We start from the raw sequence: 72,089 nt of genomic DNA, 5'->3' as shown, positions 1-72,089 counted from the left end.
TTCTTGCTATGAATTATAGGTAGTTTTCATATTTAGGCTTGTAGCTGTTAATCTTTATGAATGTCACTTTCATAATGATTTTTCCCTCACGCTATTTATGCATGTTGAATATCAATGTTAATTTGTATCTGGTTGGAGAGGAACATGGAACATTCAATGGATGCTCCAAACCGATAGGGGTCATCCTTGGCATGATACTATGGGAGCTAAGACAAAGATGCAAATTGAAATGGTCTGATTCAGATTTGAACATGATTGATCTCTCAAGTTCAATTGTCCGTGGCGATGAGAGGACTTCTTGGAGTGCTTGTATTACTTGGCCTTAAGGTGACACCTCATCCCCTATGTATGCGATGTAACGACTATTCTTATGACAATTAAATGATTATTTTCTTTAAAAAAATGTTTCTTTCTTCCAGATTTTTTCATAGCATAGCATAGCATGTTTTCTTATCTTTTACACAAACATTTAAGCATGCCAACCCCACAATCTCTCTCTCACACACACCAAATCTTGTGATATTTCGAATCTAATTGATATGCAAGTCCCTTTCTTTTGCACCACCTGCGCGCAGCAACAATTTTATTTACCACTGTTGCCGACATCGCCAAACTCATTAACAATGGTTTTTTAATTCCGCTTCCTTCTATTCAAATGCAGTTGCAGTAGTACTCCAAATGATGTGGCTTTTTGGCAACCAAGCTTTGAGTAATGCTGCGATGGAGCACCCACACACATCTAGTGGAAACTATAATGAGTAATGCTGCGATGGAGCACCCAGACTTGACAGATGCATTTAGCAAGGTTTATTTGATAATAATTATGCCTTGGACTCAGAGAAAAAATAGATTTTTAAATTATCAATTTTGGTATATTATCGTCCGTTGATTTTTAAAGATCTTAAAAAACCTATATGTATATCATAGTCACAAATCACATGATCCAAACCTATATGCTTTCTACTAAAAAAAAGCATAGTGATCCTATCTATTGGGTCTAATCAACCAAAAAAACTCAATTTTTTTTTTTGAAAAATTAAACCTTCTATTAGGTGGGAGCATAGTGACAAAAGTTTAAAATGGCAATTTCTCGGTTGTGAATTTCACGGGAGATTTTCAACTTTATGAATATTTCTGAGTTTTTTTGGCAAAATCTTGAGAAAAATATTAAAAAATTCAATAAATTCTCAAAAAATCTAAAAAAATAGAAAAAATCAAATAAAAATAAACTAATTATACAATTAATTTTACATGTAAAAACATATATAATTTATTTTCAATTTCACTAATCATATGTAAGAAATATCAAACATCAAATGTTAATGATCATATCAAATATGTAAGAAGTATCAATTAACATGATCCTTTTAGCATGTACAATTAATGATTTTAGCATGTCCAATAAAAAAAATCCTATGAATAAGACATTGTGCTCATTTGAATCTTAATAGTTATTAGATGTTGTTTGAGGAATTTAGCATGTACAATTAGTGATCAAATAAAAAAAATCAAAATGGATTAGATTGTTTTTCAGCCTTAACAAGTAAAAGCAAATACCAAAGCATCTACTAAATGGCTTATGAGTTATGATTAACCAAGCTAGATTTTGAGTCTAAATGATCAAGAAAAAAGATTGCAATTTGGGTTATTAGAACATCACTTTTCATAAAGCAATGCACTTTCCAATGATCTCGGTGTGGTTTGAGCATATTAGAATAAACAAGGAAGATATAAATACTAAAGTGGACGTTTTGGTTAGTTTGCCTCATATATTGGAAAAGCCTCTTCATAAAGTCCAGCTCCAAACCATATCAAAATAAATTAATGAATCTACCATTTCCAGTAGTACCAATAAAAATTAAACACAAATACATAGCCTTCCTCATCTCATCTTTCTTTACTTACCTACGAAAGCAGTTTCCCCAAAAACAAAAACTTGGCAAATTCGAACGTCATAAAAACTACTATATGTGAAATCGACTAAAGAAAAACAAAGACGGAAGAAAGAAATAAGAGAGGTGGGAGTCGTGTTTGTAGTCCATTGTCACATAGGACTACATACATACATAATGGCCTTCAAGCCTCAAATTGACAAGAGAGAGAGACCACTCAACGTTAGATTCGTGATGCCGAAAACCCTTCACATCAGAACCCTTTCATCATTAGCTTTCTCAAATCCAAAGCCTCGAAAACCAAATACTATAAGGATGCAGGTCAATAGCAGTGATATATCTTGCCGCCATTGCCCTATTTCTCACTGATATATGCTTATAATGATAACAATTCTCGCCAATAAATCACAAAAAAAATTGGCCGTTGTTGAGTAATAACAACGACATTTATAGCTCATTGTTAAAAGGTGAACCGACACTAGCGAGGAATCTCACCGAAACTAGAAACACAAATAATGGTGTAACAATCTTTAACAACGAGATCCCTAGCTTGCCGTTATAGGCTACCTGTAGGTTATAACAATGATGTACTATTCTTATCGTTATAGGTTATAATGAAGAGAATTAACTTGTCGTTATAGGCTATAACGATGAGACAAAGATCTCATCGTTATAGGCTATAAACCTGTAAACAAAAAATAAAAAAATTAGTTTTCAAAAAAAGTTACATTCAACAAAAACTTGCAACAAATTTACACCCACCCACCCATATCCTTTCAAAGCCTGCAACAAATACACTTCAAATATAAACCCCCTACACCTCCTATATCATCTTCAAGCCTGCAACAAACATATATATTTCTAATATTCATATAAATCAAATTTTAATTTGTGTTATAGATGTACACATTTTTCAAGTTATGTAGCATCTTTCTTATTTAGATGCTATATAACCTTGAGAATGTATACACCCATCACAGAAGAATAAAAAAAATTAGATCATAAATAACCAAACAAATAGTTTAAAAATTGTAGTAAGAAAGAAAATTATAGTTAAACAAAGAGAGTTTAGAAATTTTATATCTAGGATGGGGGGTTTTGTTTGTGTGCATCCATGAAGGCATGCATCTCTTATCTGAACTTCCTAGTTGCTTCTCTCTTTCACTCCATTTGCTTCCATTCTTGCTCCCTTTCTGCACTTTCTCGCTCCCTTTCAGATCTTTCTCACTCTCATTCTTCTCTGTCTCTCCTTTGTTATTCTCTTAATTATTGGAGCTTTGCTTCCATCGCCTTCAGCTGAGAAGATAACTCTGAAAGTCAGACCTGGCTGCAGATGGATGGTTTGGATGGAATGACATATGTACTCATCCCCTCACATGTCTATACCGCTCTTCGAGGACTTTGACAAATACCTTTCATTGTGTCATCAATGACCTCCTTGTGAAGAAGATGAACTTTCAATTTTCACATATTACAGCTTCATCTGCACGTCGTTCATAAATGGTTATCACTAAAAAATGCTAATGTACAAAATTGAATGAATGCAACACTATAAAGTATGAGTTACTTACAAAGGTCTCTTATGGTTCGCTATAAATGAATGTCTCGCGATTTGAATGACTGTGTGTCTCTTTGTAGAATGCACTCGCCGTCAGTTTCTGCCTATCTATTTCAGTCTGTAAATAACAAATTAAGAATTTATTAGATCAAACATATTTAGCACTATACCATATAAAAAAATAAACTTAAAAAATAAGAAACTTATCCTCGTATGATACCTCTAGAGGTATGAAGATGATCCACTGGTATATAAAACTGTCTATTTTGCTCTATTCGTTGATTTTTTCTTTGACGCCTATTGTTAACCAATGGAAGAACAATTAGCAGACAAAAATCTAAAAATTTGATCATTTAATTACTTATAAATATATATTCAATATTTACCATCCCATAGTCTTTGGTGAAAAACTTACAAATAAGTTTCCACATTCTATAGTCATATCCCTCATGAGGATGTTATTTTGTTACGTCGTGATTTTCAAATTTCCGGTAATACTTGTGAAAACCTTCTCAAACCCGTGAGTATGATAGTGCACAATGCTTCTCCATGCATGCTTGATGTTTAGTTATATCCTTATCTAAATCAAACTCATAATGCACCAAATTATCAAACTATAGTTAGTAATACTTTTTTTTTATGGATTCATCTATTTATCAAAATATAGTTAGGCAATATACTTACATAAACTGCCGTATGCAGCACCATCTTCTCATCATATAAGACCTTCATCCACGAGTTGCGAGTGAGTATGACCCGCTCTTTGATGATGTACGAAAGCCTTCTAGAGAATGTGAATGAGTCTTCACCATGACTCCTTGTGTCATAGACTTGATAGTTACTAAAGTCTTTCATTGCTTGATTTGCTTGTGTGGTCTACATATTTGTTCTTCTAACATTTGTGTTGGAAAGATTCTGTAGTTGCTAATTTATAGTAATAAACAAATATTAATATGAATGTTAATAATAAATTATTAATTATACTAAAGAATTACTGAAATATTTACCTGAGGTCGTCATGGACTACTCTGAAGTTGTAGTGTCCTATGGTGTATGGGGGGGGGGGGGGACCTCTTCCTCCCTTAAAGTCGATTCAGTCTAGGTGTTCACTTTGATTGGTAGGTAGTAAACCGATCCTAAGGGAGGGAGAACGCCCACGTCCTCATCATGAATATGTCAATATCTATTAATTTCAAGAAAACAATATTAGATCAGACTAACTATATAATTGAATCATACAATAATATTCACTATCTAAGTTAACATACATTATAATCTTCACATCGAAATATTTATCAATCATCATTTGAATCATCTTGGTGTAACGACTTGAATCAACCCCTCTGCAATCGGCCTCTTGATATGCGTTGTTGTCTTGTTCTTCGTTCTGTTCAACTAAAGATGGTAGAATCTCATACATATTTCTTGGTATTATCTTATACCCTATATGTATTTCGCTATTAGTGGGATCTCTAATATAAAATATTTGCATAGCTTGAGGGAATAAAATAAAGAGATCCTCCTGGTATGTTGGGTGAGGTATGTTGACACGTGTAAAGTATTGGTCCTTACACATGTATATATTATCAAACCAATCATATCTATAGATATATACCCAATTTTGTCTTATATATTTAAATTTGATAATATCTTTTAAAATATTCTAATAGTCTATATTAGTCTTTCCTACATCGTCTGCACATGTAACCATTATCGCACTATTCTGAGAACTACGGTTTTGACCTCAAGACTGTGTATGAAATCTGATTCTATTCACATCACAAGTTTGATAGGACTATGAATCATGCTCAAGTCCTCTTGCAAGACTTCATAATTTTAGAGAAGCATCCTCGTTATTATGTAGAAACTAACTTGTGAACTCTTAGTCATGTCATATTGTAGCTTTTTTAACATTGTTGCATAAGCCATGAATTATCTGCTTATATTTCCTGCATTATATATATATATATATATATATATATATATATATATATATATATATATATATATATATATATATATATTGGTGAAACTGTGTAACAACTATCATATTAGGTATAATTTATAACCATAATCTGGGATACACATATTTGATATGGCTCACATTCATCGAGTTGTCCAACACATACTGATGAACTCTCACACGTTCTAAATATAAAAGTATAGTTGGTAAACTGCCTCTGGCTTTCACGCGAATGCCATATGAGAATACATACAAACCAGGTGTCTTTACCATGATGGTCCTATCATCATGCCAATCCTGACAGATAAATTTAATATTAATACCACTAAGATACATTGAGCAAAATGTCATACATTCTATTGAAATATATGTCTCAGCAATGGAAGCTTCAGTTGTGCTTTGTTTCTCATAGTTCTCTTTAATCTACCAAAGAATCTCTCGATCGGATACATTCAACAATATTGTACTAATTTAGCAAGTTCGACCTCATATGGTAGATGAATGGTTATGTGCACCATGATGGTAAAAAATGTGGGTGAAAATATCTTTTTCAAAATGCATAAGATTACTGGAATATTTTCCTTCATCTACGTTAAAGCATTTCTTCTCAACGTTCTGGCACATAACAATATGAACATATCGCTCAAACGGATTAAGGGCATGTCGATTGTCTTCTTAGATATCCTTAATCTGCAATAGGAAGTAGGCGATGGAAGAAGACGTAGCTATCATGACTCTTCATTCTAAAAAATTTAGCATCATTTATGTTTACGCATCACCCAATATTAGATGCATAGTCGTCGAAAAACTTCACATCCTTCAATCAATCAAAAACTCCTTATGCTTACTAAAAAATGTGTATTGTGCATGTGATTTTTTTGGTGTTGCATCGCTTTTGTCTAACTGTAGGTGATGACGTATCTTTTTGAGTCTTAAATATTCTTATGCATTTTTTTTATCCTTTGTTTTCTCCTTGACATCGAGTTGTATATATAAGATATTTTCATATATGTTTTTCTCAATATGCTTTACATCTAAGTTGTGTCTTAGCTTCAGTGATAACCGATATGACAACCAAAAAAATATATTTTTTTGTTTAATTTATGTATAGTTGGTTGTCATCACGTTCTTTTCTTTTTTCACCAACCCATACTTTTCTGAAATCAACAATAATGTTACTTAATTGTACCTCCAGTTCAGCTTCAGATAATTTATTTGGTGGCTCTCTAAGCTCCATTTTACCGTTGAATTCCTTCTTTTGATGACATCATGGGTGATCATGTAGTAAGAATCAATGGTGTGCTATGTAACACATCTTTCTGCTGAACTTCAAGCTATCTGATCTTGTATTGACGTTGCAAACTAAACACACAAGCTTCTCCTTCATAGACCACCCGAATAAGTTGGCATGTGCTAAAAAATCATTGATAGTCTAAATTACCATCACTCATATTTGAAATATTTCTTTAGTTGATGCATCGTACATGCTAATGCCTCCATCCCATAACTCTTGCAAATCTTTGATTAACAGCTGCAAGTAAACATTTATGTCATTTTCAGGTATCTTTGGTCTAAGAATGAATAAAAAAAGTTGTATGAAATGATCTTTTATATACATCCATGGAGGCAGATTATACAACAATAATACTACGGGCTACATGCTGTATGACCGACTCCAATTTTTGAATGGATTGGAATCGTTGCTTGCCAAGCCTAGATGGACATTGCAAGGTTCTGCCATAAATGATATTGGTTTTTTGTCAAACTCCTTCTAAACTACAAAATTTGATGGATGAATTAATATGTTCTCATCACTTGCACGTCGGGTCTTGTGCCACCTCATAGCTGATGTTGTTTTCATTGTCATGAACAAGCGCTGCAACCTCGACTTTACGGAAAAATATTATAACACCTTTTAAGAAACTTTTTTTATTTGCCTATATGTAGTTTTCATCTTAAAGCATTGCACTTTGGGCACATTTAGTTCTTCTTATGCTCCTAAAAAAGCACATAGTAATTCACATATGCATCTATCTTTATGTATCAAAGTAGGTGCGATTTATAAATTTATTTGCCTCATAATAAGAGTGACATTCTTTTCCACTCGAAAAACACCTCCTTCAACAAATCAATCAGCACGTCGAATGATTTGTTACTCCAATTGTTTATTGTTTTGATATGTAACAACTTGAGAATGAAAGCTAGTTTTATTAACTTTATACAACCTCAATATAGATCATTCTGGGCATCACCCATTAAGTTTTGAAGGACCTTGTGTTTGCCACAATCATTTGAAGTTGGATCCAAAGTTGTCCCCAAAACAACGTCGTCCAACATTTCTTTGACCCGATCATGAACCTCTGACGTATCCTCGCTCTCATCATGATGTACATGCACTACATCTACATGGGTTTGGGCCACACTGACATGGGGTTGAATATATTTTGGACTGAAATGACATCCAATCAAGTGTAGTTTGATCGGTCGTAGAACTTTAAATTTTGTATTATTGCAATCCTGACATGGGGCATCACATCCTACCAGTAAAATCAACATGAGCATATGATACTTCAAGGAATCGATCAATTCCAGTCACTACAAGAAAAATGTTAATTAGCAACTATAATTTATGACGGAAATAATCCATCGCAAATTTGTGACGGATTAGCTAGAGAAAACTAGTCATCCCTAAAATTAAAATTAATTGCAAAATTAGCAATGGAAAATTCTGTCTCAAAATCCATCGCTAATTAACGATGGCTTAGCAACAGAAACATTATGTCTCAAACTCTGTTGCAACTTCGCGACGGATGAGCGACATAATTTTTTCGTCGCTACTCTATCACTAATTAGCGACAAATTTTTTTTGTCGCTACTTTTCGATATAAAATGGCCCATCTAGGGTGCGGCATTCTCTCTCTCTCTGATTACCCCCAAATCGATCGGAGCTGCGCCACCGCCGTATCTGTGAGCCCTCTCTCCCACTCACCGTATTCTGGCCACCCAACCCAGTGACCCCCACTCCACGTTCGGCCCTCTCAGGTGATCGCTTCCCCCCCTCTTCATTGTCTTCATCTTTATCTTCTTTCTTATCGGCTCTCTCCTCTCTCTTTTTCTTTGCTGGAGACACCGACAGGAGGTCGACGACCTCCTGCCTCCCCTTTCCATTTCAGGTAGGTGGACCAGAGCCACCTTCGTGGGTGGCTTTGGGTCTTCCAGGAGGGAGGTGCTGAGCACCTCAACCCCTCATTGTCTCCCTCTTTCATTTCGGTCGGTAGAAGCAATGCCCTTGCCACTATTGGGGTTCCTTCGGCAGGAGCTTTGCTCCTGTCCCTCTTTTTTCTCTCTACAGACAGGGTTCCCCCCTTGTACTTGCCTTTCCCCCTCTTCGAATGTGTCAGGCAAGGGCTTCGTCCTTGCCTCCTTGTACTTTGCTCAGGTAGGGGCCTTGCCCCTGCCATTTGAACCTTCTGTCAGGCAGGGCAGTCACCCTGCCTCTCGATCCTCGCCCCTATCGTTTCCAGATTCTGACAAGCAGATGCGAAGCCCCTGCCCCTCTATTTTCTGTCAGGTGGGAGGGGTGTTGGGTCCCCTGCTTCCTTGTCCTCTTTTCTGGCTGGGGTTTTTGCCCTGCCTCCTCCTGACCCGTGGACAGGCAGGGGTTGTCAGTCAAGGGCAAGGCTCCTGCCCGCTCTAATTTTTGTCTGGCAAGGGCGAGGCCCCTACTGCTTTTGGATTTTCGGCAAGGGAGGGGGCTTCTCCTCCTACCCCTCTTCGTTTCCTCGTTCGGTAGTGGCCTATCCCCTGTCGTTGCCCCTTCTTGATTTTTTCTTTTTATTTTTAACATATAAACATGATCGTACCTTCACAGATTGCGCATCGAAGCACGCTCCGACCAATTTGGGGGTAATCAGAGAGAGAGAGAGAGAGAGAGAGAGAGAGAGAGAGAGAGAGAGAGAGAGAGAGAGAGAGAGAGAGAGAGAGAGAGATCACTAGGTTGTATGATAGATACTCAAAGTGAGTTTGTACATACACTGAATTCATACCACAGGCACAACGTAGAAATATAGTATTTTATTTTGTATACTTGTGCTTTGCAGGTGCGTAGCTGAGTTAATTGCATGATGCTTAGTGCTAAGCATTACATGCGGCTAAAAAATACCATGCAAAAAGAAATAAGAAAAATGCAAAGGCAAAAGCTTGCAAATCGGGTAAATACCCGTGGTGAGTAAGTGATGTAAGCGCATCACAGGTTATTTATTTTCTTGGATGCAACACTTTCCTGCTCACACACTCACTTAGTTATGGATATTTAGGACTGTTTTGCTGGAGTTTGGAGATCATGTTGAACATGATTTGAATGTATGAGAATAGAAATGCTCTTATTTTTATAGTTCGGAGACCATGCTAGTCATGGTTGTAGTTAGCGGGATATTGGAGTGTGTTTGTTGTAGGTACATGTTTGACATTATTGTGATATGAATGATTGAATGTATTACAATGTTTGACATGACTATCTATGCATGCATGAAGTTATTTTCGATTTGATTATACATTCCATGTGAAATTATATCATAAAAACATGCTTAAAATGAATGTATCATGTTTGTGAATGTAATTTCATCATTCTAAATATCCTTACATCCACCATCAATGTATGATAAATTAGATATTTTCTTTATCATATCATTATTATGATTATCTTTTAACCAGTTAAAATAATATCTGCAACATCATAGGATAAAATAGCTGCAAACCGTAAGATAGTTAATAATGAGGTATCACTTGAATATATGGATGATGTTGACAGTTTTATTGAATTTGCAATGACAAATATCAGTACAGTAGATCCTACCAGTCAGATCAGGTGCCCCTGCACGATGTGTAAGAACAATCAATTTGTAGAACCTCATAACGTTAGACATCACCTATACAATAAGGGTTTTGTCAGTGGTTATCAGAATTGAATGCTTTATGGTGAAGAATTTTAGAATAATTTTGACGCACAGGTGGATATGGTGCACGATAATCCATATGTGGATTTGATATTTGATGTTGCAAGACCAAAACTTTCTTTTGCTATGGGTCCTAGTGATGTACCAACTGGGGTAGAGGAAGAAACAACAAATGATGCAACTAGTAGATTTTATGACTTACTTAGAGATGTTGATGAGCCACTGTAGAATGGTTGCGAGAGTCACACTATCTTGTCTGCAGTTCTTCAACTACTGAATTTGAAGTCAGAGTATAATTTAAGTCAATCATGTTTTGACCGTCTGTGCTCTATTGTGAAGGGTATGTTGCCCAAAGATGAGAATTTGCCACAAAATTTCTACCATGCGAAGGTTATGGTTAACGCTCTAGGTATAGGGTATCAAAAGATAGATGCTTATCCAAATCACTGCATGTTGTATTTCAAAGATCAAGAAAATTGCAGATTATGTCTGTCATGTGGGCATCCTCGGTTCAAGCCAAAGACAAGGGGCAATGCTATTACGAGGTCAAAAGAAGTACTATACAAGTCACTCTATTACTTCCCTCTCACCCCTAGATTGCAATGACTGTATATGTCTTCGAGGACAACTAAACACATGAGATGACATGCAAATAAAGTTTGACATGATGAAAACAAGATCACACATCCTGTTGACGCGGAAGCTTGAAAGCACTTTGATCATACTCATCAGACCTTCGCAATGGAAGTGAGAAATGTTAGGCTCGGTTTATGTACAGATGAATTTAATCCATTTGGGGTAGATCAACCCCATACTCGTGTTGGCCGGTATTTGTCACCCCATACAACCTTCCTCCAAACTTGTGTATGAAGCGTCAAAATCTTTTCTTATCTCTATTTGTAATGCTTCAAATATTGAACTCAAATTTTTTTGGAATAATTTTTTTTTTCTAAAACAACAACAAAAATATTTTATTACTTCCTCAATCAATTTATTTGGGCGGGTTATAGGTGATAGCACTAACTCAATAACATTAGGTGAATTAAAACCTTGCCTTGGAATCTTACAAGTTATAAATTACAAACTTAATGAATTTTTTAAAGTCAGAGTTCCTCAGGACATCCACAGAAGATATGGTCACATGGCACTGTCCGCAGCGACAACCACAATTACTCGTATTTATCTGTTTTCTGAAAATAATAATTCAGAAGGGGTCAGACTACCCCGTCTGAGTAAGAAACATAATATCTATATGAATGTGCACAGTGTCATGTGTAGAAATATATGTGCAACACATTTATATAGAATTAATAAACATTTAAACAAGTTCAGAATGTGCAGTTCACTAAATTCAAACATTTCATGACCTATTACACAAAAGAAAGACATCAATGAACAACAGATCATATGAATGAATCACATTTAGGTTCTCACATTTTGCATGTAAAGGAAAACAAGCCTGAGCTATGCATCACATGAGTGAATCACAATCATAATCTAACAAATGCAACATCAAGCATTGTGTGAATACTTGAAGACTTTAAGAAGTGTATTAACTTTATGTTTTCTCTTGTTAATTACCTTGTGGGTACGTACAAACATTCAACATTGTAGCGGACCGAGGCCACACAGGGGTTTATTATGCTTTTTCAATTAATACCTTGTATGACTAACCATACGGAGGTCCAAAGAGGACGGTTCGTGATCGAGAGAGTACTCTCTAATGGCTAGAACTAGAATTGGGATGCACCCTGTAACTTCTGCAGAAGACTTGGATCTACCACCTATGACACATTGGTAGTCCTGACGCCCTAACTCCGAGGACTGGGGACCAGGTGAGACGCCTCGCTCTCACAAAAATGAAATTGTCCCACAGAGCTTGTACCATCTACCCTCTCTAAGGTAGACCTTGGGTCTGGTAACATACACTATCTTTCAGGTGTACCCAGAGCCCTGAAAAAACAGTAACATATACTGTTTTCAGGTATACCCAGTATCCCGAGAAACCAATAACGTATACCGTCTTTCAAGTATACCCAGAATTCCACATTTAAGTTATATGTGTATATATTATGTTTTGTTTATTTCTTAGTGCGAGTCATTGCACCATAAAGGATTTTTAAAATCCCAACCCACACTCGGGGTGATCTCAGTGTATGCACATACCTAAGCAATGCCCAATAGGCACCAACAATATTTTTTTACAATTTTTGGCTCAACTCTGAGTCGAGTACTTATACTTGCAGTATTTAAAATTTTATTTCTGAGCTAGGGTGTATGTTTCATACCCCACTGATTATGCACTCACATGGAATGTCTTAAGTATAACTTTTCACAAATGCTTATATGGCACTACAAAGGTTCTGTGAAACTACAGGTTCATTTCTGAGCTCTAGCAAGACTCTAAATTTCCATCAGAGTATAAATTATTTAGAATAAACAGTTGGCGAAAACTATGGTCTATAAATGAGACACGATCATATCCTCTTTCTGTGAGACATACACCATTTATATGAGAAGTGACAAGTACAATTATCATTTCATGTATTTCAAAGAGTTCAGTAAGGCTACTTTATTCATTTAGTGCACACATGACAAGGTATGCAACTTTCTGCAAATATATGCAGGTGTACACTTATTCCCATAAACGATGGCAAAACCAATGTAATTCTTGCATTTCATGGATTCACTGAATAGAATGACTCATTTCAAATAATTTTACCAATGGAATGTGCAAATTTAAAATCTTCGACATACGATCAATATTATGAGCATTTGTGTTTAATATGCATACTCTTAACATGAGAAGCGAATAAAGAGTTCATTCAATATATATATATATATATATATATATATATATATATATATATATATATATATATGTGTGTGTGTGTGTGTGTGTGTGTGTGTGTGTGTGTAAAGAGCACATACATTTATAGATGTACGTATTATATGTGGATCGGGCTATGACAGACCTCCTTTGGTTTGTCCCCACACCCGTCACGAATGGGAGAGAAGTGGTCCCACTTATATATATATATATATATATATATATATATATATATATATATATATATATATATATATTGAACTATAATAGAGCTGCAATAAGCCTGTGACAGGCCTGCAACCCATTGTAGCTATAGCAAAATGCACCAGCAGGGGGGTGCACCCAACCAGTCACTCCACTATGGGGAAGGGATGCCAATTACGGCACCGACAAACCCAGCAGGCTTGCCAAGATAGATTATTATTATTTAAATAAATCATTGCATCATCCATTCTCCTTTATTTTTTTGAAAGGCACATAGGGGTTGGGCAGACCCCCACCTGTTATTAAACATACCACTGAGTTTTTTGAACCTGCAATGTCTCACCATAAGGAAACTTGCACTGACAGTGCCTACCACCTACTGCACTCATATAGGATGCAACCACTGCTGCCTCTGTTTAACACAACAAAACAGACCTGCTATGTGCAACCGGGCACGACAACAAGCTGCATGATAGTATAGGCAGTCGACTGGGTGTTGACAGGCCCAGCCGGTCTGCAATAGGTATTATATATATAATACCTTTTGAAAGGCAAGATGGGGCGGCGACAGACCCCAACCAATTAAACCACGTAGTGCTTGTTGGGCCTGCAGTGCCCAACCAGGCTGACTAGCAGTGACTGTGCGATAGCGATTTGCAACGCCTAGCCTATATAGGGGTCGACAGACCCTGGGTCAAGTCGGTTTAGGCCGATCAGACAGGTCTGGTTAGACATACCACACTCCAAACACTAATAAAAGTGGGCTAGGGTCAACCACACACATATTATAGGCACAACCCTTCTTTTTTTTTTTTGACTCATAACAGAGAATAAACTAAGAGTGGATCACATGACAGTCACTGTATATATATTTGATAATCTAACACAAACTGAGAATGTTACCAAAATACATAGACCCACACTACGTTCAACTTAGTTTATTTATTTATTTGTTTGTAAATCAACATAAGGTAGGGTCAAATACATGAACATGGAACGATAGAATTTATTTGGAATTTCACATTATTGATACCTAGTTTTTTTTGTTAGAACATAAATGGGAGAAACCAAAAACACGTTAGTGCAAGTTGTGAATGAATATTGCTATGATCGGACTACATGACAATGGGGAAAACATATATGTTGTGTTTTGTTTTTTCTTTTTTCTGAATTTGATACAATGAATGAATCATGTAAGATGCATGGTCATATTTTTTTTCTAACTTATAATCAAAATACCCTACATCTAAATAATACTATCTAGGACATATACTTTCTGTTCTTTAGAGAAATCTAATTGAGTCAAGCGTATATGAATCATTCTTGAACAAGAACAATAAGCATCAATGTATTTATGACAAGCAACATCTATATGCACCTATTTATTTCTTTTTATTCCTTTTTGTATACACGCATATTTGCATGAATCAGCTACATGACTTATGTTATCGATCCCACCATTTAGGGTGGATCGATACACATACTAAACTTTATTCCAGCATAGTTCCATATGTTGCATGTTATTCACATACCAAGGACCGGTTTGATTCTTCATCCGTCATGACTAAAACCCATGGCGGAATATATGTATTTTCATACATATATCCAGATGGTATGCCAAATTTGTGTGCTCTATGTCACTGGGCATATGCATAAAGATAGAATGCCCATACCTCGTTGAAGACCGAAGAAGTCTGCGAGAGTGCTTCCTCTTGCTTCACACATTTCCTTGCTGGTTCTTACCAGAAGTAACTGAGGTGAAGAGAGAGGAAAAATGGTGGAAATGGGCTGGAATATGAAAAACGTGAAGAGAGGAAGATGAAACCACCCCAAAACTCGATTTTTGTAAAGTCCTTTCTCCTTCTATTTTTTTATCTTGAAACTGTCCTCCCCCATTCAATGCCCCTTGTAATCCCCCTTCCTTTTAAAAATTCGTGGGAATGGAGGCCTTCCAAAAAAATGTTTTTCTAAATGCCTTTGTTAGGTTTCCCTTTTTGGGAATTCGGCCAACCTACTCTTTCCTTGAAAACGTGCTTCTCTCTTAATTTCAAAATAAATGAGGAGTTAAAAAAAATTTCGTTGGTTATAAAGTGTTTCTGCAAGTGCACAGGGGGGTTTAAACTTGAGTCCTCCCAAAGGGGCAACAAACCCCACCAGTGCACTACTTTCTATTTCGTTGTAATTCATATCTTACTTATTTTACTTAAATCTTTATAGACATTAGGCATTTTTGCCAAAAAGCCACATCCACTTGCTAGAATTCGTGTGTGTAGTTAATGAGATTTGAACTCAGGTTGCCTCATAACTAGGCAATACCTCTTGCCATAACACCACTTCACCTCTTGTTATATTATTGGTCTTTGTTAATTTATTTATATATGAATTGGTTTTCGACGAATCTCAAATACGGGTTGGATAAAAATTATATTTTAGATCTTCTGAACCTTCTAACTAGATTTTTGGATCTTGATTGAGATTAGACCATATTTGGATCCATTAAGATCCAATTGAATTCTAATTAGGTTTCAGATCCATCCAGGATCTGAATCTATTTGTCGTTACCGTATTTATTTTGAAGAATTTTAATATTTATTTATTTTGATAATTATTAAAATTTTGCAAGTTTTACACTATTGATCCCTAGTCTGACGTCTTTGGGTCAAAATCTTGATGTATATTTAAGGCCATTGATTGATGAACTGAAAATACTATGGGATGACGGTGTTCTCACGTACGATGCCCAAAAAAAATAAAACTTCAATATGAAGGTTGTTGTTCTATGGACGATTAGTGACTTCCCTGCATATGATATGTTATCTGGTTGGAGCACACATGGGAGATTGACATGTCTGTATTGCATGAAAGATATAAAATCTTTTAGATTGACATATGAAAGGAAGCCGTGTTGGTTTGATTGTCACCATCGATTTCTACCCAGTGACCATCCGTTCTAACGACAAAGGAATGTGTTCTGAGCAGACACACCTGAAATAGAAGGTCCACCTACATGGTTGTCTGACACAAAGATTTTAAGACAATTGTGATACTTTTCATATAGACTGACAGATGCTCATAGTGTGACACCTTTCCTTAGATTTGAGAATGATCATAATTGGACAAAGAAATCTATATTTTGGGAACTACCATATTGGCTGACCTTATTGATATGATATAATTTGGATGTGATGCATGTGGAGAAAAATGTGTTTGATAATATATTCAATACGGTAATGAATGTCAAAGAGAAAACGAAGGATAATCCGAAGGCCCATATGAATTTAAAAGTAATATGTAAAAGACCAGAATTAGAACTTCAAGAGTATAATGACAAAGTACTGAAACCAAATGCAATGTACGTGCTTGGACCAGATCAAGTAAAGCAAGTATGTCAATGGTTAAGATAGTTGAGATTTTCGGATAGATACGTCTCTAACATTGCTCAGGATGTGTAGATAGACGAGGGACAATTATATGGGTTGAAAAGCCATGATTGTCATGTCATCATGAAGCGATTGATTCTCCTAGCATTTCATGATATGTTAGACAAACCTATATAGGGGGTATTATCCGAGTTGAGTCAATTTTTTAGAACATTATGTGCATCAAAAGTTCTTGTAACTGAGGTAAATAATTTTGAGGATTCTGTCATCACTACTATTTGTCAGCTAGAGAAGATATTTTCGCCAGCATTTTTCAACGTTATGGAACATATGATCATACACTTGCCATATGAACTTAGGGTTGGTGGTCCTATGTAATATCGGTGGATGTACCCATTTGAAAGGTATATTTTTATTTATATTTTTCTCTCTAATGATATTAGGAATTTATTGTATAATGATATATATATATATATATATATATATATATATATATATATATATATATATTGTTGACATATGCATGTTTGACCTAAAAAAAAGGTTCAGAATAAAGCAAGAATGGAGGGTTCAATTTGTGAAGCGTATACTTTAGAATAAATTTCAAATTTCTCATTTATGTACTTTGAGCCTCATATTCCAACACGTTACACTTGCCCACCTTGTAATGATGATGGAGAATAAGTTATTGTGGCTGACAAACTATCGATATTTAAACCACTTGAAAATGCCTTTGGCAGTTGTCGGTCAAGACTCTTGGAAAATCGAGAGCAAGATGCATCACAAATCTATATCCTTTTTAATTGCTCAGAGATTGATCCCTACATCGAGTAAGTATACATAATATGTTACACTAAGTTCTCTACGTACATGGTTCGATAATATAATTATTTGTTAAGTACAAACGATTTGATATGGAGTTGCGAAGAGAACTTTCACATCTCACTGATTCAGAAGTACAAAAAGAACATAAAAATAAGTTTGGGGCATAGTTGAAAGAGTTGGTAAGGACGATGACATGCATTCTTTCTGTGTAAACAACAATATGTTACTTAATTGGTAGTGTTTAAAGTCATTGTTTATGCTTGTAGGTCCGCCATAGTGATGTTAATGACCAAGAAATATGTGATTTACAAGATGGTTCGACCAAAGTTGTGTAATGTTACAATGGGTACATCATAAATGATTATCGATTTCATACAAAAGACTACGATGTAAATAAGTCAATGATGAATAGTGACATGTGTGTCAAGGATAATAGTTACGGTGAAAATGAAATTGACTACTATGGTGTTATTGAAGAAATAATGAAGTTGACTTACTTAGGTATAAATAACACGATAACTTTATTTAAGTGTCATTGGTTTGATCCCACAGCAACAAGAGTCAACAAAGCCTCAGGCATTGTGGAGGTGAATCATAAATCAAGGTTTAAAACATATGAATCATTCATATTAGCATTGCAAGCTCAACAAGTTTACTATACTTCATATCCGAATACAAGAAAATCAAATAGAAATGAATGGTCGGCGGTTTGCAAAGTGAAGTCTAAACTATACCCCGAGTATGATCAGTTACAAGAAAACAAGATTATTGAAGTGGGTAATTACTATCAATCAGATGATATGTATGACTTCTCTTATGGTCATGATGTCACACATGGTCTGCATGTCACATCTCCATTATTTGATGACACACACATGGAAGAATGTGATCCAAATAATATACCAAGTGGATGGTTGCCTAATGAAGAAGATGAAGAAGAGGAGGAGGAAGAAGAAGAATATGAAAGTCAAACAAGTGATGAAAAAGCATATTCGAGCTAGTGAAATACATTTTGTAATACATACCACATCACTTTCTCATATGCACCATCTATTTTAACATTATATCTTGCATATCATATTACATTTCATGCATACTTAGCATGTACATGCACAATTCATGCATAGTTATAAAACTGATTCATGTAGGACCTTTAAATCTTTAAATTTCATGCATATGTCATGTCCATGCTAATAACATTTTTATTTGTTAGAATATGGTTCGTGAAGGTCACAGTGGTCGAGGACCAAGTGGAGGTCGTAGGACAACATTAGGTAGATGTCTTTGTGTTATATTTAAATATAGGTATTCATTATATATTTGCTTATATGTTAATATAAAAATCGTTACTTGTTAATTGTCTTTATAGGATCCCAGCTCAGTGATAGTCAGTCTCAGCTTTCGTCTTCACGTAATGCTTTAATAGGTATATCATTTAAATAATTATATACTTGATTAGTTTAAATGTGCATTGTATAAATTTCTAACTCATTGTTCTGTAAATGATGTTTCGTCCGGACATGACCCACCTACACCAACCTTAGAACACATATATGCATGATTGAATCACTATGATTTTTTTTTTACAGCCTTAGAACACATATATAAATGATTGAATCAATATGAATTTTTTTTGACAACTTTAGAACACATATATGCATGATTGAATCACTATTAAATTTTTTGAGTGCCTTATAACTTATATATGCATGATTGAATCACTATGAAGGTTTTTTGACAACCTTAGAACACATATATGCATGATTTCATCACTATAAATTTTTTTTGACAACCTTAGAAAACATATGTGCACGATTGAATCACTACAAATTTTTTTTGACAAAATTAAAACATATATATGCATGATTAAATTATTATAATTTTTTTTTATAACCTTAGAACACATATATGCATGATTGAATCACCATGAAATTCTTTTGACAACCTTAAACCACATATATGTATGATTGAATCACTATAAATCTTATTTGACAACCTTAGAACACATACATGCATGATTGAATCACTATAGATTTTTTTGACACCTTTAGAACACATATATGCATGATTGAATCACTATATAATTTTTATGACAGCCTTAGAACATATATATGCAAGATTGAATCACCATGAAATTTTTTTGACAACCTTAGACCACATATATGTATGATTGAATCACTATAAATCTTATTTGACAACCTTAGAACACATATATGCATGATTGAATCACTATAAAATTTTTTTGACACCTTTAAAACATATATATGCATGATTGAATCACTATACAATTTTTTTGACAACCTTAGAACACATATATGCATGATTGAATCACTATAATTTTTTTTTGACAACCGTAGAATACATATATGCATGATAGAATCACTATGAATATTTTTGACAACCTTAGACCACATATATGTATGATTGAATCACTATAAATTTTATTTGACAACCTTAGAACATATATATGCATGATGGAATCACTATAAATTTTTTTGACACCTTTATAACACATGTACGCATGATTAAATCACTATACAATTTTTATGACAGCCTTAGAACACATATATGCATGATTGAATTACTATGAATTTTATTTGTCAACCTTAGAACACATATATGCATGATTGAATCAATGAATTTTTTTTGACAACCTTAGAACATATATATGCATGATTGAATCACTATAAATTTTTATGACACCCTTAAAACACATATATGCATGATTGAATCACTATAAAACTTTTATGACACCCTTGGAACACATATATGCATGATTGAATTACTATGATTTTTTTTGACAACCTTAGAACACATATATGCATGATTGAATCACTATCATTTTTTTTTGCCAACCTTAAAACTAATATATAAATGATTGAATCAGTATGAAATTTTTTTGACAGTCTTAGAACACATATAGGAATGATTGAATCACTATAAATTTTTTTGACAACCTCAGAACAATATATGCATGATTGAATCACTATTAATTTTTTTTGACAACCTTAGAACACATATAAGCAGGATTTCATCACTATAAATTGTTTTTGACAACCTCTGAATTTTGTTAATGTCTTTCACTTTATTGCTAGTCTATGTGTCATTCAGTCATGTTACTTTGATTGCTTTAGATTAGGTGCATTGCATATAATTTATTTCATTATATTTTGATTATCAATACTAACATTTCGGTTCTCTTGTAGGATGTTGGAGATGATCAACATAGAGGAGCTGATGGAGGCATGGATGAAGGGGCAGATCGAGAAATGAAGAGGATGATGCTTCGAATCTTGGCGAGGATTAGCTTCATGTGTTGAATTTGTTTCACGTGCTTGTTGTTTCAAACAAAACTCTTTGTATATGATAAATTGTAACTAATTAGAACTTGGCGAGGATTATATTGGGTTGTTAAATTTGTTTCACTTATAACTTGGGTTAAATTTGTTTTACCTGCTTTGTATATGTATTTTTTATGTGTACTTTATTTTTTATACACAGGTTATATAAATTGTATAATGAGATTTTTTTTTTCGATATTTATATTTCAAACAAAATCATTTTATTTTTATTTTTTTAAATTTTGCGACAGATTAGCGATGAATATTATCTGTCGCTAATATTCAGCGATGGATTTTCCAAAAAAAAAATTGTCGCAAAATGACGACGGTATTTGGCGATGAATATTCATCACCAATTTAGCGACGGATTACGAATAAATATTTATCTATCTCAAAAACTGAATCAGTTGATGTTTTGCGACAAAATATAATCCATCGTTAAATTAGCGATGCATATTAGAGATGGATACATATTCATCATTAAATTTTAGCGACAGATTAGTGACACATATGTGTCTATCACAAAACCAAATCATTGCTTATTTAGCGATGAATTAGCGACAGATCATGATATTCGTTAATCCATCATGAATTAGCGATGAAAGTAGCGACATATCACTTTTGTCGCTAATTAACGACCAAGAAATTGTGATGGATGCTATCCATCGCTAAGCCATCGCCAATCCATCGCTAAACAGTTCAACGATGGATTTGTGATAGATTAGCGTCGGATAACGTCCGTCGCTAATCCACAAAATTCTTGTAGTGAGATTATAAGGTCCAAAACTTCTATCGTGAATGTATATCCAAGATTGATCCATATTCATAGATAGAGACCTCACTATATTCAACAAGCGAATCTTTGATCAGTGGGATATATATATATATATATATATATATATATATATATATATATATATATATATAAAGTTTAGTTTATGTATATATATATATATATAAGCTTATATATAAATCAATATATATATATATATAAAAAAAGAAAAAAAAAACTCTTGAGATAACTAGAAAGAGACCATAGATACAAAGATGCATACAATTTAAACCCTCTTTGCGGAAAATGGGTGCATCAGATCACTTCAAAAGCCTAAATGAAACAAAAGAAAACAAACATATTTTGCATGCACATACATGATATAATGCTTGCATAAAAAATCCTAAAATCAAAGCATAAATAAACATGTATTATTAAACGGGTTGGTGCTAGCCCTGCGCGGTTTATAAACTTTAAAGGAGAAGGGGAAATGATATGAGTTTTTCATAAAAAAAACTTGAGATTTCCTGATATGGAAGATGCAATGACACAATTCCCGATATTTTTCAATGCTACACAACAAAAAACAGAATGCGGGACAAAGGTTCCAGGATTGTTCAGGAAAATCTGGATTTCTCCCTGAAACTTAGAAAGGGCAAAGATGTTCACTTCTTGTTCTAAAAGTTTATATTTTAGGAGAAACTCACATATTTCTTTGATGGACAAAAAAAATGCAGAAGACCCTAGTTGATGGAAATCAAATTTCTTCTAACGGACATAACCATAAAAATGGAAGAAAAAACAATGTGACTTCAACGAAGAAAAACAAAGCAAGCAAGGTGATATATGCTAAGCTTACCAAAAAAGATTTTAAAAAAAGGTCTCGAAATGAAAATTTCTTTCAATATTGCAAAGAAAATATTGAAATAATTAAAATCCAAGAGCAAAATTGGAAGAAAAGGTTAATGCTTCACAAAGAGACTGAGAACTCGAAAAGACATCAAAAGTCAACTCAATAAAACAACAGAACAGAGAAGAAAGTCTCGTGATTCAATAGAATCCACAACAAAACCAAAGAGAAGGGATAGGATAGCACATATTTCAACAAAACCCCATGGGAAAAGGATAACTGAATTAAAATTCACTTCGGCCACAACAAAAATTGAAGAACGCTAAAAAAATCAATGAAATTCACAACAAAGCCGAAGAGGAAAGAAAAAACCTCAAAATTTTCTAAAATGTGGGGAAAATGAGGATAGTCATAGCAAAAATTATTACGATCTTGACAAAAAATCAAGAAAAATTACAGCTCAACGAAGTAAACAGAAAATGGGGAAAAACACAAAAAAGGAAAACAATGCTCCCGATGTCCACAAAAATCTAAAAAAAAAACAAAAATCATGATAGAAATTGCCCTTATCTCACAAGAGAAAAAGCAAAAGTTACTGACCATCACCTCCCCGACAACTCTTTTGGCATCGATGGCAGTGAACATCTTGCTAATAGACGAGACAAGATGAGAGTGCACAAAAGAAGAGGCGGACAACTCCAACTGCCAATGAACATATAAATAAAGAAAAAGAAGAAGAAGAAAAGAGGTCTAGAGAGAGCCTCATAAGGTCATTCACACACTCATCCTCCATGAGAAAGAGAGAGAGAGAGAGAGAGCTCGCAAAGAGAGGGAGAGAAATAGAGAAATATAAAAAGGGGTTGTACCCCTTCGACTTTAAGCCCAACTAAGATTTCGGTAGAACCGACTTGGTTTGGGGGGTAAACGAGAGCGAGTCAAGTCTGTCGGGTCTTGAGTCAGTCTAGGTGCGACCCAGACCAGTTCAGTCTGACCGAGTCAGTCTGATTCAGTGTAGACTGAGTCTAGTCAACAAGTCTTGAACCCAACTTGGTTGACCGAACCAGACCGAGTTGGCTCTGACAGAGTCTGAGATTTGTTTGGGTCTGGATTGAACTGGACCAGTTTGAGTTTGGTCCAGTTTGATCCAGTGGACCTGAACCGATCTAAGTTGATCTAGATCTAGACAGAACTGGGTCTGGATCTAGTATGGAGCTGGATGAATCAGTCCTGAATTCATATTAGAATTGGATCTGGATCCAGATCAAGACTAATTGGATCATTTTTGGATCCAACATATAGCTGGATCTGGGTCTAACCCATATATGGATGTATTAGTTTTGGATCTAGATCAGAACTAGGTTTGTATCTTGTCTGATAATTTTGGATGCAGATCAAAATTGGATATAGATATAGTTTATAATTTAGTATAAATCTATTTTGGAACTGAACTAGATCCAGTTCAGTCCATACTTGACTAGACATAACTGAACTAGTCTAGTCTGTCACTAGTTAAGATAAAACTAAATCCAGTTAAAATAGTTGGGTCCAGTCCAGTTACACCAAACTAGATACGGATCCACACCTATTAGTAAGTAGATTCATTATAATTTTTTGATATCTCAATTGAGTTTGAACCCAAACCCAGTTGGGTTGGGATTAAGTTTAGTAAACCTAGTATTCTAAACTCAGACCAAACTTGTTTTGACCTAAGATGAGTCAGGTCAAATCATAAAGTTGAAATGACCAAATTACCCTTACGTGTACCCAATATCCAGTTAAGTAAAACAAGCGTAACTTCACACGTTGAACTCAGAATTGAGTGAGGTTTGGTGCATTGGATTCATATAACAGAAAGGAATCTTCTTGTCTTATGGTTTTGACCAAACTAGTGACACAAAAATCAAGGTCTGGCAGATCACCTCAAAATTGGTATTTTGATAATTTTTTTAAAATATAAATAATGTATGTGTATTAATATGAACATGCTTGTGTGATGATCATATTTTATTGTTAGAGCCACTTGATACTCAATTGCGACAAGAGTGCGACATTCGTATTCGAGGTAAAGAATTTTATAAGTAATCTTAGTTGTGAATAAATCATGTTGCATTGCATGTTATCATTGGTTGTTGTATATTAGCATGTTTAGAAATATAACTTTTGAGTGCGAACATGATATGCATAGAATGACTATGTATGAGTTAATTGCAATGAGATGCTTATTTGTATATGCCAGAAATGATATGTCATGCATATTAGAAAGAAATATTGTATTTTGATAATATATCTATGTTATAATAATCTTCAAATAATATGCATTGTGATTGACCTTGATTTTCTTGAGTTTAGTCTTGTTGTTGAATTTAAATTGAGATTAGCGTGTTGAACCCCTTAAATTTTGAAAGTGCCAACCTGTGAAAAGGGCTACCTGGTTTCGCAGATAGAGTGCAGCCACTATGGAGAGTGTGTTGCCGATGATTTAACACTATAGAGACTCTACTTCGTAGCATGCTTAATATGATACAAAATGTGAACCCTAGTATGATTTTGAGATTGAGAATGATACTCATCGTGTTTATTTTATGATGACACTCGTGGGAGAATGAATGAAACATGAGTTTAAGAGTGAGATTTAAGGTAGTGAACTTAAGATATGACTTAGGGTTTTATATTCACACAGTGTCGGGGACTCTAGACAATCATGGATAGTTAAAAATCATTTATGGTTAGGATGTAGCATGAACCATGTCGAGTTTGAGTCTGACTTCTTGGCTAGCTATTGATGGGGTCTCCCTTGTTGTTTCATTGTAATGTCTGGTGATCTGGAGATCACTGGGAGCATATGGTTCATAGTTTGACCAACAATATAGAATTTGGGTATTCTACACGAGTTGCTATGATCATAGACCGATATAGCCAACCTAGTCTTATAGTCTGTTATGAGTGAGTGTTAGATTGAGAGAGTTAAATGGAGAATTTAAAATATATAAATCTTTTGTGGTGTGTCAAAAATTAAACTCAGATTAGAGGCTTAGAGCCCACTACAGTTATAAGTTAAAGTCATTTATTGCTTATAAATATTTTTTACTGAGTTGTAGACTCACTCCTTATATAATTACAATCATAGGTTTCAGGTACACTAGTCCAACCACTATAGTAGTTACTCAAGTGATCAACGGGGTCCTGTGTCAAGATAAAGGCCTAGGATCGAATCTTGATGGCACATGGGGGTTGTCGTTTTATCACGATTGGGGCACGTAAGGTTGGATGATTGTATCCTCAACCTAGAGTTTTATCTTGCAGGGAGGCGAGCTCATTAAGTGACTTAGTTCTTGCATAGGGTTTTCCTTCATCATAAAAAATAATAATTTCAAGGCCCAACACCGACTACAATTGAGGAAAATGATTTTTTTTTAAAAGAATGGTAAATTTATTTATTTATATGTTTTCTTAACACAAAATTTGATCATTCGTCACATGCTTTGTTACAGACCAAAACCAAATGACAAGTCATTCTAAGCCCATAAACATAAAAACCATAGGCGGAGCTGGGGGTGGGGGGCAGGGCTGGGCTAGTACTGGGCTTTAAAAAAAAACAAATTTAACTGGGCCGGGAGGCAGGATTAGCCCAGCCCTGATTCCATATGAAATAGATTTTTATCCATTTTTGTAGCCCAGTCCTAGCCCAGCCCTGACTGCAGCAAATAGTTTGATTTGTCCATATGAAATAGATTTTTATTAATAATTGTAGCCATTTTTTATTTTATCTCAAAAAAAAAAAAATTCGGGGGCGCTGCCCCCCTTACCCCGTACTATCACACCAAATTTTTCCTTTTGCTTCCCCCCCTGAAACCACACACACACACATGAATCCTAGCTACTTCCCTGGCCCACAACCAAGATGTTGTTTTCGTTTCTTTTAGACTTTAGCTTCTTCGCCTCTCTGAACTCTGTTAATCCTCAACTGGACCAATTTTAAATTCGGGGTGACCTCATTGAAAATCATCTCATTATGATGCATCCAGATGTGTCTTCATGTGATCATGACCCAGTACCTCCACTCATAATCTCCTTTATCGTCAGCTCCACTCTGTCGATGGGATATAAATAAATTCCGTGGGCGCAAGGCGTTAATCGGTAGGTCCTTATTCCAGAGTTTTGTGCAGCTCCTCAAACCATTCTCATTCAGCAAATAGGTGCTCTGTGGTCTCTATGGCTCTAAATTGGCACTTTCTTGCGAGGCGAAGGACCATCCGCTGCAATTTGTTATTCGTTCGTTAAGCACCAACCACTCGAACAACGAGGATTATGCAGGCAAATCAGCCCCCCATGAGCTACGTTCTGGCAGCCATGTGACAGATCACGCACGCTGCACTCTGTAGCATGACACCACCATGAAAACTCAATCCTTTTCATGCTCCCACCATATTCGAGAGCTTCACCCCTGCCAGCAAACTCCTCAATCCATGCAATTGTCGTGCAGTGGTGTTGTCGTGGCATCGACCTATGTTGATTTGCCAGTTCTGTCACGACCAGCTACTGGTCACCATGCCACCCGTCCCCGTGTGGATACGAAACCATTCTTAGGGTTGTCAGTGAACGGGGGTGGGGGATAAGCGATAAGGTCTTCACCTCCGTCCCGTTTCAAATTCTGCCCTCCATCCCCGCCTCCATTCTCAGTCTAAACGGGATAAGGCGGGGGCGAAACCCGTTTATCCCCGAACCACTGCCATCTCTAAAGGTATTTTAGTTATTTTATTAACAGATATCGAGGACAGGGCGGGAGAAAGCATAATTAAGTTCATCCTCGCCTCCATCCTCACACGGGTTTTGATTTTAACCTTCATCCTCGCCTCTATCCTTTTTTCATGTCCTCCATCCTCAGTCCAAACTAGGCTAGGCAAGGTGGGGGCTCATTTTTTCCCGATCCACTGCCATCCCTAACCATTTTGGTATGCTTGCCGAAGAGGAACCGCTGCATCCCAAACGTCCCTCCAAAAACTTGTTTGGCCGCCATTTCCCACCACCACTCTCACATTTGATATGACGATCTCAAATACCTTCAGCAAACCCTTCCAAAACCCAGACCCTGACTTTCACTTTGCCCTTTCAACCCAATTCTAAGGCCAACCTCAGAGTACTTGCATCTCAAAGCACCCACTAGCGACCCCTCATTAACTCTCAACCACCACCATTTAACCAATAAAGCATTATCGAAACACCTTAGATCCTTGATCTCGGCAAACACTTTCGAAAAAGTGTCTAGGGAATAAATACGAGATTTGCTCATTGCTCGGGATTTTCAAACCCTAAAAGGACGTTTCACCGAGGCTGAGGTAGAAGAGGAATGATTAAAATATTAAGCCTTTGTAAAAAGGCCTAGTCGACCTCTCGATTGGTCGAAGGTCCACAAATTAAGAAAAGAGGTTCTCATCAAGTATGGAAACAAGATCGCCAAACTTACAGCCTCACCTTCTCAAGGTTTAGAAGATCTACAAAAACGACAATCTGTCTACTTACCAACCGATGGGTGCTCTAACCAGCTTCTGGTTATGACCCCCTCATAGGAACTTCTTTAAGGCCCTATTTATTTTCTTCAAGACTGAATTATGAATAGAGAAAATGCCCATAGGCTGTTGTGCTACCGTGTAAGAGCATGTTTAATCAAGATTTTCCTTTCGATTTGCAATAGCATCTTAGCTTTCCCCAACTCAATCTTACTACTTATCTTGTCCTCCACCAATGTCCATAGATTAGCTTTATTGCCCCTTTGTGCAGCGGAATCCCTAAGTATTTCATTAGCTACTCACTTCTTGCAATAAAAAACACTTAAAGCTACTAATAATTATTTTTTCATTCGTTTTTTATAGGTATACTAAACCGAGAGTTATCAGTTGGGGAAGTGAGAGCCGAAAGCTATTCAAGAAGCTGAAGCGGGAAGCGAGACACTTCTAAAATTTTAAGTAGGAAGCACGAGACGACTTAAGAGTGAACCAAGAATCGTCTCGAAAGCGAGAAGAGAAGCGAACCGAAAGTGACCTAGGAAGCGAGGTGGAAGCAAAAAAAAAGAAAAAGCAAGAAGAAAGCGAGCTTCTCAATTTGTTTTGGTGCTTCCCAGCTAGTTTCGAAAGCGCCATGTTTTGCCCATTGTGTTTTGGATAAGCACGCTTCCTCATGTCGCTTTCGGTAACTCTGTACCAGATTCATGGGAGTGGATCCATGTATACATGGTTCACTTGCACACTGTAAAGTGAGAAATAGCTTCATCTCTATTTTCAAGCTTGGAGATTAATGATCTCACCTGAAGGTTTTTAACAGTGCAATTTCCCACCAATCTTGTTTTCTTTTCATGAAGCTAAAAAGACTCTATATTAAACAGGTTACATTCATGGCCTAGATACAGATAAAGATGAAAGAGAAGTGGGAACAAGGAGATTCAGATGCTCATCTACTTCCTAATGTCAACAGAGTTTCAATAGGAACATAATATAGCAAGAAAGGTCGCCAAAAAACATGAGTCACATCAGCTCCATCAATAGATTTCTCATTCTTATCCTCATCGCCATAACAGATATGCTTGAGTCTGGAAAGATTATGGCTAAAGACAAAGTTAAGAGGGAAGCATCAACTGACAAGGACTACTGCATTTGGTTTAATGACATTGGGGTCCAGCCTTATCCCTAAACTGAAACAGACCCTTCAGACATCATACTGTTCAGACGATGGCCGCCAATGAGTCTCAAGTGCACAATTCCATGTGTGGCTCAGATTGTAGGACATAGGGCAAGCAAGCCTCATTACAAGATGGACTTTACTTTTCCAATTCTTATACCTGTACAGATTATAGATCACAGGACAGTGCAACATTTTCTGGCCAAATTGAGATGGCTGTGATAAAAAAGACATCGGACTGGAGCTTGATGACTTGGATAGAGAGTTCCATACACACAGTCTCAACAAATGCATTTGCAGCATTTTGCACACCTGACAGTTCCCCAGCTCCCCTCCTCTTTGTTGTCTCTTTTGCAGCCACAGTTAGCCCTGTATGTGCAGGAGGTGCAGGTCCAACCTAGATTTGGATAATTTTCCAATACATACCAAACCTTAGCTATCTTAATGTCGATACCCCCACTTCTCAGCTTAATCAGTTAATCTTGGGTTAACTTTGATTATGGAGTTAAAATTTTCATGTCACTTCCATACAAATGTATACACATTTTTTCTTTATTCTCAACATAATCTATTATTCTACCTTCAGATGTATCAAATATACATTATTTGTTAAAATGGTGAAGATTAACAGGGTAGCAAAGCTCCTATTCGTTGATGGTTTTATTTTTTAAGAGTGAAGTAGGGCACGACTTGAAAAATTTGCAAGCAAAATGACCTTTAGTTATTTTGGTAAGGGTAAATTGATCAATTTAACAAATAAATTAATCATGGGGATATCAATCCAAGCTAAAAGTTTTAGAGGTTTTTGAAAAATAAAAAATATATTAAGTTGGTTGTTATTGCCATCACCAATGCTGTAAAAATTCTATCACATTATACACATGATATGAGAATCATAGTACTAGTCCATGTGATACAATATGCCACCCTGAATCCGAATTTAAGGTGTATCGCACCCTATCACACCGTATTGCACTACAACAGACCACATAGTAAGATATAGCTATCTTTCTGTACTCTTATTTGAAATTTTATAGATAATTTCTTTTAGTTCATTTTTACTTTCATTGAGACCTTTTTTATTAAATGAGGCGGTATTAGAGTCCTGTTTACCTATTTCATAAGCTAAAGAAATATATAAAAAAAAACTTAGTTTATTGCGGTTAGTGAACACAAGAATAGAACTGAAAAAAAATACACATTTTTTAATTGTTGTGATTATGGAAAATGATTAATGGAAGACATTATAAACCAAGACATGATTATAATGTTTTAAACATTATTAAAAAAAAACATAAATAACAACCTTGTGCCTCCAGCTAGGAACTCTGGAACAAGGTTTGAATTGAATCTTGGTGGCTGTTGTGGGGTTGGATCTAGGGCTTCTGGACAAGGAGATCTTGGCTGATTTTGAGTTTACTAATCCAGGTAAGCCTATACATACTATACTTCTTGAGGAAATTCCCATGCTTTGCAGCAAGTTGGTAATGCTAAGTGGGGCAAGGATTGTTTCTTATCAAATGAAAACTCTGTCACAGCTGCATTCTTTAAAAGTTGCTTACTAATAAAGAATCACCTAAACCTCAATCCATGAAAATTTTAAAAGAAATGAGAAGTGCAGAATTGGTTATTGGAACCAAGAATCAAAATAGCACGCCACACCAAAAAACAATCAGGTCATCCCTACTGCATCTATACTTAATATTTGTTTCAAATCTGTTTGCAATAACAGTACATGTTGCAAAAGATATATACAAAGTAACCATTCCAAGCGACCATACTACACAAATATGTAGGAAATACTACTTCAACGCAAAAATCAGCAGTATCAGCACATGCATGAGGCTATGATGGCTATATCACTATGCATTTAAGCAGGTTCAAGTGTGACTTTAGATAAATTATTATCCAGACATTGAAATAATTCCGCCGTCTTGTCATTCTGCAAAGATACACTAACAACCGCTTCATCTGCCTGAGCTGGCCTGTTATCATCTCCATCCTCTGCTTCCAATTTCTTAGACTCTTCTTCAATCTCTTCATCATCCATATCCATGTCGATGCCTGAAAATGGTGCAGATGCTAGTAATGAAAACGATTTTATTACTATTGCTTTGGGTTTGGAAATTTCGGCCAGAGAGCGGTGTACTGCCATGCATAGAGGTGTGTCAGGTTTCTTCCCAAAATATCCCTCACACTTCTATTAATTCCTATATCAGTCATGTTCTGCACGTGGCAGCATAACGATCTAGATCTATTCTGATGGGCTTAATTTTTAGAATTACCTCTCATATTGAATTTGCTTAATTCTTTGTTGCAATATTTGTAAATTTCTTTACAGTAATGTAAGATTTCATGTGTCATACATGAGGTAGCTGAGCTTTAAATTCTACCAACAACCGTTCTAGAATATTAGAGCCGTGCAATTAATCCCCCCAATCTTTAGATGTATACTTATTTCTTAGAGATAATATGTAGGAAACTGCAAATGCTAAAACAGAGAATTTCGACGGGATGAAGCATGCGCTATCACGCTAAAAAACGCCAGGGAAGGTTCACACTTCTCAACCCTCTTACGCTGCAGTAATTCTCTCACATTCAGAGAAATTGAATTCAGAATTAATTTCTCATACTCATTAACTGCATTTATAATCATGTAAGGGGTTCAAGTTTGGGACACGTCTCTGGGAGAAATCCCTTCAACCCCATCATACATGTAACTGTATTTTAAGTATGTCTTATTATCTGATTATTTTACATTTAATCTGTTTGTAATTTAACTGTTACATGTATGAACAATTGTAAACTTTCAAAGAAAGTGATTGTTAGAATAACTTCCCAACAGTCATCTTATGGCCATATGACCTAATATCTCCCACTTGGTCATAAGGGATATCATGTGTTTCTATGCTTCTCATTCAAAACCTTACATACATACTTTCTGAGTAATATTTTATTCACTCAATATATGTGAACTTATTCACTCATCAGTTTGATATACCTGAGTCCCATTTGACTCACATGTCTAGTGAAAATATCCTTAGTGACTGCCTTGGTTAGCAGAGCTGCGATCATGTCACTTGAAAGAATATAATCCACTGCTATTTCATTTTTCATAAGCATATCATAAATATATTGATATTTAACTTCAATATACATACTTTTAGAGCTATCAACTCCTGTTTATATTGGTCTTATAGCAATTTTATTGTTACAATAAAGTTAAACTGAATCTTTTTTAATATTCAATTTCAATTCATTTAGGAAGCGATTTATCCACACATCAAAAGTGGCAGTAATGTTATAGACAATATACTCAGCTTCCTGGGTATGTTATGCCACACACCCTTTTTTCTTGTATGACCATGAAATTGCCCCACCTCCTAACATAAATACATAACAAGAGGTGAATTTTGCTTCATCTTTATTACCAACAAAGTTAACATCTGAATAACCTATAAGCTTTAGACTATCTAACTAATAGCATAATTTGATTTTCTTAGTTTCTTTTAGATATTGAAAAATTATTTTCATTAATTCTCAATAAGAGAGCCCAAGATTACTTTGATATCTACTCACTGAACTTACAGTAAAACTTAAATCAGGTGTAGTGCAAAACATTGCATACATTAGGCTTTTAATTGCCTGAGCATAAGAAATGATGATGCATGAAATGCAGCATAATTGAGTCATTAATCACATGCATATAAGAGCAATTTCATGACTTAAATCCATGAGTAGGTCATTGTAAGGTTTAAAGAACTATGTTTCAAATTTGAGCGAAAATGAAGTTAAAATGAAGAAGTTAGAGGCATTTCAATGTTCTAGAGCGTAATCGACACTGGATCGGATCCAAATCTGACCTAGAAGTAGCATTGTGGGTTTTGAATCAGATAAGATCCAAATATCCATTCCTAAACCCAAATGAATCTAACTTCATGTTTTGTAAATTTTAAAATAACTCAAAATAAAGGGACATTTTTATGCCAAATGCAATTTTGAAGGGTTTTTGAGTAAAAATGAATTTCTTGAAAATATAAGAGGTGTTGTGAACATTTCTAAAAAGTAGCTTTCTGAACCTCCTCATATGGGACATGTTTTCCATAGAGGGGTTTTGTCCATGGCTGATGAAAAAAAGTCTCTACTTTGTTCTTGCATCTAGCCTACGTGTTCTTTGTAGAAAATCTGGCTAAATCTTCCTTTCTATCAATCCATCATTCTTCATCCCTTCATTTTTATTTCTCTAAATTTCTTTATGCATTTTTCTCCATGGTTGTTGTTGTGTTTTTGCAGAGATTTAGCAGGAGAACGATGTGATTCATGCTTGAGTAATCAAGCACTATCCAAGATCCAGTCGACCTTCTTGTATCTAACGATCGGGTCTTCTTCTTACGGGTGTTTGTGCTCTTCTTTCCTCTACCCATCCACCGTGAACCCTACTGGATTTTTGCAGACCTCGAAGCAACAATTGGAGGACATCATTGGGATGTTTCGTAAGCCATGGTCCGCTCTTCTTGCACCTACACTTGTCCGGCTTCCGAAAGGTAAGCCTTCTTGCATCTCTTTCGTAGTTTAGAATAAAAAAATAAATTTATAAAAATCGTGTAAATGTCTTTGTTTCAATTTTTTTTGTCAAGAGCTTTTATTTTATTGCAGATCAGATTATTTTGAAAAATGGAGAAGATGGCAATATTTGAATTTTAATTTCTATCAAGTTTGTGCAAAATATAGCCTTCAATTGAAGGTTGGATGATTTTCTAAAAATCGGCTAGCTCTAATCTAGTCATTTTTTATATTGATTTTTTTTTAGGTTCTGATTTTTTCATAGCAACCTGAGAGACGTATATCCCATTATTTGATAGCTTAGGGTTGAGTTTAGAGTAGTTCATGGTTTAGAAAATAACTCTTTTTTTTAGCTTTGCATTTTACTTAAACTTTCTTTGCATTATTATTTTTTAGTTTCAAGCTTCAAAAATGGTTGTTGTCTTCCCCATAGATGGAGTTAGCCATTGTTGAACCTTGAAACTTTGAATTTTAGGTAAGTTAGTTAATTTTAGATATTTTTTAATTGTGCATTTAGTGCATTTAGGTTAGAAATAGATTTAGTCAAAGTAGTTAAATTAGCTTAGTTTTTTTTTTAGTTTAGCTATCCACGATTTTTATGTCAAGTCATTTTATACCCCTACATTAGTTAGTTAGTGATATACACATTATACTATAGTGGTGTTAGTCTAGTAGATTTTCTTTTAATAGTTCAAAATTCTTTTTAGAAGGGCAGTTTTGTTAGCTGCATTTAGTCAGTAAATTTTAGCAAGTGTCGATTAGGTTAAATTTCAAAAGCCATTTTTTTTGTGTAGTTAGCCTTCAAGGAGGTCGACCTCCTTGAAGTGTGCTGATTAGGGCTAGTATTAGTTTATTTTAGTTAAGGTTTGAAAAAGAAAAGAAAAAAACTTTTGTTTCCTAATTAGTAGGGCTGTGGGTTTGCATCCAAATTTTTAGAAGATTTTGAATGTCCAAGGCATTAATTGCAAATCCATGTTTCATAGACTTTTCTTTGTAACTACCATCTAAGTAATTAATATAGATTTACTTTAGGTAAAATTTGGTAACTTTAGATTTAATTCCAAAGGTTGAAAATCGTGGGTCAAAGTGTTTTCTATTTTATAGGATCTTTTAGTTATATATTTAAAAAAAAGCTAGATAAAGTTAGTTATGGTTCCTTAGCTTTTAGCCAAAATATTATTTAGAGTCAAGTTTTGTTTGTAACTCTTGTCAAACCTAATTAAGGTAGGTTTAGATTAGTAAAACGTGTGTGTGCCTCCTCTTATGTGTCAATCTCTTTCTCTCTCTCTCTTATCTTTTTCACACGCCAATTTTTTCATTTCTCTTTCCTATCTCCAATCTCTTCTCCCTCCCTTAGACGTCAATTGAGTAGGCCCCACATTAATTAGTTAATGTGTCATTAATTTTAGGGTGTATTCTGAATATTGAATTTAATTAGTTTAGTTAGTGGAATTTGCCTATCTTATTTCTTTTTATTTTAATTAGTGTTTTAGTTTTACTTGTAATTTTAATATGTTTTCCTGGAGAGACCCACATCAGCCACATGTTCTTTATTCTTGAGCGACACCCAGTTTGTGTGGATCCCCTTAGTTTCCTGGAGGGACCTGTGATAGTTTAGAAGGTCTGAGTGTATGCATTTTGTTTTTTGCTTACTAGCGTTCGAATTAATTCATATTAGCATTAGGTGTTAACTTGTTGTTAACGATTTCTAGTGTGCACTTCATTTCATGTTCAGCAAGTTTTGGTTGTGCATGTGAGTTAACATAGGTCTGATATAATTTTAGTAGCAGCATATGTCAACTTAGAAATCATGTTAAGGTCTTCATCCATGCATAGTAGTTAGCATAGCTTTTTAAGTCTTTAATTGTTACTTGCAATAGTTAGTTGTTGCCTTATTTATTTTATTTGGTTAAGGTTCTAACATTTGTTTTTTTTTTTGTAGTGGCTGCAAGGTTTGCACGATCTTCAAATCAAAGATTAGTATATAAGGCATAGCCCATAAAAGAAGATCAATTGATGTTGCCAAATGCTCCTGCAGTTTTGTAGAGTTTCTAATTGTTATTTCATTTTTAATTATTTATTTTCTAGTGTCATGAATTCATGTATGTCGTTTAATGTTCAATAACATTATGTTTGATTATTAATAAAGTGTGATGGTATTATGGATATTTAAGTATTCTCGATCCCTGTGGATCGACCTGACTCACTACAGCAGTGAAAGTCGATTTTTACATTTTGATGGACGATTTTCACTCTCTATTATTGAAAATCTTTTTCTAAAATTTCCAATCGATAAAATCCCAACAAAATTTTGGCACCGTTGTTGGGGAACGACGAATCACATTCAATCCTAATTGCATTCTCACCTTATTAATATTTCGTGTGTTTTGTAGTTGATTAATTTAGGATTAACATAATAAGTGAATATAGGATTTCATTTAGTAGATAATTAGTTATTGTGTTTTCTCTGCTTTAATTTAGATAATTTAGATTAATTGCTTTTTAGAGTAGTGCTTAGATTTATATTTTGCCGCATGTTAGATGTGTTTTTAATTCTTGTTTTATCTGATTGTGAATTGTAGTAAAGAAATTACATAGAAAAGTTTGGTTGAAGCAAATCCTATTTTTTTCTTTTCTTTTAAAACATTTCAAAAATCTGTTTTAATAGTCAAAACGGTTCAGAAAATTCTGATTTTTGGTTTGAATACTCTTTGTAGTGTGCATCAGCAGAAAACAAATTTTTGGGCACAACTGTTTTTGCAAATCTTAATTTTGAACTCGTAATTTCAAAACTGCCAGAAATCGAGAATTTGGTTCCTATTTTAGAATAGCAACTTGCAGACGCGATTTCTGGAGATTGGGAGCTGAGTTTTGGGTGTTTTTAGAAGTTGTGGATAGCTATGTGTGTGTAGAATCCACCTGCAAAATTTCAGAATTTTTGGGTTTGGGGTGTTTTAGTTATCAGATTTTAAGTCAGACTCTATCCTGTGCTTAGAAACGGATTTTTGAAAAGTTTTGAAATAAAATTGCATTTTCTTTGAATTTTAATTTTCAAAAAACAGATTTGTGCAAACTACTTTTCCTGTGTATTTTTTTGATTCATTGAGTTTTTAGTTTAAACTTTCTCATGATTTTGAGGTCATCTGATATATGCATACCAGTTGTGTATTGCAAATCTTCCAAAATTCAAGCATTTGGATTTCTGAGAAAGTAGAGACCAGAGGCGACAAATTTTTTTCTTTTTGTATTGTTTTTGTGGGTGTGCAATTTGTGATCCTATTGCACACTTAGGTTAGATTAGCTAGGATGGTCACATTTTGTTAGGAGCCATACACTTGGACTTGTGTTAGTGTATGCAGGGGCGACGTAATTTAGGCAAACCTCTTCATCCCTTCGAGCCAAAGCCAACGCATATCATAAGGAGATCCAGAAGTCAAAGCGAGATGGAGAACAATAAGCAAGAGCAGCATCTAATGCAAGAGAGGCATGTCCCTAGGTTACTCCGTGAGTACTTTGTGCCTACATAGTACCACCAGGGCTCAGTCATCATAAGACCTGAGATAGAAGCCCACCATTATGAGATCAAGGCCAGTACCATTAGCATGTTACCATCTTTTCATAGCCTAACCCATGAGGATCCCTATAAGCATATTGATGAATTCCTCGATGTGTGTGATATAGTTAGAATCAATAATGTAGGGGATGATGCATTAAAAATTTGGTTGTTTCCATTTTCATTGAAAGATAAAGCCAAGCATTAGCTCAAGACATTGGATACAGGGCAAATTGAGACATGGGATTAGTTACAACAAGAATTCCTCCATAAATATTTCTCAATAGAAAAGACAAATCAGTTCAGGTGAGCCATCACAAGTTTTTGTGAGAGTGAAGATGAGCAATTTCATGAATCTTGGGAAAGAATGAAGGAATTTATTCAGAGATGCCTACACCATCAGGTCGCGAGGCGGAAGGTCCTACAATATTTCTATGATGGTTTATCAGAAAGGAATCGCCAACTCATTGATTCATCTTGTGGGGGCAGCATTCTTTTGAAGAGTGAGGATAAGGCATGGCATTTATTTGACACATTAGGGAAAAATTCCCTTCATCATTCATCCTCTTCTTAATTTTCTTCCTCTCGTACTGAAAGGGGCACACCGAGCATTTTAAAGAAAGGTGGGTTGTTGGAAGTAGGTCCACTCAATGCGATACAAAGTCAAGTCAATCTGCTTAATCATAAGATGGATCTGCTTCTCACCAGTCCTCTGATGCATCAATCATTGGTGTGTACTCTGTGTCACAGTCCATCTCATGTGGTCACTGAGTGCCTTTCAGCATATCAATACCCCGAATTTGTGACCGAGAAAGTTCAGGCAGCGGAGTGTTTCAATCACCCTCAAAATAATCCTTATTCCACCACATACAATCCAGGGTGGCAGAATCATCCAAATTTCTCTTGGAGGTAGCCAGCAAGACTGCCCACACATCAGGTACAGCCTTAGCAACAGTCTTATCAGTGTCAGTCTGTTTCCCAGTCTCAGTCTCCATTTGCACATGTTGCACCTTCTCAGGAGTCGCAACGACAGTCATCAGTGGAGGAACGTTTGTTGAGGATCTGTGAGGATATGAAGGCATCTAATGACAAAAATCAGAAGAGATATGATCAAATGTTCCAAAAATATGACCAAATACTAAGTTCGCACACCCAGACTCTAGTTAAGCTAGAGACGCAAGTGGGGCAATTAGCAGAGTCACTCAGTAGGAGATTAGAGGGGACCTTACCGAGTCAGCCATTTCAAAATCCTAAGGGTAAGGCACCAGTCATAAGAAGTCTTTTTGCTTCTGAGGATGAGCATAGTCAAGCTAAATCTGTTATGGCATTGCGCAGTGGACACAATTTACATGCCTCAGAATCCAGCAGGACGGTAGAGCAGCCAAGGTATCTTGAGCATTCTACTTCAGTTCAGTCATCCATCCCAGTTAGTCATCATAGGATAAGGGTGTGTCTTCTCAACGAGAAGAGGAGCGACCAGTGTATATTCTCAAACCACCTTATCCTAGAGCCTTAGAGATGTCGATAGGTAGCAATCCTACCAAGGTGCAGGACATGCTTGAGATTTTCAAGAATGTCCAAATTAACCTTCCTCTTCTAGATGCCATTAAGCAAGTGCTCACATACGTGAAATTCCTCAATGAGCTTTGCACTCAAAAGAGGAAATCCAAAGGAAAGACCCCCACCAAGGTTGTGCTAAATCAACAAGTGAGTCAGGTGCTCCAGCACCATACGCCACCTAAGTTGCAAGACCCTGGTGTGCTCATCATTTCATATGTGATAGGGGAAATCAAAGTGGAGCGAGCACTGCTAGATCTAGGAGCGAGCATCAATATTCTTCCTGGTTTCTTCTATGACTACTTCGGATTAGGGGAGATGAAGTCGGCACCCATGACCCTTCAGCTAGTTGACCGTTCTCTAAAGGTGCCTCATGGTATTCTTGAAAATGTGCTAGTGAAGGTCTAGGATTTCTACTTCTCAGTCGACTTTGTCATTCTCGATATAGAGGGCATTGATAAGAAGAGACATACTCTAATTATTTTGGGCTGACCATTCTTAGCAATGGCCAATGTGTGCATCAATTGCAAAACTGAAGCTTTGGATCTATCATTCGGGAACAGGAAGGTTAGGCTCAATGTATTTAATGCGGCTATGGGACTTGTTGGGGACTCAATGTGTTTCTCGATTGACGTTATTGAGGAGATCTTGGAGGAGGCACCTGAGTTGTACATGACATCACCTATAGATTTGTATAGTATAGGAGATGAGAATTTAGAGATAGGTAGTAGTAGCTTTATTGTTAGTTCTTCCATTCCTTTTTCGACTAGTTTTTCATGGAGAGAGGGTTTTGAGCCTCTTCCATCTTTGGCTGAGAACCCAGCACCATCTTCTATCTTGTTGCCCCCAGAGTTAGAACTTAAGCCTCTGTCGAGCATGCTTAAGTATGCATTTTTGGAAAAGGGGGAGACCCTTCCTGTGATTCTTTTATCACACCTTTCGGATGAGCAAGAAAAGAAATTGCTAGAGGTGTTGCACAAAAACAAAAAAGCGATTGGGTGGTCGGTGGATGATCTCCAGGGGATTGATCCCTCATTCTGCATGCACTCTATTCATACTGATGAGAAGCAAAAGCCAGTTAGAGACATGCAGTGGCGGCTTAACCCGAACATGTAGGAGGTCGTGAAGAAGGAAGTTGTCAAGTAGCTCGATGTCGGTATTATTTACCCCATATCTGATAGTCAGTGGGTCAGTTCAGTATAGGTTGTTCCCAATAAGTCTGGCCTCACTGTGGTCAAGAATGAGAAAGGGGAAGAGATTCCGCAGTGAACCACTATAGGGTGGTGTATTTGTATCGATTATAGGAAGTTGAATGAGGTGACTCATAAAGATCATTTTTCTCTTCCTTTTATCGATCAGATCTTGGAGAAGTTGGCTGGCACAAGCTATTATTGTTTCTTTGATGGTTATTCCGGCTATAACCAAGTCGCATTTCATCTAGAGAACCAGTTCAACTATCTATTTGGCACCTTCGCATTCTGTCGAATGCCATTTGGGCTCTGTAATGCCCCGATAACTTTTCAAAGGTGCATGACGTCCATATTCTCCGACATGATCAAGGATGTCATGGAGATTTTTATGGATGATTTCTCTGTATACGACTCTTCCTTTGAAGATTGTCTTCATAAGCTTTCACGTGTGCTTCGGCGATGTAGGGAGACAAATCTCATGCTATCTTAAGAGAAGAGTCATTTTATGGTGTCGGAGGAGATTGTTTTAGGCCACATTATTTCCAGTTGCGGCATTGAGGTGGACAACACAAAAGTTGAGTCAATCACAAGGTTGACTCCCCCCTCGACTGTGAGGCAAGTGTGATCATTTCTTGGGCATGCCTGATTTCATAGGCGGTTTATTCAAGATTTTAGTAAAATCTCTCGACCGCTATGTGCTTTGTTGCAAAAGGATGTGCCTTTTACTTTTGATATAGAATGTTTGCAGGCGTTCGAGACATTAAAAAATGCCTTAGTTACTGCTCCTATTTTGAGGTCACCGGATTGGACATTAACGTTTAAGATCATGTGTGATGCATCAGACTTTGCTATTGGGGTTGTTCTGGGGCAAATAATCGATAGGAAGTCGTATGTTATTTACTATGCGAGTAAGACTTTGAATGATGCCCAAATGAATTATATGATAACTGAAAAGGAATTACTCGTTGTAGTATTTTCCCTTGACAAGTTTAGATCTAACCTGCTAGGGTCCAAAGTAGTTATCTACTCGGACCATGCCACATTGGAATATCTACTCAACAAAAAAGATACTAAACCCAAGTGGATCTTGCTGCTACAAGAATTTGATCTTGAGATTCGATATAAGAAGGGTAGTGAAAATGTAGTAGCGGATCATTTGTCACGATTGGTTGTGGAGTTTGGTTCAAATAAAGCACCAATCAGTGACTCATTCCCTAATGAACAACTTATGGCAGTAAAGTCTACGCATTGCCCATGGTTCGCAAACATTGTGAATTTATTGGCAACCCGACAGATACTAGCACACTGGTCAAAGAATGAGAGACAGAGAGAGAGATTTTTTGTTCAAGTCAAGTATTATTACTGGGACCCACCAGAGTTGTTCAAGTATTGCGCCGATTAGGTAACTTGTAGGTGTATTCCAGAGGATGAGGTTTAGTTCATTCTTACTTTTTGTCATTTCCTTGCGTGTGGAGGTCATTACAGTAGTCGAAAGACTGCGACCAAGGTTCTTCAGTCCGGATTCTATTGGCCAACCCTCCACAAGGATGCATATGATTTTTGCAAGTGTTGCATTCACTATCAGCAGACAGAGAGTATGTCCCGATGAGATATGATGCCTTTGCTCCCGATCCTTGTTGTTGAGATTTTCGATGTTTGGGGCATTGATTTTATGGGCCTATTTTCTTTGTCATTTGGTAACATGTATATTATTGTAGCGGTGGATTACTCGTCCAAGTGGGTGGAGGTTGTGGTGACCAAAATCAATGATCATAAAGTGGTGCTTAAGTTCATTAAGCACAATATTTTTAATCGGTTTGGGATGCCATGGGCAATTATTAGCAATGGCGGAAAGCATTTCCAAAATGTGCAAGTAGCTTCTTTGTTAAGGAAGTGCTTTGTACATCACAAGTTTGCCACACCATATCACCCACAAACCAGTGGTCAAGTTGAAGTGTCTAATAGGGAGATCAAGAGAATTTTAGAGAAGATAGTTTGTCCAGACAGGAAGGATTGGTCATTGCATTTGGATGATGCACTATGGGCTTACCAGACTGCATTCAAGACTCCCATTGGAATGTCTCCTTACTGCCTGGTTTTCAGAAAGGCATGTCACCTTCCTGTAGAGCTTGAGCATCGAGCATTCTGGGCGATCAAGAAGGTGAATTATGATTATGATCAGGCAGAAAGAGAGCATCGTTTGCAGCTATCTGAGTTAAAAGAACTCAGAAATGATGCATACAAGAGTGTGAAGATTTATAAGGCTTGCACCAAGATATTTCATGACAAACATATCAACAGGAAGGTGTTCGAACCCAGTCAGAATGTTTGGCTCTTCAACTCTCGATTGCAGCTATTTCTAGGGAAATTTAGGTCAAAATGGTATGAACCGTATGTCATCTTGCAGGTTTTTGCATCTAGAGTAGTAGAAATTCAGGATCCTCGCACTCAGTTCAAATTCACCGTGAATGGATAAAGATTAAAGCATTATATTTCTGGAGACCCACAGTCAGAGGAGTGTGATATAATTGACCTCATTGATGAGTGAGGATGGCGCTATAATTGTTGTAAAATAATTAGCATAGGGATTGTTTTTGATTCATGAGTTTTGTTTGTTTGTCATTATTTTTTTTATTTATCTTTCTTGTCATATTGAATATGATTGGTATTTCATCTAATCTTTTGAGCCAAATTGTGTGCAATTTTAGATCTTTGAGAACAGTTGGACAAATTGAAGGATCTACAAGCCAGTAGAAAATAAAGCATCAGAATGTGCATTGTGGTGGTGTGGTGGTGTGTGGGCGCGTAGAGGACCTTCATATCCTATCAGGTTGTATTGCTCCTTCTCCTTTATTAATTATTATTGTCAGCATGCATTATTTGTTATTGATATTAGCATTAGTCTAAGCATGGGAGAGTGTTGTTGAGGACAACATTAGTTTAAGCATGGGGGAGAATCTTTTTAAATTTTAGTCCATGTGTTCATATTTGAAAAAAAAAACTCGCATAATTGAGGTTATAAAAATCAAATTTTAGCTTTGTATGGAGCGCTAGTTGGAGGAATTAACATATTTTAATAATTTTAAGCCCCATAGAGATTTTTTTTTGAAAACCAAGCTAAAATGTGTGATTTTCTTATGTAACTTTCAATGAAAAGATAACATAAGAATGTGTAACACCTAAGTGAAGTTCTTGCATAATCATGTATGACCCGTGAAATAAAAGCAGTGAAAAATTGAGAAAAGAGCAAGTGTAGTTGTTCTGCTTTATCCGGTGCACTCATGTAGTGCGGTGGAGGTATAGTTGATTTATTTCCACTCTATGAACACGAGCCACTAGGTGAATGAACACCTTACCGACTTGACGTCAGTGAGGCCTATTGTGTTTGAGCAAGTAAGCCTGAAGGGTGTTTACACCTGGTACCCTAAGGCCAACTGGTTTGGGAGCTGCCGGCCCAAAGCCCATTACGAGAATATGGTAGAAAGACTAATAGACATTAATATTGCACAAGGCAGGGACTACACGAATACTACTGATATTTCAAGCCTAATAGTGTGACAAGTTGTTAGGTTTGAGATAAATGTAGAGCTCATTACAAAAAAAAGAGTGAACGAAAGGAAAACACTACCTTAGAAAAGAAAGAAAGTCGTACAAAAATTATACAAGCATTAATGAAAGGGTGTTGACATGATTATGTTTGATTTTCTGTGATTGATATGTAAATTATTACAAATTTTAGTGAGGTTTAAGAAAAATATTTCTATTGTGGAGGCGTGAATTGTTGTTATATGTTCAGTCCTATATAAGCATGACATATTAATGTTAAAAATTTGATTTTCTTGTAGGCTCAATACTTTTATAAGATAGACAAAATGCATTGTAATGATGTTTGGGGGTAGCATCACTGCAAACCCTTACAAGACCACACTCGTCCTCTATGGGTGAAACCCTGGGGTTGAAAGGGATTATTGTATGCACTAAATGCAATCACGATGCCTGTGAAAGTGAGTTAGGATAGTTGTTTTATGTTTAGTAGAGTGATAATCTTTGAAATTTTTATGTTCATAATAAGTAACAAATTTTTTTGTTTGAAGTGTTACTCAAGGTCTAGCAACGAGTAAGCATGTGGACTTTTTATGATGAATAAAATATAACATAATTGAGTCATTAATTACATGCACATAAGGGAAATTTCATGATTTAAATTCATGAGTAGGTTGTTGTAAGGTTCAAAGAGCTATGTTTCAAATTTGAGCAAAAACAGAGTTAAAATAAAGAAGTTAGAGGCATTTCAATGTTCTAGAGCAAAATCAACACTAGATGGATCCAAATCTGACTCAGAAGTAGCATTGTGGGTTTTGAATCAGACAAGATCCAAAATCCATTCCTAAACCCAAATCCATCTAACTTCATGTTCTGCAAATTTTAAAATAACTCAAAATAAAGGGACATTTTTATGCCAAATGCAATTTTGAAGGGTTTTTGAGTAAAAATGAATTTCTTGAAAATATAAGAGGTGTTGTGAACATTTCTAAAAAGTAGCTTTCTGAACCTCCTCATATGGGACATGTTTTCCATAGAGGGGTTTTGTCCATGGCTGCTGAAAAAAAGTCCCTACTTTGTTCTTGCATCTAGCTAGGGGTGGCAATTTCTGACACAACCCGCCAACCCGCCTCTTAGGCGGGTTCGGGTTGGGCTTAAGCCAACCCGTTTAATAAACAGGTCGACCCGCGTAACCCGTTTATTAAACAGGTCGGGTTCGGGTTGGGGGTATGCCAACCCGCCAACCCGGCTGACCCGTTTAATAAACGGGTTAGGCGGCTGGGTCAACCCGCCAACCCGACCTGCCAACCCGCCAACCTGTCTGCCCGACCCGCCAACCCGACCCATCAACCCGACCCGCCAACCTGCCTACCTGCCAACCCGATCCGTCAACCCGCCAACCCGACCCGCCAACCTGACCCGCGAACCTGAAAACCCGTTTACCCGAGCCAACCCATTTATTAAATGGGTTGGCGGGTCGTGTCGGGTTACCCGTTTATTAAACGGGTCGGGTTCGGGTTGAGGTATGCTGACATGCCAACCCGACCCGATTGCCACCCCTACATCTAGCCTACGTGTTCTTTGTCGAAAATCTGGCTAAATCTTCCTTTCTATCAATCCATCATTCTTCATCCCTTCATTTTTATTTCTCTAAATTTCTTTATGCATTTTTCTTCATGGTTGCTGTTGTGTTTTTGCAAAGATTTAGCAGGAGAACGATGTGATTCATGCTTGAGTAATCAAGCACTATCCAAGATCCAGTCGACCTTCTTGTATCTAACGATCGGGTCTTCTTCTTACGGGTGTTTGTGCTCTTCTTTCCTCTACCCATCCACCGTGAACCCTACTGGATTTTTGCAGACCTCGAAGCAACAATTGGAGGACGTCATTGGGATGTTTCGTAAGCCATGGTCCGCTCTTCTTGCACCTACACTTGTCGGGCTTCTGAAAGGTAAGCCTTCTTGCATCTCTTTCGTAGTTTAGAATAAAAAAATTAAATTTATAAAAATCGTGTAAATGTCTTTCTTTCAATTTTTTTTTTGTCAAGAGCTTCTATTTTATTGCAAATCTGATTATTTTGAAAAACGAAGAAGATGGCAATATTGAATTTTAATTTCTATCAAGTTTGTGCAAAATATAGCCTTCAATTGAAGGCTGGACGATTTTCTAAAAATCGGCTAGCTCTAATCTAGTCGTTTTTTATATTGAAGTTTTTTTTAGGTTCTGGTTTTTTTACAACAACTTGAGAGATGTATATCCCATTATTTGATAGCTTAGGGTTGAGTTTAGAGTAGTTCATGGTTTAGAAAATAATTCTTTTTTTTAGCTTTGCATTTTACTTAAACTTGTTTTGCATTATTATTTTTTAGTTTCAAGCTTCAACAATGGTTGTCGTCTTCCCCATAGATGGAGTCAGCTATTACTGAACCTTGAAGCTCTGAATTTTAGGTAAGTCAGTTAATTTTAGATATTTCTTAATTGTGCATTCAGGTTAGGAATAGATTTAGTCAAAGTAGTTAAATTAGATTAGTTTTTTTTTTAGTTTAGCTATCCACGATTTTTGTGTCAAGTCATTTTATACCCCTACATTAGTTAGTTAGTGATATACAGATTATACTATACTAGTCTTATCCTAGTAGATTTTCTTTTAATAGTTTGAAATTCTTTTTAGAAGGGCATTTTTGTCAGCTACATTTAGTGAGTAAATTTTAGCAAGTGTCGTTTAGGTTAAATTTCAAAAGCCATTTTTTTTGGTGTAGTTAGCCTTCAAGGAGGTCAACCTCCTTGAAGTGTGCTGATTAGGGCTAGTATTAGTTTATTTTAGTTAAGGTTTGAAAAAGAAAAAAAATCTTTTGTTTCCTAATTAGTAGGGGCGTGGGTTTGCTTCCAATATTTTAGAAGATTTTAAATGTCCAAGGCATTAATTGCAAATCCACATTTCATAGACTTTTCTTTGTAACTGCCATCTAAGTAATTAATATAGATTTACTTTAGGTAAAATGTGGTAACTTAAGATTTAATTCCAAGGGTTGAAAATCGTGGGTCAAAGTGTTTCCTATTTTATAGGATCTTTTAGATATATATTTAAAAAAAGGTAGATAAAGTTAGCTATGGTTCCCTAACTTTTAGCCAAAATATTATTTAGAGTCAAGTTTTGTTTGTAACTCTTGTCAAACCTAATTAAGGTAGGTTTAGGTTAGTAAAATGTGTGGGTCTCTCTCTCTTATCTTTTTCACACGCCAGCTTCTCCATTTCTCTTTCCTATCTCCAATCCCTTCTCCCTCCCTTAGACGTCAATTGAGTAGGCCCCACATTAATTAGTTAATGTGTCATTAATTTTAGGGTGTATTCTGGATATTGAATTTAATTAGTTTAGTTAGTGAGATTTTGCCTATCTTATTTCTTTTTATTTTAATTAGTGTTTTAGTTTTACTTGTAATTTTAATATATTTTCCTGGAGGGACCCATATCAACCACATGTTCTTTATTCTTGAGCGACACCCAGCTTGTGTGGATCCCCTTAGGGACGTGTGATATTTTAGAAGGTCTGAGTGTATGCATTTTGTTTTTTGCTTAGCAGTGTTAGAATTAATTCATATTAGCATTAGGTGTTAACTTGTTAACGATTTCTAGTGTGCACTTCATTTCATGTTAAGCAAGTTTCGATTATGTATATGAGTTAACATTGAAAGTGTTGTAGGATCAATGCAATGAGCACTAGAGGGGGGGTGAATTGTGCTTTTAATCTTCATCTTTGAAATTTAAAGGAATTTGAATACTGCAAAGCAATCACATACAAATAATACAAGAATTTTATCCTGGTTCGATCTTCCAGATCTACATCCAGTCCCCAAGCAAAACCTGCTTGAGATTTCCACTATCACACTTGTGTCACCACAAGATTAAGCAGACCAAAATCGGTCTCACTTTTCGCAACAACCTTGCTGAAAGCAAACTTCTTCTTTAAATCAAGGAGACTATGTCCTTTTACAGAAAATTTGAAATAACCAACTTACAATCAACCTACGAGCCTTTCTTATGAATGCAAATGGAGTGGAATAGACTTCTAAGGCTGCTGAAATACTCAACTCATAATTTCACTAACTCACATAAAGAATTAGAGTGAAAAACTAAATTGAAAATACTCAGTGAATGAGAAAATGAATACTTGAATAAATAGGAGTGAAAAACAAAGAATTTGATCTTTCAAATCAATGTAATTCGATCATTTTGAGTGTAGATCACACTCTTATTTATAGCTGAGGAATTCCATACGTTGGTAGTACAAAAGGGTGTCAAAATAGTTAGTTTTGAATGATCAAATTGTTTGAAAAACAGAAAAGATGCACCTTTAAAAAGTTTCAGAAAATGGTTATATTAGTCGACTAGAATAGTTCTTAGTCGACTGAAATCAAATATTAGCAGACTAACAGTTAAAGTCAGTTGACTACTGTGTCTAGCCGAACAGATTTAAATTCTGGTTTTTGAAACTTAGTCGACTAAAGAAAAGTTAGTCGACTGATGAAAATCATCAGTAGACTGAAAAAAACTTTCAGTCGACTCCTGCTAATTTTTTCAGAAATTAAACATTATGGCCGGTTGACTAAGAGTCGATTAGTCGACTAATCAGAAAGTTGATATTTTGCTTTGAAAACTGGTACAAAAAGTCGGTCGACTGATGAGTCTATTGGTCGACTGATAAACCTGAAAATGTGGGTAAAGAGCTTTCTAAAATGATTTTTGCCAAGGGTTCTTTTAGAAAAGTTTTTCTTAAGTATTTTTAGGTGAAATGCAGGTAAGAAATGCAATCAATGTAAGGATCTTACAAGAATCTAAGATTTTTAAAGAAATTTATATTTGCACACTTGTCTTCACAGATTCTTCAATGAATTCTTCAATTCTTTTCATATTTCTTCATTGCCTTAACTGAAATTTAGTTGTTCTAGTTGTCCATCATCAAAATCTTGCACTTAAATTTTTTGTATACAGCTTTCATGTCTTAACAATCTCCTTTTTTTTTATGATGACAAACTAGTCACAGACAGAGCAATGATAAACAAATAGAAAACTTACTCCCCCTATCAATATGTTGTCAAAACATAAGAAGTTAGCATAATATCAACATTGTTAACACATATTGTTTTTCTTCTCATGCATATTGGTGTTCTTCTCCCCATTTGTTATGATCAAAAGGAGTAGGCAGAGTCAAAGTATAAAAAAAATGCAGATACAAGTTCAAAATATTATAACCCAAACAAAATGTTATCAAAGCAATATCAGTAAACAAAGTTCAAGAGAAGTGTTGCTTGAGCATCTCTTTGATTTCAGCTATATCAGACTGAATAGATGAAAGTTGTTGGGTAACATCTTCACGAAATGTATGTTGTTGAAGTTCCAAAGCTCCAATGTGTATCAGAATTTCATCATCATCTTTACCAATAGAGAATCTCTTCCTTTTGCCTTGAGATAAGGCGATATAGGAGATGGTGATGGTTCAGGAGATATAGGAGATCCAGAGGATGAAGGTACTAGATAGGAAAGTTTCATTCATTTAAAAATAGTTTCATCAAAGATTTCTTTTTGAGAAATAGACTTTTCATTATTCGGGTAAGGATACACCCATACAAAAGAAAAGGTTTTTATAACCTAAGTCGAATGTGTTACGACAATAAAGTTGTACACGTTACTTCACGTATAAGGTTTTGATGATGAACAAGTGAATCAACTGCATTTCAGCTAAGGTAATGAAGAAAGATAACAAGAATTGAAGAATTCAATGAAGAATCTTTGAAGGCTAGTGTATAAATGTAAATTTCCTTAAATGTCTTAGATTCTTGTAAGAGCCTTACTTAGAGTGCATATCTCACTTGCATTACACCTAAAGATTCTTTTGAAAAACTTTTCTAAAAGAACCCTTGACAAAAATCATTTTAGAAAACTCTTTACTCACATTTTCATGTTTATCAGTCGACCAACTTTTTCGGGCCAATTTTTCAAAGAAAAATGTCAACTTTCTGATTAGTCGACCGGACATAATGTTTGATTTCTGAAAAATTTAGCAGAAGTCGATTGAAAGCTTTTTCAGTCTACTAATGATTTCATCAGTCGACTAAGTTTTTCTTTAGCCGACTAATTTTTAAATTTCAAATTTCAAAATTGTTTCATTAAAAATAGTAGTCGACTCACGATAATTGTCAGTCTGCTAATGTTTGATTTCAGTCGACTAACTACTGTTCCAGTCGACTAATATAACCGTTTTCTGGAAACTTTTAAAATGTGTGTCTTTTCATTTTTCAAACGAATTGACCATTCAAAAGTGACTGTTTTGACACCCTTTCATACTACCAACGTATGAAATCTTTCAACTATAAATAAGAGTGAATTTTACACTAAAAAATAAGAAATCTTATTGAATTACAAAGATCAAATTCTTTGCTTTTCACTCTTATTCATTCAAGTATTCGTTTTCTCACTCACTTGATATTTTTACTCTAGTTTTTCACTCAAATTCTTTTGTGAGATAGTGAATTCGTGAGTTAAGTATTTCAAAAACCACAGAAGCCTATTCCACTCTATTTGCATTCATAAGAAAGGCTCGTAAGTTGATTGTAAGTTGTTTATTTCTTTTTCTATGTAAAAGGAAAAAGATCTTCTTGGTTTAAAGGCGGTGTTTGCTTTCAGTAGGGTTATTACTGAAAGTGGAACTGGATTTGGTTTGTATGTTCTTGTGGTGACATAAGGTTGATAGTGAAAATCTCAAGCGGGTTTTGCTTGGGGACTGGATGTGGGTCAGGAAGACTGAACCAGGATAAAATCTTATGTTCTTTGTGTGATTGTTGTGTGAATTTCAAAATCCTTCAAAATACCAAAAACATTATTTAAAAGCACTATTCACCCCTCTCTAGTGCTCGTTGTCTCGATCCTACAAAACTTTCATTTGGTATCAGAGTAAGGTTTGCTATATCATAATTTTACCATCATCTATAATGGCAACAAGATCGTCTTCTCAGCACAAAGAAGAATGCTCTTCAATTCGTCCTCCTCTCTTTGACGGAACGAATTATGGCTATTAGAAAGTAAGAATGACAATATTCTTACAATCTATGGATCTCAAAATTTAGAAAGTTGTTTCAGAAAAGTACCAAGCACCATCAACTGATTTCAACCTATGGAACGATGAAGCAAAGAAGATTGCTTCACTCAATGTCAAAGCTATGAATGTGCTATATTGTACCGTTGACAAGGTAGAGTTCAATCGCATCTCTCAATGTTATACAACAAATGAAATTTGGCACTCTTCTCGTTACTCATGAAGGTACATCAAAGGTAAAAGAATCTAAGATTGCTTCTTTAGTTCATAAATTTGAATTGTTTAAAATGAAGCAAAATGAGTCTATATCGGACATGGTAACAAGAATGACTGATATTACTAACACTCTAAAATTCCTTGGAAAAAATATTCACAAGTGGATTTAGTTAGAAAAATCCTAAGGTGTTTAATTCCTAAATGGGAGAGAAAAACCACAGCAATAGAGGAAGCAAATGATTTAAACACCCTTTCTCTTGAAGATTTGGTTGGCAACTTAATGGCATATGAAGTCTAACTTCATAATAGACAAGAAGAATAACCCAAGAAGAAATCTTTTGCTTTCAAGGTCACTTCTGACTCTGAAGATTCAAAAGAAGATAAAGATATTGTCCTCATCACTATGCAATTCAAAAGATTCATCAAAAAGGAAAGAATTCAAAGGAAGGTAAAGAAAACTGATTCTTCCAATCCTAATGAAGTCAAGTGCTTTAACTGCAAAAAGGAAGGACACATCAAGAAAGATTGTTCTCTTCTCAAAATCAAGACTAAAGACCAATTCAAGAAGAAAAATACATTTCAAGCAAGTTGGGATGAAAGTGATTCCTCCTTCGACAAAGAATCAAATGAAAAAGTCGCTAATATGTGCTTTGTAGCACAAGAAGACTCGGTAAGTCAATTTGAGTATGATGATTTATTAGAAGCTTTTAATGATTTATATACTAGATTTAAGAGTCTAAGTTCTAAAAACAAAAAGTTAAAAACTTAAAACTTAACTCTTGACTGTAAAAACAAAGTATTACTTCAAGAGATAGAAGATCTCAAGAAGGAAAACTCCTGTCAAGCATCTGAGATAAAAGAAATTGGAATTAAAACTAATGTCTTACAAGAAGAAATATCAAGTCTGAAAGAAAAATCAAATCATCTTCTTTCTATAGTGACTAAGTTCACTAATGACCAAGAAAATCTAGAAAGACTTATTGGTTCTCAAAGATGCTCGGTTAATAAAACTAGATTAGGATATAGTTTCTTTGATACTCAAAATTGACCAAATTATGTGGTAAAGAATCAAAGTCAAAATTCTCAATCATTGGTTCAAAGAACTCAATTTTTTAGTCATAATAGAAATGCATCTAATCATGGTACTTATAAAACTTATAAGCCTAGACATGATTATTCTAGAAATGCTAAATCTTTTTATAGAAATAATATTTATTCTCAAATAAAACCAAAATCCAAATGGATATGGGTTCCTAAGACTAACTCTCATAGACCCGAAAATAAAAAGGGGTCAAATGCTTTGTCTTCCAATTTTGTTGTAGGTACACAAAATAAGGAGCAAATAGATCTTTGACAGCGGTTGTTCCAAACATATGACTGGATGGCCAAAGTTATTTTCCATCCTCCAAAGTAAGGATGGAGGAACCATCACCTTTGGTGACAATAACAAGGGAAAAGTAATTGGTATTGGTAACATTCGTAATCCAAAATTTCCCTTGATAGAAAATGTTCTTTTAGTAGATGGTTTAATGCATAATTTATTATCCATTAGTCAATTATATGATAAAGGTTTTTTCGTTTCTTTTGAACATGATTTATGCTTAATTTCTGATTTTTATTCTAAAAAGATCATTTTTAAAGATAAAAGAAGGAATAATGTATATGAACTTTATCTAGATGAGTTACCCACTTTTAATGAAAAAATATTTTATTGCTTTAAATAAAATTCAATAGTTATGGCATAAGAGACTTGGACATGTTAACTTTAAATTAATTTCTAATTTATCCAAGAATGATCTTGTTAGAGGCCTACCTAGAATACCATATAAGAAGGATCACTTATGTGATGCTTGCCAAATTGGTAAACAAATCAAGAGTTCTTTCAAAGCAAAAAATATAATTTCCACAATGTGTCCTCTTGAACTTTTACATTTAGATCTATTTGGACTATCTAGAATTCAAAGTTTGAATGATAGTAAATATGCTTTTGTTATAGTAGATGATTATTCACGATTTACTTGGGTGATTTTTCTAAAAAGCAAAAATGATGCTTTTTCTAAATTTTCTAAACTTTGTAGAAGAATTACTAATGAAAAATCTGTTTCACAAAAGAAAAACTTTTATAAAACTGTTTTTAAACGCATGAAACTTACCTATCTAGTTCCTTCATCATTTGAATCTCCTACATCTTCTGAACCATCACCATCTCTTATGTCACCTTCATCTCAAGGCAAACGAAATAAAGTCTCTATTGGTCAAGATCATGATAAACTTTTGCAACGTATAGAAGCTTTGAAGCTACATCAACATACTTTTCGTGAGAATGTTACTCAGAAACTTTCATCCATTCAGTTTGATATCGCTGAACTCAAGGAGATGATAAAGCAACTCAATGTTCAGGAAAAGAAATGTTCTCTTGAACTTCTCTTGTACATCAACATTTCTTTTCCTGAACATTGATAATTTTTTGAGTTGTAATATTTTGAACTTGAATTTGCATTTTGCGTATGCTATGACTGCACTTATTCCTTTTGATTATGACAAAGCAGAAGAAGTAATAAACAAATGCATGAGTAAACCATATATGTGATATATAGGGAGAAGAAAAACAATTTGCATAAGAACCATATGTTATATATGCTTTGATATTGCTAACTTCTTATGTTTTGACAACATATTGATAGCGAGAGTAAAATCTTCATCTGTGTATCATTGCTCTATTTGTGACTAGTTTGTCATCATAAAAAAGGGAGAGATTGTTAAGGTAATGAAGTTGTACACAATACTTCAAGTACAAGGTTTTGATGATGAACAAGTGAATCAACTGCATTTCAGCTAAGGCAATAAAGAAAGATAACAAGAATTGAAGAATTCGATAAAGAATCTTTGAAGACTAGTGTGCAAATGTAAATTTCCTTAAATGTCTTAGATTCTTGTAAGAGCCTTACTTAGAGTGCATATCTCACTTGCATTACACCTAAAAATTCTTTTGAAAAACTTTTCTAAAAGAACCCTTGACGAAAATCATTTTAGAAAACTCTTTACTCACATTTTCATGTTTATCAGTCGACCAATAGACTCATCAGTCGACCAACTTTTTTGTGCCAATTTTTCAAAGAAAAATGTCAACTTTCTGATTAGTCGACTAATCGACTCTTAGTCGACTGGACATAATGTTTGATTTCTGAAAAATTTAGCAAGAGTCGACTGAAAGTTTTTTCAGTCTACTGGTGATTTCATCAGTCGACTAACTTTTTCTTTAGCCGAATAATTTTTAAGTTCCAGAATTCAAAACTGTTTCGTTAAAAACAGTAGTCGACTGGCGATAACTGTCAGTCTGCTAATGTTTGATTTCAGTCGACTAACTACTATTTCAGTTGACTAATATAATTATTTTCTAGAAACTTTTAAAAGGTGTGTCTTTTTATTTTTCAAACGAATTGATCGTTTAAAAGTGACTATTTTGATACCTTTTCATACTACCAACGTATGAAATCTTTCAACTATAAATAAGAGTGAATTCTACACTCAAAAATAAGAAATCTTATTGAATTACAAAGATCAAATTCTTTGCTTTTCACTCTTATTTATTCAAGTATTCATTTTCTTACTCACTTGATATTTTTACTCCAGTTTTTCACTTAAATTCTTTTGTCAGATAGTGAATTCGTGAGTTAAGTATTTCAACAACAATAGAAGCCTATTCCACTCCATTTGCATTTATAAGAAAAAGGCTCGTAGGTTGATTGTAAGTTGTTTATTTCTTTTTCTCTGTAAAAGGAAAAAGATTTCCTTGGTTTAAAGGAGGTGTTTGCTTTCAGTAGGGTTGTTACTGAAAGTGAGACCAGATTTGGTCTGTATGTTCTTGTGATGACACAAGGTTGATAGTAGAAATCTCAAGCGGATTTTGCTTGAGGACTAGATGTAGGTTAGGAAGACCGAACCAGGATAAAATCTTGTGTTCTTTATGTAGTTGCTGTGTGAATTTCAAAATCCTCCAAAATTCCAAAGACATTATTTAAAAGCACTATTCACCCTCCCTCTAGTGCTCGTTGCCTCGATCCTACAACACTTTTAGAATGCCCTTTTGTTTCAAAAACAAGTAAGAAGTTGATTCCATTTTTTTTTTTTAAATAACCAACTACCAGTCGACTAATCGACAAATGTCAGTAAACTAAAAAGTTTAGTTTTAAAAATTTTCAAGTAAAACAAAGATTTTAAAAACAAATTATAAGTCTAATAATGAGCAAATGCCTAGTTCTCTTCTTATTCTCATAAAATCTTCGTTTTTGAGTGGTTTAGTAAAGATGTTGGCATGTTGTGCATTTGTGGGTATAAAATTTAAAGAAATATCACCTTTTAAAATATGATCTCATAAAAAATGATGTCTCACTTCAATATGCTTAGTTCTTGAGTGCTGAACAGGATTTTTTGAAAGATTTATAGCACTAGTGTTATCATAATAAATTATTGTTGTAGAGTAATTCAAACCAAAATCTCTTAAGGTTTGCTTCATCCATAGTACTTATGAACATGCTAAACTAGCAACTATACATTCTGCTTTGGTAGTTGAGAGTGATACTGAATTTTGCTTTTTACTAAACCAAGATACTAAGGAATGTCCTAAGAAGTGACAAGTTTCACTAGTACTCTTGCGATCAGATTTGCTTCTAGCAAAATCTGCATCACTATATGAAACTAAATCGAAGGAAGATGATTTTGGGTAAAACAAACCAAAGTCTGAAGTATCTTTCAAGTATCGAAGAATTTGTTTTATAACAATTAAGTGAGATTTCTTCAGATTAGCTTAAAATCTAGTACATATACAAACACTAAACATTAAATCAGGTCGAGTAGCTGTTAAGTATAATAGAGATTCAATCATACCTCTATAGAGCTTAGTATCTATAGTTTTATCATTTTCATCTTTGTCAAGAGAGGTAGTTGTGCTCATAGGATTTCTTCTTGATTTAGAAGAGTTCATGCCAAATCTTTTAAGAAGTTCTTTTATATACTTGGCTTAGTTGATGAAGATTCCTTCTTTAGTTTGCTTTATTTGAAGTCCAAGAAAGTAGTTTAATTCACCCATCAAGCTCATTTCAAACTCTTCCTGCATAACTTTAGCAAAATCTTTGCAAAGAGAATCATTAGTAGAACCAAATATTATATCATCAATATAAATTTGCACAATAAGAATATCTGATTTTATATTTTTAATAAATAGAATGAAGTCTACCCGACCTATAGAAAAAAAGATTTTTTTAGAAAACTTCATAGTCTTTTATACCATGCTCTTGGTGCTTGTTTGAGTGTATACAAAGCTCTTTTTAATTTGTAGACTCTTTCTAGAAATTTCTCATCTTTAAAGCTTGAAAGTTGTTTTACATAAACTTTTTTATTGATGTATTCATTCAAAATTACACTCTTAACATCAATTAAGTATAACTTAAAATTCATGTAGCTAGCAAAAGCAAGCATCACATAAATGATTTTTTTTTTATATGATATTCTAGGTAGGCCTCTAACAAGATCATTCTTGGATAACTTAGAAATTAGTTTGAAGTTAACATGTCCAAGTCTCTTGTACCATAACCATTGAATTTCATTTGAAACAATAAGACATTTTTCATTGAAGGTGAGTAACTCAGCAAGATAAAGTTCATATACATTGTTCATTCTTTTTCCTTTAAATATGATTTTTTTTAACAAGAATAAAAAATTAAGCAAAAATCAAGTTCAAAAGAAACAAGAAAACCTTTGTTACATAATTGACTAATAGATAACAAATTATGCATTAATCCATCTACTAAAAAATATTTTCTATCAAGAGAAATTTTATATTACCAATATTACCAATACCGATTACATTTCCCTTACTATTGTCACCAAAGGTGACAGTTCCTTCATCCTTACTTTGAAGAGTGGAAAATAACTTTGTTCTTCCATTCATATGTTTGGAACAACCGTTGTCCAAGATCCACTTGTTTCTTATTTTTGTATACCTACAACAAAATTGAAAGACAAAGCATTTTGACCCTTTTTTATTTTTTGGTCCATGAGAGTTAGTCTTAAGAATCCAAATCTATTTGGATATTAGTTTCCTTTGAAAATAATCGCTCTTTCTAACATAAAATGTTTTAGCATTTCTAGAATTGTAGAAGGAAGCATGATAAGATGGATAAACATGTCTAGGCTTATATGCATTGGAAGTATCATGATGTGATATGTTTCTACCATGATATACATGTTTAGAAAACTGAGTTCTTTTAACCAATGATTAAGAATTTTGACTTTGATTTTTTACCATATAGTTTGGTCTATTTTGAGTATCAAAGAAGCTATATCCCAATCCAGTTTTGTTAACCGAACATCTTTGAGAACCAAGAAGTTTTTCTAGATTTTCTTAACCATTAGTGAACTTAGTCACTATAGAGAGAAGATCATTATATTTTTCTTTCAAACTAGATATGTCTTCTTGTAAGACATTGGTTCTAATGCCAATTTCTTTTATCTTAGATGCTTGAGAAAAGTTTTCCTTCTTGAGATCTTTCATTTCTTGAAGTAATAATTTTTTCTTAGAGTCAAGAGTCAATTTTTCTGTTTTCAACTCTTTGTTTTTAGAACATGGACTCTTAAATTTAACATATAAATCATTAAAAGCTTCTAATATGTCATCATAATCAAATTGACTTACCGAGTCTTCTTGTGCTACAAAGCACATGTTGGCGACTTCTTCATTTGATTCTTTATCGAAAAAAGAGTCACTTTCATCCCAACTTGCTTGAAATGCCTTTTTCTTCTTGAATTGGTCCTTAAGTTTGATTTTGAGAAGAGGATAATCTCTTTTGATATGTCCAGCCTTTTTGCAGTTGAAACACTTGACTTCATCAAGATTTAATGGTTCAATTTTCTTCACCTTTCTTTAGAATCTGCCTTTTTTTATGAATCTTTTGAATTGCCTAGTGATAAGGGAAATATCTTCATCTGAATCTGCAGAGTCTGAAGTGGCTTTGAATGCAAGAGATATTTTTTTTTGGTTCTTCTTCTTGTCTATCTTGAAGTTGAACTTCATATGCCATTAAATTACCAATTAAATCTTCAAGAGAAAGGGTGTTTAAATAATTGGCTTCCTCTATTGTTGTGGTCTTTCTCTCCCATTCAGAAGTTAAACACCTCAGGACTTTTCTAACTAAATCCACTTGCAAATATTCTTTTCCAAGAAATTTGAGAGTATTAATAATATCGGTCATTCTAGTTATCATGTCAAAAATTAACTCATTTTGCTTCATTTTAAATAACTCAAATTTATGAACTAAAGAGACAATTTTAGATTCCTTTACCTTTAACGTACCTTCATATATCACAAGAAGAGTATGCTAAATTTCATTTGCAGTAGAACATTGAGAGATATGATTAAAGTCTACTTTGTCAATGGCACAATATAGCGCATTCATAGCTTTGGCGTAGACTGAAACAATCTTTTTTGCTTCATCGGTTCATAGGCTGAAATCAGTTGATGGTGCCTGGTACTTTTCTGAAATGACTCTTTAAATTTTAAGATCCATGAATTGTAGGAATATTGTCATTCTTACTTTTCAATAGCCATAGTTTGTCCCATCAAAAAGAGGAGGACGAACTGAGGAACATCATTTTTTGTGTTGAGAAGACGATGTTGTCGCCATGCTAGATGATGGTAACCCACATCAACCACATGTTCTTTATTCTTGAGCGACACCCAACTTGTGTGGATCCCCTTAGGGACGTTTAATAGTTTAGAAGGTCGGGGTGTATGCATTTTGTTTTTTGCTTAGCAATGTTAGAATTAATTCATATTAGCATTAGGTGTCAACTTGTCGTTAACGATTTCTAGTGTGCACTTTATTTCATGTTCAACAAGTTTTGGTTATGCATGTGAGTAAACATTGAGTTAATCTTCATCTTTGAAATTTGAAGGAATTTAAATACTGCAAGGCAATCACACACAAAGAACACAAGAATTTTATTCTGGTTTGGTCTTCCAGACCTACATCCAGTCTCCAAGCAAAACCCGCTTGAGATTTCCACTATCACACTTGTGTCACCAGAATATCAAACAGACCAAAACCGGTCTTACTTTCAGCAACAATACTGCTGAAAGCAAACTTCTCCTTTAAACCAAGAAGACTTTGTCCTTTTACAGAAAAATTGAAATAACCAACTTACAATTAACCTATAAGCTTTTCTTATGAATGCAAATAGAGTGGAATAGACTTCTAAGGCTACTAAAATACTCAACTCACAATTTCACTAACTCACAGAAAGAATTGGACTAAAAATACTCAATGAGTGAGAAAATGAATACTTGAATGAATAAGAGTGAAAAACAAAAAATTCGATCTTTCAAATCAATGTAATTCGATTCAATTTGATCATTTTGAGTGTATATCACACTCTTATTTATAGCTGAGGAATTTCATATGTTGGTGGTATAAAATGGTGTCAAAACAGTCAGTTTTGAACTATCAAATCGTTTGAAGAACTAAAAAGACGCACCTTTAAAAAGTTTTAGAAAATGGCTATATTAGTCGACTAGAATAGTTCTTAGTCGACTGAAATCAAATATTAGGAGACTGACAGTTAAAGTCAGTCGACTACTGTATCTAGCTGAAAAAATTTAAATTTTGGTTTCTGAAACTTAGTCGACTAAAGAAAAGTTAGTTGACTTAAGAAAATGATCAGTAGACTGAAAAAAAACTTTCAGTCGACTCCTGCTAATTTTTTCAGAAATTGAACATTCTGGTTGGTCGACTAAGAGTCGATTATTTGACTAATCAGAAAGTTGATATTTTTCTTTAAAAAACTGGTGCAAAAAGTCGGTCGACTGATGAGTCTATTGATCGACTAATAAACCTGAAAATGTGGGTAAAGAGCTTTCTAAAATGATTTTTGCCAAGGGTTCTTTTAGAAGTTTTTCTTAAGTATTTTTAGGTGAAATGCAAGATATGCAATCAAAGTAAGGCTCTTACAAGAATCTAAGACTTTTAAAGAGATTTATATTTGCACACTTGTCTTCAACGATTCTTCAACGAATTCTTCAATTCTTTTCATCTTTCTTCATTGCCTTAGCTGAAATTCAGTTGTTCCAATTGTTCATCATCAAAATATTGTACTTGAATTTCCGTGTACAACTTTCTTGTCTTAACAAACATAGGTCTGATATAATTTTAGCAGCAGCATATGTCAACTTAGAATTTGTGTTAAGGTCTTCATCCGTGCATAGTAGTTAGCATAGTTATTTAAGTCTTTAATTGCTACTTGCAATAGTTAGTTGCTGCCTTGTTTATTTTATTTGGTTAAGGTTCTAACATTTGTTTTTTTTGTAGTGGCTGCAGGGTTTGCACGATCTTCAAATCAAAGATTAGTATGTAAGGCATAGCTAGTAGAAGAAGATCAATTGATGTTGCCAAATGCTCCGGAAGTTTTGTAGAGTTTCTAATTGTTATTTCATTTTTAATTATTTATTTTCTAGTATCATGAATTCATGTATGTCATGTAATGTTCAATAACATTATGTTTGATTATTAATAAAGTGTGATTGTATTATGGACATTGAAGTATTCTCGTTCCCTGTGGATCGACCCAACTCACTACAACAGTGAAAGTCATTTTTTACATTTTGATGGACAATTTTCACTCTCTATTATTGAAATCTTTTTCTAGAATTTCTAACTAATAAAAGTCCCATCAAGAAATACTTAACTTTTCTTGTTCATCTTTTGAACAATCATGCTTGCTTAGTTTTAGACATTTTACTACAGGAGTACCCTTTGCCTTGGTACTTTTCATTCTAAATTTCTTTAGAATATAGTCAAGATATTTTTCTTGACTTAGACATAGCAACCTCAATTTTTTATTTCTTTGTATTTTAATTTCAAGGATATATGAAGCTTCACCCATATCCTTCATTTCAAATCGCGAACGCAGCCATGATTTAGTCATATTTATCATGTCTATGTTATTTCTTGTAATTAATATGTCATCAACATAATGCGATAACACAGTAAACTTACTCTCTCTATTCTTGGCATATACACAGTGGTCTAGACTATTTGCTTCATAACTCAACTTAGTTATAGCATTATAAAAAGTCAAATACCACTATCTTGGTGACTGCTTAAGTCTATACAAGGATTTATTCAACTTGTATACATTATCCTCTTGACCTTCAATTTCAAAACTTTTTTGTTGCTGCATGAAAAATATTTTCATTTAGTTCACCATTTAAGAAGGTTGTTTTCACATTAATTTGATATAGGTCAAGATCAAAATAAGCTACCAATGCCAAAATAATACGAATAGATGCCGGTTTAGCTACAGGAGAATAAGTTTCCTCATAATCAATCTCTTCTCATTGAGAATAGTTTTTTTCTATTAATCTGGCCTTGAATTTATCAATAGATTGATCTGCCATGAGTTTTTTCTTGAGATACTACCAATTGCCCTATATCCTTTAGGCAATGTGGCTAGTTCACAAACTTCATTCTTTTCTATGGAGTCCAACTCATCTTTTATTGCTTCTTTCTATAGTTCAGATTCATTGAAAGCATCCGCATCTTTAAAACTTAAGTTGTCAAGAGTTTCATCTAAGTTCATGAAATAACATAATTTCTTACTCAAGAATGTATAATAATCATTCAAATAAGATTGGAGAGTTCTTATTTATTTCTGTCTAACTACTAGTTGTGAAGTTTGCTCATTATTTACAACTGAGTCATTATGCTCTGACTCTTAAGTAGGTACCCTAGAATCATTTATGATATCTAGAAGGACACCATCATTTTCAAGATCAAAATTACTTTCTTTGGTTTTCAGGAATTCTACCTCTCTGGTCTCTATAAATCCTTTCTCAGGACTATATAGACGTTATTCCTTTGGGTATCCCATGAAGATGCATTTGATAGTCTTGCTATCTAAGTGGTCTCGCATCTTACTAGAAATCAACACATGAGCAAGTGACCTCCACTTTCGCAAATGACTCAAGTCGGGTTTTCTGTCAATCCATAACTCATGAGGTGTAAGCTCTACAACTTTAAAAGGAACTTTATTTAGAATATATAAGGAAGTGCATATTGCTTCTCTCTAGAATTTCTTAAAAAAATTTACATGTGTCAACATAGACCTTGTCATATCTATTAGAGTTATATTCATTCTTTCTGCTACACCATTTTGTTGAAGTCAATAAGGCATAGTTGTATGAGGAGTTATATTATTATCATTGCAAAAGGTCTTAAATTCATCAAAGTTATATTCACCTCCTCTATTAGATCTAATAACTTGGATTTTTCTTCTTAATAATCCTTCAACTTCATGTTTATATGCCTTAAACTTTTTTAGAGCTTCAGATTTCTTAGAAATTAGATATATGTATCCATACCTTGAGTAGTCATCTATGAATATGATGAAATATGATTTTTTTTCATGTGTTTCTAATGTCAAGGGTCCACATATATCTATGTATACTAAAACTAGTAAGTCACCTGCCCTACTACCCTTAGAAAATGGTTGTCTAGTCATTTTACCAGATATGGATGGTTCACATCTTTTATATTCTATATTTTTAAGAGAATATATTAATCTCATGCGAATTATTTTTTTTCATTTTATTGACATTTAGATGTCTTAACCATAAGTGCCATAAATATGCATCAACATTAGATGTATAATCAATATAACAAAAAACATTCATTGCATTATTTATAGGAGTTACATTTAAACAAAAAAACCATGGTTAGCTTCATAACAACCCCTAAGCTTCACTTTTCCAATAATGACCTTGTCACCCTGAAAATGGATTTTGAAGGCTTTTTTAGCAAAGTCTTGTACTGCTAAAAGACTCTTCTTCATGAAAAGTACATAAAGTACATTTGTGAGTAAAAGACTAGTCCCTTCTATTTGGAACCTATAGGTCCCTACCACATCACTGCAGGTATTATTTTTCATATACATCTTGTGATCTTCAGGCTTTAGCTCCTTCATCTCCACAAGTCCTCCCTTTGAATTAAACATATGTTTCATCGCCCCTGAATCAATCTACCATCTTGGGAGATCGTCATCTATGATCAATGATTCAAACACAACGCAAACTATTTTACATTCTCCAGTTACTTATTTTCATGCATTCTCTTTCTTGATTTTATTTAGGCAATTAATCTTGAAATGCTCAACTTTTTAACAAGAAAAACATACTCCCTTTGTTGCAGTCTTAGAGTTTTTTGTTTGCACTGGACTCTTCTTGTTGAGTTTATTTTTCTTAAATTTCTTGAAAAATATGCCCTTAGGATTGAACCTATGAGAAGTTGTTGGGAAAGATTCTTGGGTATTTATGATTTCTCCCTTTCTGTCATTTGACATGTGCTCTCGTTCAAGAGCTAATTGCAGAGGGAGCTCAGTTAGAGAATGACTTTTCTGGTTTAATTTCATGGCAACTGATATCATCTTCTAAGTTAGAGGGAGGTTGTTTAGTATGGTGGAGATTTGCATTCGCTCAGGAATGTCATGTACAGTTATGGCTAACTCCTTAATCATTATCAACATACGATTTACATGATCAACTACATTGTCCGACTCTTTCATCCTGCATGAGTTGTATTATTTTAGAAAAAGTTGATTATGAGTTTTTAAAGTCATATCGTATTTCTTTTCTACTTCTTCCATCATTTTCTTTGCAGTGTCAAAGTCTTCAAATACTCGAATGAGGTCATCTTGCATGAATGTTAGAAGTGTTGCTCGAGTAAGTTAATCGTCCTCAATAAACTTATTATAAGCTTTCTTCTCTTCCTCACTATATTTATCAATTAGTGTAGATTTCACATTAATCAATACATGCAGGGTCTTGTCATGTGTTAATAAATACTTCATTTTCCTCCTTCACATGTCGAAATTCGTTTCATTGAGTTTTTCAATTTTGGACAACTCAGTCATGACTATTCAATTTTTCATTATCCTAATTATAAATAAGTATTTAAAATTAATAAAAATATTTCAACTAATATTTGAGAATATAACTAATTTTAATCCTTCTAAACTAGTTTAGCATGCAACAAGATACTTAAATGTCTAGTAAATACACAAAAAGTACTAAAATTTTAAGCACTATTGTCAAAATAAATACTAGGTGGTTTTCAGAAACTTGAAACCACTTTTTTATAATTTTAGAAAAAAAATAAGAAGTTTTGTGTAAACAAAATCACATAAACCTGTTTTTGCAACTTTCTCAGTTAAACATAAAGTTCTGACCCTCTTTCTATAATATCAGAAAAGAATATAAGCCATATTATGCAAAAATTCAATAAAGCATAACACTTTATAAAATTTTCTGAGTTTATAAAAAAAACACTTTTTTGTAATTAAAAACATACAAGGGTTGTTCTAAAATTTCTAGAAAGTTAAACCCTGTGCGCAGAATTATCAAGGGGTTCCTTAATGGAATTAGCAAGAATTGTATGAACTTAAACAATTTTTTTTAAAGAGAAAAAGGGGAAGAAGAGGGTTCTCGGCTCTTTTCTTCCAAAACCCTAACCTCTGCCCCCTTTTGTTTGTTTGAGAGAACAGTCGCCGCCACCTAGGGTTTTCCGTCAATGACTCACCGGAGAGGATGAGCTGCACGGCAACGACCCGTCGGAACAACCTCGTACCATTGAGCGTCCTTCAGCCGGCTCCGACGCTGCATATTTTCCGGGGATGACCCCACGGAGTTGAGAACACGGGACCCCGCTTACCACATGGGATACCACCTCTTTGGTTGATCACATGAATGATTGAAGGACCCATTTGTCTCGGTAAGACCAAAAGCTGTGTTGTTCACATAGGTAGTAAGTAAATTGGTGACAGATTCTGCTATTTTTGTAATTTATCCTGGAGAATGAACTTCCAGAATAAGATGTTGGCTTTGTTCTCTCTTTTATTTTTATTTTTTTAAAAATAAAACTAATTAGATGTTAGCCTACAAATGAGGAAGACTTTTGTCTTTATTTTTATTTTTTTATTTCTAAAGAACTAAGCTGACTTTTAATTTTCTTGTTCCAATGAGTAATGCTGAGAGTTGGCGATCCAGAAGTAATCTTAATCAATAGAGAGCAAACAGACACATGCAACTTGAATAGGGCATTACTTTGTCATCTGATATCAGAATTTGATGATTTTTATGTTGTTGAAAGGCTTATTTTGAAGGCTAAGTGGCAAACTATCCGAGTTCATTCAGTTGATCAAATGGGCCAATCAAAGTTTCACTTACTATATATATATATATATATATATATATATATATATATAGTACAGTTTGTAAAGTTTGATTGGAGTTTATCTCTTTATCTGATAAGAGTTTAAGGATGATTCAAAAAGATAATTGATGTAGTTAAGAAGCTCTAGATAGATATGTAACTTACCTAATTAAGAATTCTCCTTTGTAAATAGTAGCAGGATCGCACGGGAATTAGGAAAAGAAAATGTAACCTAATTAGGTAAGGGGGTACCCCCAAATACAAATAAAGGTCTTATGTACCAGATGAACATGTAAAATTTTTTTTAGGCTAATGAAAGCAAAGAAGGTATGAACACGCTACTTTCAATTTTCCCCAAAATTTCTGAATGAGTTCTTTTTTTTATTGATATTCTCATTTTGCTTAAGATTTGGTTTGAGAGGATTGAAGGAAGAGATTTCTCCTCTCCTATTTTTGAATGAGTTCACCCCTTAATTAAAACACTAGATTTTGAAATTCCTAGAAGCATTAAATTTTGTTTTTTATCAACAATCAAGTAAAGCTATGTTAGCCATTGTTTGTACGTGTGACGAAGATATCCGTAGGTATTCGAGATGGGTGCTGTCATGGCTCTTTGTGATGCAATTAATTTCTGTCATTAAACGCATCTCAAATATGGTTTGGATGATGATATCCCCCACATCGTAAAATGTTGTCGCCATCAACACAACAGAAGCTTCTTTGCCCTCAAAAGGGTCGTATCCGGCGTGGTGCTGGGTCAGGGGTGAACTGGAGACGGTCATAAGGACCGCTCTTGAGATTGCAACCACTGCACCGATCATTTTTTTGAGGGAAACCATTACACCGAGCATTAACCCTCCAGTTCTTTTTGCTATGTATATTAATGTCACTTTCAGCCATATTCCTCACAAGCACTTGGTATATTACTTTTGCTTTCATAAGAGTTGGTTCAAGCAAACCATACCCTGGCCTCCAACTCTTTCATTATCTCGGTTCTTATTCTACTGGGTGCCTTCATTTGTTCATCGAGCCTGTCAAGCACTTACTATTGTTCTTCATGTCCTCGAGCACTTGCAATAATAAAAGCAGGCGTTCAGGCAGCTGTGAGGAAGGACGCTAGCATGGGGTCCTCCTTACTTAGGCTGCATTTCCAAGACTGCTTTGTCAATGCAAGTTCACGATCTTAGTAATCAGTTTTCCTCCTTTATTAATCTCTCTCTCTCTCATATGCACGTGTACATGAGAAAGTGAGCCAGGTCCAAATTTCTTGTGATATATAAGTTCATTTGTTTTCATGTACTCGTGCCATTTAAAAGAAGCATGCATAAGATGAGCGCACGCGCACACAGATAAAAAAGAAGATTTCTTACTTTGCTAAAGAAAAAGAATTAGGAGGAAGGTAGGCACAAACCGAATGGAGGAGGAGACACAATCTAAAGATGCGAAGAGATGAGCCAAATGGGGGAAATATGTGGTATTTATACCTGCCAAAAGCCAAGCCAAAAGGAGGGGATGATGCCAGTTATATAACTGACATCCTGATTGTTCCCCTGTGACCTACTTTGTAGAGTTGTGTCTAGAGTCTGTGTTGTTTTGGTTGAGTCTTGATGTAAGTGTTGAGTCACTTGTAACTTTCTCCGGTCTACCCTTGCACTTTGGTTGAGGCTGATCAATACTCTAAAGGGTTAGCCCGTAGATCTGAACTATAATGAGCCTGCAGGCAAAATTGTGAATAAATGCAAATGCGTTAGCTTTCTTTTGTTTACCCTCGTGATTACTTTCAGTGATTGCAATTTCTCTCCCTATCTTTTCTTTCGCTCTCTTGCACTCTGAGTTATTTAAGTTTTCGCAAGCGGCAAGCGAGCGACCGGAAGGCTTGCGGTGGTAAGGATCGTCGCACCGCACTGGCCTATTGAAGAAATAGGCCTGTGACAAATGGTACTAGATCCCGTTCTCGAGTTGGGGAAGAGACTTTGGAGTCGGTGTTGAGAGACGCACCGAAAGGCCGCGATTTGTGGGCAAGACATCCTAGCGTCCCAATATAACTTGCGTAGCACCAAAGGTAAGACGGTTGCCGAAGCCGAGGAGATGGGCTCACATCGAGGTCATGAGCAACTGACCCAGACTGTTAATAGACTGGTGGCTGATGTGACTTCGTATGAGAGCAATTTCACGCGGATTTGAGTCATTCGGAGGATTGGACGACGAGGTGAATAGCCTGCGAGAACTTGTGAACTTGCTGATGGGATGGGTTATTTCGCTGACTACGACAGTGACCACTCTCCAGACTAAAGTAGGGGAGCTTCAGATGAAGAACCACACTTTGCATTGGACGGTGACCCTAAATAGCGGAAATGGCGATAGGTCATCAAAGATAGATGTGCCGAGGCCAGCAAAGTTCAATGGTTCCAGAGACAACAAGGCCATAAAGAACTTTATGTTCCAGATGGAAGACTACCTGGATATTTAGAATGTATTGGCCGAGTACCTCAGGGTGAAGGCTGCAGCAACTCTACTCGACGGAGATGCTATAGCCTGGTGGAGACAAAAACATAGCAACATGGAAAAGGGGCATTGTGTAATTGATACTTTTAAAAGCTTCAAAATTGAGTTATGAAGCTACTTTATGCAAAGAAATGTACAACGCCAAGCATATCGGGTGGTGTCGGAATTGAAGCACATTGAAGCCTTGATAGATTATATCAAGACATTCCAGAAGCTCATGTGGGACGTACCCAATATGCCAAATGAAGACAAACTCAACTGGTTTATTGTGGGATTATAGTCGTGGGCACAGTGCGAAGTGAAAATGAGCAACTTTGAGATTTTAGAAGATGTGTATGTGACGGTCGAGCGCCTAGTGGGTACTCAGCATAAGACCTTCACTCCATCGACAAAGGTCGGAAAGATGATGAACCATGGAGGCAAGAAAGTGGATCGATGCAACAATAAGGGACCCAACACCATTTTGATAAGAAGCAGAATTACAAGAAGTACAACAACGACAACAAAGTGCGGGTTATGACTTGTTGGTTATGTGGTGATAGGCATATCGCAAGGCAATGTCCAAAGCACCTTATGAAGGATGACAGACAGGACAATGCAGTACAGGCATCGAGTAGCAACATCGAGGTCATGCAACCAAGGATGAGAGCCATGTGGTCGATTAATGCAGTTAGAAGTGCAGCAAAAAGCATGCCGATGAGCAAATGGCTCATGTACGTATCAGTCATTGCAAATGGGAAGTCTACTACGATAATGACAGACTCTGGGGCCACGCATAACTTCGTCTCGCGGGAAGAGGTAGAGCGATTGGGCTTGAAACCCGGGCTAAAGCAGAGGACCATCAAGACGGTGAACTCTGAGGCCAAGCCCATCTTTGGTGAAGCAAGATATGTGGCTATCCAAAATTAGGAGTTGGGCCGACAAAGCCAACTTCTTAGTGGTGAACATAGATGATTTTTGAATGATTTTGGGCATAGAGTTTTTTCGCAGCCAGTATGTGATGATGCTATCGAAGTTTAACTCGTTGACGATCATGAGACAAAACTCTTCACACACGGTGCAATGCCTTACTGTTGAAGGCATGTCTTCAATGCTATTTGCCATGCAATTGAAGAAGGGTGTCAAGCGAGAAGAGGAGACATTCCTAGTAGTCGTGTGCACCGAAGAAGGGAAGGTAGAAGCAGCAGTGCCGTCGACCCTTGCTCCACTGTTGGCTGAATTTCAGGGAGTGATGCCTCCGAAACTACCGAAGTGTCTGCTGTCGAGACGTGAGGTCGACCACAAAATAGAGTTGACCCTAGGAGCAAAGCCCCCTGCCATGGTCCCTTATTGCATGTGATTAATTGAATTGAAGGAGTTGTGCAGACAACTGGACGAGATGTTGGAGGCAGGCATTATTCGTCCATCAAAAACACCTTTTGGTGCCCTTATGCTCTTCCAGGTGAAATATGATGGTTTCAAAAGGCTATGTGTGGATTATCGTGCATTGAACAAGGTCACAGTGAAAAACAAGTATATGTTGCCACTGATAGCGGACTTGTTCAATCAGCTAGGCAGTGTCTGTATCTTTTCGAAGCTAGATTTGCGACCAAGGTTATTGGCAAGTGAGGATTGCTGATGGTGATGAGCCAAAGATAACTTGTGTCACTCGTTATGGTGCTTATGTATTCTTGGTGATGTCATTCAGATTGACTAATGCTCCGGCCACATTCACGACATTGATGAATAAGATCTTCTACTCTTACTTAGACAAGTTCATGGTAGTCTATCTTGATGACATCGTGATTTATGACAGCAGCATGGAGGAACATGTCAGGCACTTGCGAGTAGTGTTTCAGGTGCTGAAGGAGAATGACCTCTGTATCAAGCGAGAGAAGTGTCTCTTCGGCCAGGAGGAGATCAACTTTCTTGGCAAGGTTTTAAAACCCGTGACTCAGGACTCAACTCGTGACTCGGCGGGTCAACTCAGTGACTCAGACCGGGTTTTGTTAACTTTTGATTTGACCTAATTACTAGTGACTAGTAAAAATATATAAAGGTTTGTCATTTAAATTGTCATTACTAGTGACAAACAACAAAAAATATGACCTAGGCATTGGAAATTATAGGAATATGCCCCTAATAAATCGCCTCAACATGTTCCTTATGAAGGATTTCCAAAAGTATAAGTACATTAAAGCATGTAATACAAGTAGGAATATATATTATTTTGCAATTTGCAAGTCAATTAAATGAATAGCACTAGTTAATACAGAACACAGACCATGAATTGAATTTGGCCTTTTATGGATCATAAATCCTGAATATGTGGTCTTTATCATCGTCACAAACACCACAAAACATCGCCAAGCCTTATTGCATCTAATGAATTAGCCTTTAGAACATTGTCTTAACATAGATACCAGGCTGATGAAATTTGAAATCATGAATATAATTGATAGATTTTAAGAGCATAACTTTGGGTAAAAAACTAAAAAAAAAGAATTTTAATCTTATACGTTTCCAATGAAGTTTTTTATTCATTCTAATGTTGTGTGCTTCTTAGCAAATATAATAAACACATCTGATAATTTTCATATGCACTAAATGTGAGATAATTTTCATATGCACTAATAAACACATCTGAAAAAAGAAAAAAGTGCCCAAAACTCACTCGAGTCGGCCCGAGTCAGGCCGAGTCAAGGCTAAGTTTTTGCAAAACGAGTTTACCTTGCCGGGTTGACTCGTTGGAGGGCCGAGCCGAGCCGAGTCACTGAGTTGACTCGGTGAGTTTTAAAACCTTGTTTCTTGGCTACGCCGTGGGGCATGGTTTGCTGCACATGGACAAACAGAAGATAAGAGTCATTTAAGAATGAAGCCTGCCAACTAAAATGCCAGAGTTGTGGTCATTCTTTGGCTTGACAAACTATTATCGTCGGTTCATCGAAGGCTACTCCCTCATTGTTGCGCTCCTTACGAATTTGCTAAAGAAGAATCAGGTATGACTCTGGACAGGAGTCTGCCAAGATGTCTTTGATGACTTGAAGGCCTTAGTGAGGAAACCAGTTTTGCGGTTGCCGGACCACACAAGACCCTTTGAAGTCCACACTGATGCTTCAGACTTTGCCATCGGCGAAGTTAGCATGCAGGAGGGACATCTGATTGCTTATGAGAGTTGGAAGCTTAAGGATGCGGAGAGGCGCTACACTGTGCACGAGCGTGAGATGACAGCCATCGTGCTCTGCCTCAGGACCTGGCAGCACTATCTTTTGGGTGCCTAGTTCATCGTCAAGATGGACAATGTCGCCACGAGCTATTTCCAAATGTAGAAGAAGCTGACGCCGAAGCAAGCTCGATGACAAATGTTCCTAGCTGAGTTCGACTTTACTTTAGAGTATAAGGTGGAGAAAACCAATGTTGTTGTTGATGCCCTAAGTCGCAAGGAAAAACTGGTGGTTGCACAGGCGAAGCCTTCCGAAGTTCACTTGGAGGGTGCATTGCTGGACCGCATTCGCGAAGGAATACAGCAGGACACAACGACGCAATTGTAAAAATGTCTATGAATAGACAATACGCATACAAACATAAATACTTTATAAACGAAGTGCACGAAGGCACTCTCACAACACTTGAACGAAATAGCAAACATGCAGTAATGCATGCATTTCATAAAAGGAGCAAATGCTTGAGACTCTCAAGCTTAAAGAATAACAAGGGGGAACACCCCTATTTATACAAAAGCAAGGAGGTGCAAAGGGGGGCTCCCAAATGAGTCGTTGCCCCCCCCCCCCCCCCCCAAACGACTATTGGGGGACCCCCAATGCATCTTTATGAAAAAGAAAATAAAAAATGAAAAATGAAATACAAAAATAAAGAGAATAATTACAGCATATTCCAAATGGAATATGCGCAAGATAGGAAATTACAAGAATGCCCTCTTTGAGTAAGAAAATAAAATATGTATAAATATATATATATATATAGAGAGAGATACATATACATATAATATATTATATGTATATATATCTCTATGTATATAAGTATATATATTTATACTTACACAAAGGTTTTAGAGATACATTTTAACACCCCCCCTCAAACTTACGGTGCGATAACCGCAAGTTTGTCAAGAAGGAAATGAAATTTGGGCGAACATAGAGCTTTTGTGAAGAAGTCTGCAAGTTGATACTCAAACGTCACATATGGTAGATCAATGACCTTCTTCAAGTATTCTTCTCTGACATAATGGCAGTCCATCTCTATATGCTTTGTTCGCTCGTGAAAGGTGTGGTTTTTGGAAATATAAATTGCACTTTTATTGTCACAACATAGCTTTGTTGGTTCTCTGATAAACACTTCCATATCTTCCAAAAGGCGTCGAATCCATACAATT

At 35.4% G+C, this 72,089-nt stretch overlaps 1 protein-coding gene, 1 long non-coding RNA gene and 1 pseudogene across 2 annotated transcripts; all 3 read left to right on the top strand.

The window, feature by feature from the left end:
- The first annotated feature begins 128 nt into the window (after positions 1-128).
- LOC149826612 (uncharacterized) lies at positions 129-875 on the top strand. The gene is made up of 2 exons (XR_016435093.1): positions 129-327; positions 662-875. It is a non-coding gene; the product is annotated as an uncharacterized LOC149826612 (long non-coding RNA).
- Positions 876-38,876: 38,001 nt separating this feature from the next.
- LOC149826611 (uncharacterized) lies at positions 38,877-39,323 on the top strand. The gene has a single exon (XM_090018347.1). It carries the CDS (start codon positions 38,877-38,879, stop codon positions 39,321-39,323), a length of 447 nt encoding a protein of 148 aa, XP_089874473.1.
- A 96-nt stretch (positions 39,324-39,419) lies between these two features.
- On the top strand, positions 39,420-42,581 carry LOC149826610 (uncharacterized; annotated as a pseudogene).
- The last annotated feature ends 29,508 nt before the right edge of the window (positions 42,582-72,089 follow it).

The sequence above is a fragment of the Nuphar pumila genome, chromosome 10 (genome assembly GCF_984573655.1).
Source record: "Nuphar pumila chromosome 10, dmNupPumi1.hap1.1, whole genome shotgun sequence".
Taxonomy (NCBI): domain Eukaryota; kingdom Viridiplantae; phylum Streptophyta; class Magnoliopsida; order Nymphaeales; family Nymphaeaceae; genus Nuphar; species Nuphar pumila.
Note: the sequence above shows the minus strand (reverse complement) of the source record. Positions and strands in the feature narration are given on the sequence as shown.

Bases quoted from the DNA above. Each gene is read 5' to 3' on its own strand.
- LOC149826611 (XM_090018347.1), top strand. From the start codon at position 38,877: ATGTCGATAGGTAGCAATCCTACCAAGGTGCAGGACATGCTTGAGATT.